Here is a 71,576-nt window from a genome sequence, read left to right as displayed (position 1 = left end):
TCCTGAGGCCGTACAAGTTCCAATCAGAATTTCATCCATTAAACAGCCACTGAGAGGTACTGCGTGCCGGGCACTGTGCCAGGCACCAGGGATGGGAAGGGAATAGGCCCGGGCCTGGCCCTCCGGGGCTCATGGCCTACTTAGGGGAGAGCCACATAAGGAGTCATAAGTTGTAACGATGCCCCGAGGTAAGGACAGTGGTGGAGTGTGCGCGGTCCTGCAGGACTTTGGTGGTACACATGCCAAGCTATAAGCCTGGGCACCTTTCTAGCCACTTGGGTCTCCCTCACTCCTAATAAGGGACCCCATGGAGGGTCCCTTCCTTTCCCAGATGCCCTTCTGTCCCCCAGCAAAGTGTAGCTCACAGGAGTTAAGCCCAGAGCCAGACACCAGGCTCCAGGGTAGTGGGTGACAGTGGAAGGTCAGCCAGGACCTCTTAATCCATTCACGCCTAAAAAAGTGTTTGCATCTAAAAAATTAATTATAAAATTTATCTTAATATCTATCATATACTCAGAAAAATGCTGGAGCTTCATGCAAATAAAGGTACAAGGAAATAATTCTCAAGACAAGGATGCGTGTGAACCTGAGGACTTAACTGTGACTATGACTAAGCAGGAGGCAGGGCTGGGCCCCAGGAGGCCCGGGAGGCCCGGTGTGGTGGGGCAGCTGAGGGGACGCGACCTGCTGCCCAGCCTCACTCTCCTCAGGCTCTCGGCTCAGGGCCCCTGGCTGACCTTCCACTGTCACCCACCACCCTGGAGCCTGGTATCTGGCCCTGGGCTTAACTCCTGTGAGCTACACTTTGCTGGGGGACAGAAGGGCAGCCGGGAAAGGAAGGGACCCTCCATGGCGGCCGGGGCAGCTAGCCCCCAGCTGCTTCTAGCACTTTACCCTGGCCAGTCTCACCGATGCCTCTGGGTTCCTGCACTTCCCCACCTCCAGTCAGGGCCTTGGAGCTGAGGCCAGGTCTCTGAGCAGTAGAGGTCTAGTAGGGAGGTGAGCTTCGTCCTCCACCCACTCTGCAAGCCCCCTCCCTCTCTGGAGGAGGCTTCCTCTGTCTGGAAGGCCCCACCTGCAGCTGCTTAACCTCCAAATCCCACGCTGACCTTCTGACCCAGAAGTGGGGGCAAAGCTTGACCCCACCTGGCAGGCCTCACCCAGGAAGGAACCCGGAGGAAGGACTGACCCTTGGCAGGAGTGGCTGCTAGGATGGCTGTGAGGAGGGAAGCCAAGCACAGGTGTGCTGTTTACCTCCCTGGCTCCCAAACATAACTGGGCCCTCCCTGCCTGACAGGGTAAAGTCCCTTCCAATGAGCCCAGCCCTCAAGCCTCTGCAATTCAGGCCGTAACCTGCCCATCCAGCCTATCTCCCCCACCAGTCTCGACCCCAAACGCTCTCCTCTCATAGCAAACCATCCTCGGACTGCACCACACCCTCGAGGCCTCTCTGGCTTTGTAGGTGCTGTTCCCTCTGTCTTTAATGCCCTTCCTGTCATCTCCATAGAGCCAGCTCTTTCTCATTAGGCCCAGGTCAAAGGTCATCTCCCAACCTCTGTGCAGAGCTTCCTCTCATCCTCCCCTTCCTCTCCTCCCACCCCCCACCCAGGCACAGTGTGCTGGGAGTGCTTCTGTGCCCCCCCTTACAGCATAATAAAGAAAATACAAGCTCATGAGTCTGTGTCCTCACTAGACTCTCAACTCCTCAGTGATAGTGATTGTATCTTTATCTTCAAATTCTTAGAGCCTGGCACATAGTAGACACTCAAAAAAAAAAAAAAAAAGGAACAAATGGCTAATCAAAATCAATATATGGACCCTGGATTTATTCCAGAGCTAAATTAGGAAGCAAGTCTCAATGTTACACAAGAATCCCCTTCCAGCTCATTTATTCAACACATACTTTTTGGAGTACCGTTGTGTGCAAAGCCCTGGACAAAGTACTAGAAACTCAAAAGCTGGAGTAGACACAGGAATTTAGAGTTTGGGGGTACAGAGAGGCAGAGAAGAGGACTAGTTGGAAGGAAATGTCTGACCTGACTGACTGGCTGGTGCAAGCAGGTGATTGCATTTAATCTTTTTTTTTGTTTTGTTTTAAGAGTTTATTTATTCAGGAGAGACACAAAGACAGGCAGAGACATAGACAGAGGGAGAAGCAGGCTTCCTGTGGGGGAGCCAATGTGGCACTTGATCCCAGGACCCCGGGATCACGACCTGAGGCTGAGGCAGACACTCAACCACTGAGCCACCCAGGCGTCCCGATTGCATTTATTCTTATGTTAGCCCTACAAGGTGGGCACCTTTATTATTATGCTCACTTTACAGATGAGGAGATTGAGGCTTTCACAAGTGGAGAGACTTGCAATGGCGTAACTAGTAAGTCATGGGGGCAGGATTTGAACCCAGGCTACCCTCAGACACTACATGCCCAAACAGAAAGATCTGGTATAAGCATTTTCTTTTCTTTCTCTTTCTTTCTTCTTTCTTTCTTTCTTTCTTTCTTTCTTTCTTTCTTTCTTTCTTTCTTTCTTTCTTTCTTTCTTTCTCTTTCTCTCTTTCTTTCTTTCTTCTTTCTTTTTTTATACAGATTTTATTTATTTGGTAGAGAAAGAGCAAGAGACCACAGGCAGGGGAAACAGTAGGGAGAGGGAGAAGCAGAGTCCCCACTGAGCAGGGAGCCCGATGTGGGGCTCAGTCCTAGGACCCAAGATCATGACCTGGGCCAAAGGCAGACACTTAACCAACTGAGCCACCCAGGCACCCCAAGTGTTTTATTTTCTTAATTAGTGATCCTCAAGATCGTCTGCATACCTCAAACACTTGGAGAGCTTTAAAGAGCACTGGTGCCCACCCTAGTGCCACCGAGAGATCCTGATGTAATTGATGGGGGGTGCAGCCTGGGCACCAGGGGTTCTCATGTGCAGCCAGGGCTGAGAATCCCTGTGAAATGAGGGAGCCTGGTGTCAAAAGTGTAAAGGGAGACCCACCTGTAGCCGAGATGCTCCTGGTTGTGGCAGCGTCCTGTTTGTCCAGACACAGAGCTTTCTTGTCCCCTTGGGAGGGGCCCAGACAGTGTAGGCAGGGCTGGCACTTCCTCCCTGGCATTCTCTCGATGTTTCACCAGTTCTGACCTTCTTGTAACATTGGAGTTGCCAGAGACAACTTACTGGGGAAATTCCACGGTTTCCATGTGGGGAGGTAAGGGGAGGGAGTGGGAGTGCATGGTTTTTCCAGGCCGCCAGCCACCCAGCTTTCAGTATGAAGGAGCCAAGATCTGTGGGTCATAGCGAAGACAGGTGATGTGAGGACTCTGGGTGGATGGCTTGTGGGCTGCAGGCCTGAAGGGATCAAAACAACCCCCCACTTGTCCCGGTAGGCAGGCCCTGTGGGAGCAGAGTGGGGAGAGGGCTACTGAGCCCACTGTCTGGCTACTGCCAGACTCAGCAGCCACTGGCCCCCCTGCACTCGTAGGTTCCCAGGGACTAGGAGGCTCCCCAGAGCCAGCAGAGCCAGGCTATGTGGCTGCAAGCAGAAAGGCTGGGTTTCCCCTTCTCAAGCCCAGGCAGTGACTCAGGGAACAAGTATTAAAAGCAGAGGGTGACCTCGGCATCCTTGCTCAATGGCAAGTGTGACCTTGCCCAGAACCCTCTTAGGAGCCCAGGGCCCAGTGGGATGGAGATGGGTAGTGAGGTGTAGGCATATGGAGCACAAAGGACACTGTCCTCATTTGCTGGGTGCCTTGAGTCCCTTGTTCCTCAAAGAGGTGTCATGAGCATAATTTCATTGGATCCGCACACAGCACTTGAGGTGTAGCTTTTCAGTGCAACAAGCTCGGGGCTTCCCAGATCACACAGTCCCCTGGGCAGTGCCGGGCTCCTACCCCGGGAGATGGGGAGAACGGACTTGGGCTACTTCCAGATCTCTCCCAATGCCAAACTTCCTGCCTCTCCAGTTCTAAGTCATGATTCCCGACTGCCTGACCTAGAGAAGCCATCACTTAGTGCCAGTTCTTCTCATCTTGGGGCTAGGATGTACCTGTGGTTTCACCCCACCATGACCCTACAGGAAATAGCTTTCTTTACAGGAAAACAACTGAATGAGGCACCAGAGCAGCCACAGTGCAAGGTGGGTTCCACCCCCAGCCTGTACTTATTCATAAGGGGAGAGATCCCAGGGACACCTGGGTGGCTCAGTGGTTGAGCGTCTGCCTTCAGCTCAGGGCTTGATCCTGGGGTCCTGGGATGGAGTCCCACATCGGGCTCCTCACAGGGAGCCTGCTTCTCCCTCTTCCTGTGTCTCTGCCTCTCTGTGTGTCTCTCATGAATAAATAAAATATTTTAAAAAAAGAAAGGTGGGGAGAGATCCTGTTTCCTTTACCTTTGTATAAGCTCCCTCCCCACATTACCTAGCGCAGTACACTGCACAGGGCTGATGCTCCTCAAGTGTTTTCTGAATGACAAAACCCAGTAAGGAATCCTTTTGTGAAGACTCATGCCATGATTGACCTTTGGCATACTTAATCTCAGGCATCTTAAGTATTCATTTATTCAACAACAAATATGTGTGATGAGTGCCTGCTATCCACCAGGCACAAGCCAGCCGCTAGTGATCCAATGGTAAGAAAAAAAAAAAAAAAGCTCCTCATGGAGCTCCACTCCTGTGGGGGAAGAAGTTAATTAATTGCCCAAATCCATATAAAGTGACACTGCGATAAGGTTTCTAAAGAAAAGGGCCACAGGACTGTAAGTGTAGGGAAGAGGGCCTGCATAGGGTCAGAGAAGGCTTCCTTGAGGAAGAGGTTGGCACATGAATCCACCAACCAAAGCAGGGTTTGCTTAGCAAGCGGCCAGGCCCACGCTGGCTGTGCGTGATCCCCCGCACCGACCCGCACCGTCCCGAAGGCCCCAGGAAAGCCCGAGGCTCCTGACTGCCCCATCCTTGCTCAATGCCGCCTCGAGCTTTTAGGTGTAAGTTTTCTGGTCAAGAGGAAAGAGGACTTTTGTTTTTTTATGCAAAGCAGCTTAAACTGGAACTGACCTCACCCTGGGCGTCTGAGGTGGTTTTCGGTGACCGTGGAGGAAATGAGCCAACTTTCCAGGAACCCCGAGGACACACCCTGATTGCCCAACATTGCAGGGCAGTGCAGGGCAGTGCAGGGCAGTGCAGCCCAGACGCCTCCCGGGCCCCTTCCCCAGCCTTGGGAGCCTGAGGGGACGCCCTCCTCAGTGTCAGCTCCTCTAGAGCCAAAGACCCACAGGGGATGACCCCAGCTGGAAACTTCCCCAGGGGCAGCGCAGGGTAAGGTCAGGGGCAGGCCTGGAGAAGTGACTCTCACACCAGCCAGTTGATACTCAGAGACCAAACTGTCAACAATCAGGAGGTGGCTGGTGACTGTTCCTCGCCCCCCTAACCCCCACCTCCCACCCCTTGCTTTGCCTCTGAGCTGCCCTCATGCCTTTTCAGGGCCCTTAGCTCGTGCTCATAATCCTACTGGCCCAGGGCAGGCGCTGCCTCCATCAGCTCGGCTTCTTTCTGGCTTTCTGCTCAGCTCGCTTTCTCTCTCCTGACTGGCTTCTCTCCATGTCTACTCCCTCGGTAACTTGGGGTGCAAGTGGCCCTGCGATGGCTTCTCAGTCTCGACTTTCCTCCCCAGGTTGTGTGCCTCTGATCATAACTCCTGCCTGTCTCTTCGCTGAAGCTCCAGAGAGGCTCTGACCAACTTAGTAATTAAACCTTTGCAAGCCGGGCCTCCTGGGGTCTTTGAGAAGGGGACTCTTAAGATCCAATCTCACCTCCTCTCATTCTCTCTCCTTCCTGCTGATCAAATTGGTTTTCCTTTTGGATGTACAGGTAGCTACTACATCCTCACAAACTCTTCCTGTCTCCACGATCAGAACGTAAATTCTGTGCTGCTTCTCACGCTTTGTCCCTCCAAAGAAACATCCTTTCTCTCTTAGCATGCTGTGTACATATGCACCCTGGCTTTTAAGCTATGGTCTCAGCTCTGGATTTTTAAAAAAATATATTTATTTGTTTATCTGGGAGGCAGGGAGGGGCAGAGAGAGAGGAAGAGAGAACCTCTGAGTGCAGAGCCCAATGCAGGGCTCAATCTCATGACCCTAGGATCATGACCTGAGCCAAAACCAAGAGTCGGAGGCCTAGCCAGTCATGCCACCCAGGCACCCCTCAACTATGGACTTTAAAGCCTGTTCATTGAAACTTCTTTGGTCTAGACCAGAGCTTCTCAAACTTTAGCCACGTATAATAACCTGAAGAGGCTGTGTGTTAAAACACAGACTCCTGGGCCTCCCCCTGCCCAGAGATTCAGATTCAGTCAGCCTGGGGCACGGTCCCAGGTGATGTTGATGTTGCCCGTGGAACCCATCTACCCTGGAAGTAGGAGGGGGCTCGCACCTGCAGCCCTCACCCCGAGGCAAGGAATACTCCTGGCTTACAAATTGCAGGGGAGGAGAGCAATGAGGAAATGATGCAGGAATGTAATATCACAGTGAAAAGATTTCTAAATATTAACCCACCCCACAGGCCTACTCCTGAGATAAATCCCCTTTTGCAAAGCAAGGCTCTGAGAAGTTAGGAAACTTGCCCCAGTCACCCAGCTCTCTCGACCGGCAGAGCCCAGAGTCCGGTGCTGACCCATCTGCTTGTTCCTGGCCCACTGTGTCAGCTGCAAGGCTGAATCAATGAATGATTCGATCGTCACTGGCAGGACCACTGTCATCTGTCCTGATATGGGTGATCACTTCTGCAGAGAAATGAAGATGTTCACAAATGCACAAGCCTTTACCCGCATGCCTGATAAATCCACTGCTTCTCAGGTTAGGTGCCAGGCCAGTGGGATTCAGTAAGCAGCCAGTCTCCCGGGCTGGGAGAGGTGTCCCACCCCTGAGTCTTCCACGCCTGGCCTGACCCTCTCTCCTGGTAGCAAGAGTTCAACTCCTGGCTCAGGTTTGGGTAGAATTACCCACGAATTACCAAATGTTATATGGAGTGAAGCTTCGACACCATGCTCGGACTCTGGTGCCTGGACCACCATCATCAGCCTCACCGGGAACTTGTTAGAAACCCAAGTACTTGGGTGCCCCCCCACCCCGGATGTATCAAAGCAGAAATTTGGGGTTTAGGGCCCAGCAATCCATATTTTAACATGCCTTCCAGGAGATTCTGATGTATAGCTGGAAACCACTGTTCTACTGAGAGAATTCGGCAGGTTGATAGTGGGGGACTTGATTTAGTGACATGGGGGGTTCCGTGCTCTCTGGGCGAGCTCTGACATACACCAGTGGCAGGGGAGTTGGTGAAGCATATGCTAACCCAGCTGAGAAGTCAACTGTAACTTCCCCTGCTTCACGTGGTTACAGCCTTGCCCTGGAGAGGATTTACTGCCGGATAGCTTTGTTGCCATGGTAACTCTGGTCCTCGGCCTGGGCCTGTCCTCTGTGGGTGGTAATATTTGTGTCGCTTAGACACTAAGTAAACCCAGCGTCCAGACTCTGCTCCCAGGTCTCTGCACACCAGAGCGTAGGGAAGCCTATTTGTTGTCACTGAGAGGACTGAACTAGAAGCCCTGGTCCGAGTGACCTTGTTAGTGTGCTTCCTACCATCTTTAGCGACGTCTAATTTCTTGTTTTCAGAAAAAAAAAGCAAATTGAGTATAATATTTATGGTAGGGGATTACTTCATATGATGGGGAAAAAATATACCAACCTGTCTTAATTCTTGAGATGAGATGGCAAGTAAATGTGGAGCAGATTCCTTTTTTTTTTTTGGAGGGAAAGCAATAATTCACATACCATAAAATTCACCCTTTTGAAGTGTGCAGTTTGGTGGGGGTGGCTTTTTAGATTTTATTTATTTATTCATGAGAGACACAGAGAGAGAGGCAGAGACACAGGCAGAGGGAGAAGCAGGCTCCCCACAAAGAGCCTGATGCAGGACTCGATCCTGGATCCCAGGACCACGCCCTGAGCCAAAGGCAGATGCTCAACTGCTGAGCCACCTGGGCATCCCTAAAGATTTATTTATTTGACAGAGAGAGAGAAAGATAACAAGCACAGGGAATGGTGGGGAGAGGGAAAAGCAGGGTATCCATGGAGCAGGGAGCCCAATGAGGGGCTGGTGTTTGTTTTTTTTTTTTAAAGATGTGTATATATGTGGACAGAGAGAGAGAGAGAGAGAAGGGGCAGAGGGAGAGAGAGAATCTCAAGCAGACTCCCCACTGAACATGGAGCCTGATCCCATAACCCTGAGGTCATGACCTGAGCCAAAATCAAGAGTCAGATGCTTCACCAACTGAGCTACCCAGGTGCCCCAGTTTGGTGGTTTTTAATTTAAAAAGTGCCACAGAGGGGATCCCTGGGTGGCTCAGCGGTTTGGCGCCTGCTTTCGGCCCAGAGCATGATCCTGGAGTCTCGGGATCGAGTCCCACGTCGGGCTCCCGGCATGGAGCCTGCTTCTTCCTCCTCCTGTGTCTCTGCCTCTCTCTCTCTGTGTCTATCATAAATAAATAAATAAATAAATAAATAAATAAATAAATAAATAAATCTCTAAAAAACAAAAGTGATATGTATTTATGTATGTATTTATCTATGGGTGTGTTTATGCTCTCACAAAGGTTTATAACCGGGGCAAAGTGCACCCAAGGTGGACCAGTCCCTAGAGGTAGGGATGTGTGAATTTCAAACAGTCAATGTTCCCACTCACGGGAGAATATAATTTTAAATACAGTAAGACCCTCCTACTTTACAGAGATAATCATTTAAAAAAAGAAAAGAAGGGTACACTTTTTTGAACTAATGCTGCACACATGAAACACCAGGCTCAGTACTTTATTGTTGCACTTGGTCTTCACAATTAACCCAAGTGGGTACAAATTAACCCAGTTTATAGATGAGGAATCTGAGCCTGGTCCAAAGCAGTATAGGTAGTAAGTGGCAGAGCAGTCTCATTTCAGAGCCTAGACTTTCACCTTCTACCAGAAAGTCTCAACTAAAATGTGAGACAATCTTCCCAAGGGGGGAAAAATGATGAATGAGTATTTTGTCAGATATCAGGCCAGTTTTTAGTGATATGGAATGTGATTTTAACTTTATTCAGAAAGCGTCCTTCACATATTAGTTTCACATAAGAGAGAATTATAGATGTTTGCTTAAGGCTGAAAGCCATAAAGTTAAAAGGATTCTGGCCTTCAGTTTAATTGCAAACTGGAAAAATATGACCCGGAAGAGCACTCCTTCCCCTCTGGGCTCCAGGACACATTTCCTGGGTCTACTTCCCTAGTCGTTTCTCTCAGTCCTCATCCACGGACCAGGTCATCCTCCTCTGGCCCCGTGCTTCGTGGTGACATCCCTCCCCATGTGGTCTTTATCTCACTTAGATGCCCTCTGCCCTCTGTGGGCTGCCTCACACACACCCCCTTGCAGTTCTCCAGAAGTAACCTACCTAGATAGCTCACGAGACTTTCAAACAACAATTCCGAAGTCTAGTTCAATTTCTTCCCTTATTTACCCACCCTGGATCATTCCACTGTTTTCCTCCTATGCTCTCCATCTTGGCACCAGCACCCACTCACTTACTCAGGTGAGAAACCAGGGTGTCATTTTGGGGATACTCCATCCACATTCAATGAGCCTGAAGGTCTTCTCATGAATGGCTCTCAAAGACACCTTCCTTTTTTCTCTTCCCTGTGCCATTGCCTCGGATGGTTGTGTCCCTCACTACCTGTGCCCTGGGTTGCCACTGGCAACAGCTGGTCTCTGGCTGCCAACCAGAAAGTCCCTGCCGGTGTGCGTGCCCTACACTATCTGCTGTGGCCAGCACTCCAGTGAGAAGACTCTCTCCTTCCACAACTTAAATCCCTTTTCTGGTTCCTTAGTGCCTGCAGGCTAATAGCATAAAAGGCCCTACACATTCCATCTATTACACTCCAGTATTAAATTCCCCATATATTAAACAACTTCAAGTTTCTAGAAGATAGGCTATTTAAGCCCTCTATGCTCTGGTAAATATGCACGTCTATCTCAATTGAATTGCTGACTTCCAATTATTGGGGTTTCAAACCAGACCGATCAGCCTCTCAGGGATCCACCTTCTTTGGGAAGCTTTCTTTCGTACCTTGTGCTTATGTCTATCCTTGCTTTGTCACTGTATTGCTCTGATTTGTTCATAGGCATGTCTGCCTTTCCTATGTCAGATTCTTGAGGCCAGCAAGATGCCTAGCATATAGTGAATGCTCAATCATTGTACAATTTCTTAAATATTTCAATTATATGAAATTATTATTATATCTCAAATGAAAAAATTCGAAGTCCACATCCAGGAAAATCTTCTCCAGATCAAACTCTATTGGGAAAGCCGTTCTACACAGGCTCCTTTGGAGTCATTTTTACAACCACGTATTTGTCAAGTACTCACTACAACAAACAAATGCAACAAGTGAATCTTGGATTGGATTCTGAACATAAAAATACAGCTATAAAGGACATTACAACTAGAGAAGTGGAAATTGATTGTATGTTAGATCACGTTATTGAATTAATGTAAATCCCTGGGGATCCCTGGTGGCTCAGCGGTTGGGGCTTCGGCCCAAGGCGTGATCCTAGAGTTCCAGGATCGAGTCCCACGTCAGGCTCCTTGCATGGAGCCTGCTACTCCCTCTGCCTGTGTCCCTGCCCCACCCCCCTCTCTGTGTCTCTCATTAATAAATAAAATCTTTTTAAAAAATAATGCAAATCTTTTTGGGAATGATAATAGTATTACCGTCAGCTAGAATGTCCTTTCCCTAGGCATAAAAAAACAAACTTTGAAGTCTGGACTTATATTTTAGGAGTTCATTTTATTTATTTTTGAGAGAGAAAGAGCACATGCACATGAGGTGGGGTGCAGGGGTGAGAGGGAGAGGGAGAGAGAGAATCCTAAGCAGGCTCCATGCCTGACAAGGACTCAATCTCATGACCTAAATCAAAATCAAGAGTTGGAGGCTTAACCGACTGAGCCACCCAGGCACCCCTCAAAGAGTTCATTTTAAAAGAGCATAATAATATAGAGATATAGCAAATGTGGCAAAATGTTCAATTAAAAGTATGAGTACTCTTTCTATTAATTTTCCAACTTCTCTGCATATCTGAAAATTTTCAAAATAAAACATTTGGGCCAAATGCTAAGAACACAACCAAAAATGAAATCAATAAATCTTTTGAAATTTAAGCATCAATGTTGCTCTTGGGGTGTCCCACTCCCAAACCTTCCATTGCCATGTTCACCCCTTAAAGCCACTGCATTTCAATCAAGTTTGTGTTTTAAAGTTGTAAGCTACAGTTACCCCTCACAAAACACTCTACAGTTTACTCTCCTAGTTGACCAACCTTCACAAGACTGTTGATTTTTATTTGCCTAAATGGCACCATATTGCACTTTAAAAACCTAAGCAAATAAAATTATGCTTCCTAATTGGTACATGTAATACCTTGAGATCAACCATTGAAAGTTTTCAACTGGGAAAACTGGAAGTGATAAGGAACCACCAAGGTCGGTACAGTAATCCTGCTTTAGTCCTCTCAGATGATGAAAGTCTCTAGCAAGCGCTAGTTATTTTTTATTGCCAGGAAGGTGATAGGATAGTCTGTCTCTTAAATTTCTACTCTATTCAGATGGAAATTTTTAAGAGGCATTTATCGTTTTTATTTAAAATAGTTGATGAACTTAGGTATATACACAAGAGAACTGAAAATGTATGGGTCCACTAAAACTTGGACATGGTTGCTCACAGCAATAGTACTCATGTAACAGTCAAAAAGTGGAAACAGTCCAAAGTCCATCAACGGATGGGTAAACAATATGTGGTATATCCATACAGTGGAAAATCACTCATAGAAAGGAATAAAATACGAGGCACAACATGCATGAATCTTGTACGCTTATTAAAGGAGCCGAACACAAAGGTTGCATAATTTATGATTTCATTTATATGAAATGTCCAGAATGGGCAAATCCATAAAGAAAGACTAAACTTATCAGTGTTTGCCTGGGGCTGTGAGCAGCGGGGTCAGGAATGGGGGAATGACTGCCAAAGGGTACAGCATTCTCTTTGGGGTGGTGAAAATACTCTGGAGTCAGATGGTGGAGATGGTTGTTGCAAAGCTTTGTGTGAATATACTAAAAACCACTGAAGTGTGCACTTTACATCGATGAATACTATGGTATGTGAGTTATATCTCAATTTTTAAAAATATTTTATTTATTTATTTGGGAGCGAGAGAGTACAAGCAGGGGAGAGGGGCAGAGGGAGAAGCAGGCTCCCCACTGAGCAGGGAGCCCAATGCACCTGATCCCAGGACCCTGGGATCATAACCTGAGCCCAAGGCACATGCCTAACCAACTGAGTCACCAAAGCATCTTAATTTTTTTTTTTTATAAAGGTAATAGAAAGCAATTCCTACTTGGTCCCATTTTTAAGAATAGTCAAGGGCATGCTGGGTTTGGTTGCACCTTCAGTGTTCAAATCACCATTGGCCAGAGTGAAGATGGCCCCCCACTACAGAGCGCAGGCAAAGGTCTCCAGTCCTGCCTCCCCAACCCTTGTAGGAGCATCTCTGTTAGCCTTGGGATCTGCAGGGCCAATTTTGGCATGCCTCACATTCCTACTTACCATGGTGATCCCCAACACTTCCTTCCAAGACCAACTGTCATGCAAGTCTCATCTCCCATATCTTCTTCACTTTCCTCATTGTGCTCACCATCTTTTATTCATCACCCCCCAAAATTTGGTTCTATTCATTCTCTTATCTTACTGGCCCAGGAAGTGCACAGCTAACAGCAAGGGCTCCATAAATTTCTGGTGAATGAGTCCACTTACAGGAAAAGTTGATATAGAAATTTGCACTGTGTATTATTTAAAAAATGTAGCTCCATGCTTCAAAATGTGTTTTTTCTCCCATAAAAGGACTTCCTCCTCCATTTAAATATGTATCTTTAAGAAATATTGCACAAATAGTATTTTATTATAGACAATTCAGTTTATAAATCTCTATACACTTTAAGGAAACCATTTGGGCATCATAAACATTAAAATTTCAATATGCAAAATTAAATTTACAACAAGAAAATAAACACAAAATTATTTTTGAACTATCTGGTCATTGCTATACTACCTTCATAATTCCTATCCCGAGTCCGAAAATGTAGTCAAGCCCTAAAAATGTAGCAGAAGCATTTCCGCACACTGGTATCCATAATCTAGTTTGTGCAGCAATGTTTCCACTAGATTCATAGAGTACTCTTTGAAAGAAAGAAGCAAGAACTGGTCATTTAGTGGCTCTTCGGACCTTCTGCAACTCTTCAATGGGCTTCCATTCTTGGTTGATTGTTATAAGCTTGGAAAAAAAGAAGGAAAACATGAAAGAGTTTTAGGATCTGCCCTTCATTCTCATGTCCCTTTTTGAGATTTGTCTACACTCCTCTTTGGAAAGAGCATCACCATAATATTTATAGCCAAGGAACCATCTCTCCCCATCTCTAAAAATATGCACAAAACAGTAACATGGGCTCTAAAAAGCCTTTGGGTTCCTAAGTGGTATAGGATCAGAAAGAAGGAGCCATGTATATTTGCCCACTTTCACGTAACAGGTGCTAGATTTCTAAGTTACCCTCGGCTTTATGTAATCTATAAGTTCAAAAAGTGTGTCTGCTCCTGGTGAGTGGATGCATTCTGCTCTAGCACAGGGGCTTGGCCCATAGTAGGCTCTTAACCAATCTCTTGTAATTGTAATTACTCAACAAAGGTACACATGATCCAAGTTATGCAATAAGAAAGAAGGGGCAGAGCTGTGTAAAGTCCCTGCCTTCCAAAAAACTCAAATTCAGAGATTCTCATTTATCCTTACAAGGTTTCTATTACCTCAAGATCTAAGAGAATGTAGGTAGGTTTTGTTTTGTTTTTTTTCTGTTTTTAAAAAATTTTTACATTTAACTCTAGTATCATTAACATAAAATGCCATCTTAGTTTCAGGTGTACAACTCTACACATAACTCAGTGCCCATGATTCATTAACCCTATACATTACTCAGTGCTCATGACAAGTGCCCTCCTTAATCCCCATCACCTATTTCCCCCATTGACCCACCCAGCTCTCTCTGGGAACCACCAGTTTGTTCTCTAGAGTTAAAAGTCTGTTTCTTGGTTTGCCTCTCCCCGCCCCTTCATCTTTGCTCATTTGTTTCCTAAATTCCACATATGAGTGAGATCATAAGGTATTTGTCTTGCTCTGGCTTAGAGATACAGATAGTTTTAAAGACTCTAAATATCCCTTACTAGGTCAAACTCTGCTATTTGAAAGCTGTTTAAAAAAAAAAAAAAAGATTTCCTGACAGACCTAAGTAAATTCCAGCAGACTCAATGTTTTTACTTTCAAAATATTTAAAATGTTAAAAAAAAAAAAAAAAACTTTGCTATAGTCTTAAAAGAATGAGTGAAGGGCACCTGGGTGGCTAGGTCAGTTAGGTGTCTGCCTTCAGCTCAGGTCATGATCCTGGGGTCTTGGGATCAAGCCCGCATCCAACTCCTTGCTCAGCAGGGAGCCTGCTTCTCCCTCTCTTTCTGCCTGAAGCTTCACCTGCCTGTGCTCACTCTTTGTAAAAAGAAATGAAATAGGGACCCCTGGGTGGTTCAGCAGTTAAGCATCTTCCTTCAGATCAGAGCATGATCTTGGAGTCCTGGGATCAAGTCCCACGTCGGGTTCCCTGCATGGAGCCTGCTTCCCCCTCTGCCTGTGTCTCTGCCTCTCTCTCTGTGTCTCATGAATAAATAAATAAAATCTTAATAATAATAATATAATAAAATAAAAAAGGATGAGTGACTAATAGCTGATTTTGTTTAAACAGAATACCACTCCTGTTTCTCGGAGCTCCTGTTATCACAACAGACCTTATATTAACTTTATTTTTTTTTTTAATTTTTATTTATTTATGATAGTCACAGAGAGAGAGAGAGAGAGAGGCAGAGACACAGGCAGAGGGAGAAGCAGGCTCCATGCACCGGGAGCCCGACGTGGGATTTGATCCCGGGTCTCCAGGATCGTGCCCTGGGCCAAAGGTAGGCGCCAAACCGCTGTGCCACCCAGGGATCCCCTTATATTAACTTTAGATAAATAATGGATACGATGAGATAACATATTACAATAATGATGAATATTAATATCTAGCCACTATGCTAAAGAATTTTATATATTTTATATTCTTTAATCCTCTTAACTCTGAGGTATAGATCTTTTTATTAAGCCCATTTTAGAGATTCTGAGAGCCCCAGAAAAGGCCAGTTGTCCAAAATCTCCTGTGAATAATGGAACAAGGATTTGAACCATATCTCCAGAACTCCATAGCACTCCCCTTATCACTACACTAAACGGCACTCTGAAAGTATTAAATCCATTTTGCTGACAAGGGTGCTAAAGTTCAGGCTAAATGTAAATCACTTTTTTTTTTTTTTTTTAAGATTTACTTTAGAGAGAGAGAGACAGAGGGAGAGAAATTCAAGCAGACTCCATGCTGAGCAGGGAGCCCACTTGAAGATGGATCCCACAACCTGAGATCTGATGTGATCTCAGCTGAACTCAAGATCAGACACTTAACCAATTGAGTCATCCAGACATCTCATAAACCTTTTAAAAATTAATTTTTAAAAAATATTTTATTTTTATTTATTTGAGAGAGAGAGAGAGTGCATGCAGAAGCAGGAAGAGCTGCAGGCAGAGGGAGAGGGAGAAGCAGGCTCTCTGCTGAACAGGGAGCTGAATGCGGGGCTCCACCCCAGGACCCCAGGATTGCGACCGAGCTGAATGCAGACGCTCAACTGAGCTACCCAGGCTCCCCATAAACCACTCTCTAATGTAGCAATACCTTGCTAGGTACACTAGGGTCCACGGTTTCCCAAGGTTCTGGATTTCTTTTCCGATCAAGGCTAAAAATAAAAAAAAGCTGATTAAACACTAAAGTACGTGAATTTAAACCAACTCTGACATTGTGTCTATAAACATGCTGGGACATCATGGGACAATAACTAGGCATTCACCTGTTAGTTCACTGAAATTGATGGAAGGTTAGGTAAGGGAGCCTCAGGATTTGGCTCAAATGTTGAGGACCAGTTCCTCTGCAGGATAGAAGGTCTGTATTCCCTTTGTTGGGCTGGATCAGAGAAAGTTCCCATAAGCTGAATAACAAGGGGAATGGAAGTGCCAGGATAAGAGCCAGCCAAGAATGTTCTGGCTCTGGTTTCTGGGAGAGGCAGAGGGTCTGGGCCTGAACCCTGCAGGTGGTGAACTGCACGGTGTGAGTCCCCTCTGCCAGAGCCTGGCCTTACTGCCCTTTCCAGCCCTGCGCTGGGCCAAGATCAGTTTCAAGTTTTTCTCTTCCTCATATTCCAGGATTCATGGTATTTTAGCTTCTTGTATCAAGAGCTGATTGTAGACAACTGAATCTATAAACTCTATCACATTAAGGAAAGATCTTTCTAATAAACTGAAACGTAAAAAAACTCATTAAAATAATTATTTCAGTTTGATGATATGCACCCCAAAGGCCATTTAAGAACTTTAGATTTCAAAACTTCAGTTTAAAAAAAAAAAAAATCGTAAAACTTGGGCAGCCCGGTTGGGTCAGCGGTTTAGCGCTGCCTTCAGCCCAGGGCGTGATCCTGGAGACCCAGGATCGAGTCCCACATCAGGCTCCCTACATGGAGCCTGCTTCTCCCTCTGCCTGTGTCTCTGCCTCTCTCTCTCTCTCTCCTCTGTGTGTCTCTCATGAGTAAGTAAATAAATAATAAAAAAATAAAAATTAAAATATTAAAGAATCCTAAAACTTAAAACGTAAGTTAAAAAACTTTGTTGTAGAAGTGGAAGAAGGCCAATGGATGAAAAGATATTTAGATACAAGGAACAAACTAATTTTATTAATATCGTAATTTAACAGTCCTCTGGTATCAGCATGCTTTCTAGTCCCACCTACAAGTTCACAATTTGACGCTCTTATTGTGAGGGTAAAACTCGGAAACTGAAACCATGCATTTATTTCATTACTAAGGTCAATCTAACACTGCTAAAAAACGTGTTTACAATTGATGCCTACTTACATCACATCAGATTTTTGAAGGGAATATACAGCAAAAGACGAAGCTCCGCCCGCCGCTGTGGCCATGAACAGCACCAAAGGAATAAGCTAACAGAGAACAGGTGGAGGGTAAATATTCCGACGTTTCCAGGTGAAACATATGAAATATAACAGAATAGCTAGATACCATTTTATACTTTCTTCAAAATCTGCACCATCTTTTCCATCGTTAAAAATCAGTATTTTAAGTCAAGAACGTCAATGGCCTTAAACACTTACTTCCTTCTTTTTCATCAGGAGTTGGAAAAAGTTCATGATGGCCTCAGCGCAGAAAGCCAAATCTAGGACTAGAACAAAACCAAACCCAGATACCGATCAAAACGTCAGCCCCCAGGACCCAACCCGGCGCGCGCCAAGCGGCCAACGTACTCCCCGAGGCGACCTCCGGCGGCTCACCTGGGAGGCGGCTCACCTGGGAGGCGGCTCACCTGGGAGGCGGCTCACCTGGGAGGCGGCTCACCTGGGAGGCGGCGCCGGGCCACACGCGCGGACAGCGCACACGCCCAGAACGCAGCTGCGCCTCGGCGTCCGCGCTTATATACTGACCGCTCGGGTCACGCGGGCTCGGGGCGGGCGTGGGCGGAGGGGGTCCTGCCGAGCCGGACTCGCTTCCCCCGCTCGGACCCCGGCTCCCCGGCGCCCCCTGCAGGACGTCCTGCCCGCGGACGCGCCGCAGCCAAACGCGGGCGCGGGCGCCCCCTGGCGGCGGGCGCGGTCCCTACCCGCCGACCCGCGAGGGCCGAGGCCCGGCGGGGACCCTGGCGGCCGCTCCCAGCCCCGCCGCGCGCCTGCTAGGGGTGCCCCCCCCCCGCCCCCGAGAACCCGCGGAGTTCCGATGGCCAAGGCCTGGGGGAAAATCCAGTTTGCTAATAGGCGGCCCGGAAAAGGAGCCGCAGAGCCGGGGGTGCGGGACGGTGGGCTCCCAGGTGCAGGCAGGTACATTAAGATCAATCCAATCACATTAACAGCTCCGAAATGTGACGGAGCGCACGTGCGCTCCGTCACATTTAATTTAAAATTAAATTGTAAAATTCATTTCAGAAGAACTCTCATGATGTCCTGATTTATTCCATTTAATTTTTTAAAATTTCCACCACCACCACCCCCTTTTTTTTAATGGGAAAAATCAGGAGGTGAGGGAGAAGAAACAGAATCAGCTTTGGAAAGAGTTCCGTCCATGGGAGACGGCACAGTCTTTGGCTTCAGTCTCCTTTTAATCGCCCCTAAACTAGCAGCGTTGCCTCGTACAGAGCATGCAGGAGTCTGCAAAACCACGGAAATAATGCTAACATTTCCATTAAGCCAGGCCCATGTGTCAGACTCTGTGCTGGAATCTTCTCCACGGTTTTGCAAGGTGAGTATGTTATTTAGGCTCGGAGATGCTCAAGTCACGCAGCCAGGAAGTGGCAGGGCTGTAATCAGAACCCAGGTCTGTCTGGTACCCAACACCACTGTTCTTCCTGCAAGTAAGCCAGGAACACTAGCTCGGTTATTTTTAAAATGGTTATTTTAAAACAATTATTTTAAAACTGAAGTTCAAAGCTATGAGTTAATATTAAAACAGAAACATCATGTTCTCTGGAAAGGACCAGGCCCAGATCTGTTTCAACCTCATTTTTTAGTTCTAGGCATGGGCTTTGCAGCGAAACAGAGGCCTGAGTTCAGAACCCACCCTGCCACACTTCATCAGCTGACTGACTTCAAGGAAACTACTTAACCCTTAAGAGTCTTAGTTTATAAATCTGTAAGATGGGAACAAATCTACTACAGGAAGCAGTTGGAAAACATATTAGAATGTATGTAAAGCGCATGGCATTCTGCCTTGGTAGTAGTAGGCATTCAATAAGTAGTAATTATTTGCAAAGATTTGTTTTGTTTTATATAAGGCAGATCATAAATGTAGCTTCACACCCACTTCTCACTTCAGATAAGGGTTCTTACTGTGTAACCCCAGAGCTGTAACTGGAGACATTCTCTGGTTGGTTAGGTTCACTAATCAATACAACAACAACAAAAAACCCTCAACATTAATTCTCTGTGGTTTGTATTGAATAGAATCAAAGGAGCCTTTTAATGCTCCTTCTGCAGGATTTCTAAAACTTCTTTTGTCGGGAGTTTCTTTAAAAAGCCTCTTTTTTTAACAATTAAAGGTAAGTGTTTCTAGAAAGGAAGGGAGAGAGAAAGGGGAGGAGGAAGGAAGAAATTTTACAGGAATGTATCATGTCTCCCAGATCAAAATTACAGTGTGTAGCCCTTGCCACTGATGGGTTTAAACTCAGAGCCCTGCTTCTTTCCAGTATTGCTTCTTTGCAAAATTCGGTGTTTTGTAGTAGTCTAGGCATTAACCTGGGGGCAGGGGCATGGTATATTTAAAAGATTAATGAGATATGAGTGTCTTTTTTCAAGGTTCTTAAATTTTAATGCCGGTAAATAACCCCAGGCATGGGGGTTAGTGCCTGCAAATAACCCCTGGCACCAAAGACAGGTTATTAATTCCAACTAAGGGGGTCTGAGAAAACTTACAAAAAGTGAGGATATATATTTGGGGGCAATTAGGGAAACCAAATGTGGACCAGACATGAGAGAGTTATATTTTTTAAAGATTTTATTTATTTATTCATGAGAGACACAGAGAGAAGGCAGAGGGAGAAGCAGGCTCCATGCAGGGAGCCCGACGAGGGACTCAGTCCCAGGTCTCCAGGATCACACCCTGGGCTGAAGGCCGCACTAAACCACTGAGCCACCCGGGCTGCCCAAGACATGAGAGATATTAAAGAGTGTTGTTCATTTTGTTAGGTGTGATAATGGTATTATGTTTATGACAAAAATACCGCCCCCCCTTTAGAGATTGTGTATGGAAGTATTTAAGGGGGGAATGTATTTTGTGTTTTTTTAAGTAAGCTCTAGGCCCAACATTGACACTTGAACTTACAGCTGAGATCAACAGCTGCATGCTTTTCCCAAAGCGCCGACCAGGTGCCCCTTAAGGGAAAAATATGATGACTGAGATTTACTTTTAAATACTTCTGCTAAAAAACAAAACAAGGGGATCCCTGGGTGGCGCAGCGGTTTGGCGCCTGCCTTTGGCCCAGGGCGCGATCCTGGAGACCCGGGATCGAATCCCACGTCGGGCTCCCGGTGCATGGAGCCTGCTTCTCCCTCTGCCTGTGTCTCTGCCTCTCTCTCTCTCTGTGTGTGACTATCATAAATAAATAAAAGTTAAAAAACAAAACAAAACAAAAAATCCCACCAAAACCAGAAAAAAACAAACTTCCGCTAAAAAACAAATGAAACAAAATATTAATGATTAGTCGGTCTAGGTGGTAAGTATGTGGGAGTTTGTTATAGTGCTGTATTCAAGAACATTTGAAAATGTTCAGAATAAAATGTTTTAAAAATTCACAAATTGTATATACAGATACCATGTGTCCATATAACCTTTAAGATCTGCTTATTTCTACTTGCAGCAGTGAGAATTAGACCCAGACAGCCACATTTTCCTTCCTTTAAATTAATGCCCAGGTTTACTGACCTTGTGGGAGATGCAAGGTCAATACGTAATTTGTTTTCTCCCGGGATTATTTGCAGGCACAGCTCCCACCCTTCAAATTCTGGCAGTCCCCAAAGAACCCACTCAGGACACACACCAGGATCACTCTCTGTCTCTGCTCCAAAACCTATAATCCACTGTGGGAGCCTCCCCACTCCACTCCAATTGCCAGTAACTTCTAGAACCTTCTCTAGCTGCTGCTAGCCAGTCTTGCAGGGGCATTGAGCCATAGCCGTTTGGCTTCCACTCTAGGAATTTCAACTTAGATTTTAATCAACCCAGCTCAATCTTTATAAGAAAAATACTCTTTAAAATACTATGTTTTGGGGCAACCCCCTTAGGTCCCCTCCCTCTTTGGGAGCTTTGTACTATCACTCAATAAATTTTGACCACCATTAAAAAACTTAAAAATAAGATAAAATATTATTTTTTTGTTGAAATTCTTTCTGCCCATCCTTCAATGACTACCTAGTTTCCAGGCTTAGCAAAAAACTGGATTTGCTACATTTTGGATGTCTAGGAGTACACTATATTGCTTATGGCTGTTAATGTGGCTCAGAAAGGAGTTTGAGCTCAGTGTATAGGGAAAGCTGTTCAGACTTCCCAGGTGCTTAGAAGCTGAAGTGTTCTTTTGTCACTGATTAAGAACACAGGTTTTAGAAGTTGCCCAGAGCCATCTTCAAATCACATTAAAACTGAGCCAAAGGGGCACCTAAGTGGCTCGGTGGTTGAGCATCTGCCTTTGGCTCAGGGTGTGATCCCCGGGTCCTGGGATCGAGTCCCACATCAGGCACCCCACAGGGAGCTTGCTTCTCCCTCTGTCTCTCTGCCTCTCTCTCTCTCGTGAGTAAATAAATAAAATCTTTAAAAATAAATAAAATAAATTAAAAATGATCTATACATGCATAAGGAACTAAAAGATTAAATACCTAAGTATTTTCTTTGTGTTTGTTTTTACTAACATTCGAATTAACTTTTGTTTTAAAAGGAAATAAAAACATACATATAACCTATGTCCTTAGAAGTTGCTTATAATTAGGGATGCCTGGGTGGCTCAGAGGTTGAGCATCTGCCTTTGGCTCAGGGCGTGATCCCTGGGTCCTGGGATCGAGTCCCACATCAGGCCCACTGCAGGGAGCCTGCTTCTCCCTCTGCCTGTCTCTGCCTCTCTCATGAATAAAATAAATAAAACCTTAAAGAAAAATTGCTTATAATTACAAAAGGAAAAATAATAGCTATATGTAGAGGAATTGGACGATACCGTGAAGAAGTGATCAAAATTAACATCACTGATATGTAGAGTCATGTGCCTCTATCAGTGATCTCTGAGAACACAGCCCTTATGTAGTGCTCCACTGATAGTGCATAACCTGAATCTATCATGATGCAAAATCAGACAAACCAGAAGCCAGTCGTTCTATGAAATAGTTGGTCTGTACTCTTTAAGTGTTGAGGTCAAGACTGAGGAACTGTTTCAAATCTAAAGACACATGACAACTAAATGCAATGTATGATCCTAGACTGGATTCCATAACTGGAAAAAAAAAAAAAACTGCTGTTGGGACAATAGATGAAAATCACTGGATAGATTAAAATGTTCTATCAATGTTAAATTTCCTGAATTTGATAAATACATCATGGTTATCTAAGAAAATAATCACATTTATAAGAAATATACACTGAAGCGGCACCTGGCTTGCTCAGTTAGTGGAACATGTGACTCTTGATCTTGAGGTTGTGAGGTCAAGCCCCACACAGAGATTACTTAAAAATAAAATCTTAAAAAAATATATATATACACTGAAGTATCAAGGGGTAAAAGGGCATGATCATAAAATCTTTTAAATTGTCCTGAAAAATACTGTGTGTGCATGTATGTGTGTATATATAAAGGAGAAAGCAAATATGGCAAAATGTCAAAAATTGGTGAATCTGGTTTGAGTTCATAAGAGTTCTTTTTGTACTATTCTTGCAACTTCTGTAAGTATGAAATCATTTCAAAATACAGTTTAAAAAAAGCAATCAAGCCAAAACAAACAAAAGCAACCACCATCCCCACTACAAAAATCAACATACAGGGGTACCTGGCTGGTTCAGTTAGTAGAGCATGCACTCTTGATCTTGGGGTTATAAATTCGAGCTCTACATTGGGTGTAGAGATTACTTAAAAATAAAATCTGAACAAAAAAAATCAGGGGCGCCTGGTGACTCAGTTCGTTAAGCATCTGCCTTTGGCTCAGGTCACCATCCTGGGGTCCTGGGATTGAACCCCACAGAGGCTCCATGCTCAGTGGGGAGTCTGCCTCTCTCTGCCCCTCCCTGCCACTTGTATGCACTTTCTCTCAAATAAATAAAATATCTTGGGGGACAGGGCAGGATGGCGGAGGAGTAGGGTCCTCACCTCACCTGGTCCCACCAACTTACCTAGATAACTTTCAAACCATCCTGAAAACCTACGAATTCGACCTGAGATTTAGAGAGAACAGCTGGAATGCTACAGAGAGAAGGGTTTGCGCTTCTAACAAGGTAGGAAGGAGGAAAAAAATAATCCAGTGGGGGAAGCCGCCCCCCTCCCCTCCTCCTCCGCGAGGAGCCGGGCTAAGGCCCAAGGCGAGAGCCTCCTGGACGAGAAAGTCCAGCCTCGGAGAAGCGGGAACTTGAAAAACCCGCGCTGGATCCTTCCGGACGGAAAGGCGCCTCGCGGGGAGCTGGGGCAGAAGCGCAGGAGGGGCAGTGGAGCCTCCGGCCTCCCGGGCCCGGGAGGGAAGTGCGCCCGGGGGAGAGCGCGCCGCACCCCGCGGCCGAGCTCGGCCAAGGGCTGGAGCGCGCCGGTCGGGCCTCGGGGAGCAGCTCGGCGGCGGCTCCCGACGGAGGGGGCTGCCCCTGCTGCTTTCCGCAGCCCCGGCCCGGAGCGGGAGCGCGATTGCAGCAGCGCAGGCCCCGGAGCCCAGGGCGCTGGCGGACAGAGCCGGGGTCCTGCGCTCCCCCTGGGACAGACGAGGCGGGGACGGCCCAGGACCGCGAGGACGCTCCAGCAGCTGGGGCGGCCCCAAGCTGCGCAGGTCGGCGCCCCCGCCCCGGAGCATCCCGGCCAGTGCGGCCCCGGAGACCGCGGTAGTTACTGCGAGGGCTGCTCCGAGCTGCTCCGGGGCTGGGGAGCCGGCCGCCGCCAGTGGGGCTGCTTCTCCTGGGGTCACCGCGTGCCTGGGACCGAGCGGGCCGCCAGGAACAGGGCCTCACGGGGTCAAGGGCTCCCACTGGGCCGCGCACCTGGTAGGGGCGGGGCACCTCCCCCAGGTGCACACACCTGAGAATCAGCACAGCAGCCCCTCCCCCCGAAGACCAGCTGGGAGGACGGGGGAAGAGCAACTTCTTGACCCGGCAGCACTGGAGAGCTCCAGGGGAAGTCGAGGATTTACAGCCTATAGAACCAGAGGGTACCCCTCCTATTTTTTTTCTTCCATTTTCCAGTACAACTCGGTTTTATATCAGACTGTAAATTTCCAATTTTTTTCTTTTCCCACCTTAACTACAATATTTTACCACCTCTTCATTTTTAAGATTCTTCCTTTTTGACTTTCATATTCCTACAAGTCTTAGATATACTTTCCATTTCTAGATTCCCTTCAACATACTCCATTTTGGGAGATATACAAGATATGTTTTTTTGTGTTTTGTTTTCTCTGCCTCATTTTGTTCTATAATGGCATAAGTTAATACCTTCTAAAACATGGCCAGTATACACCCAGAACCAAGTGGTATACCGTGCTGGTTTTCTGTGAGATTCCTCATTCCTATTCTGCCCCCCTCTTTTATCTCCTTTGTTTTGGTGGTCAATGTTGGGGCTCTCTACAAGTATTTCTGGTTTATATAAATTTGGGACTGAGCATCTTCTAACATACAGAACTTAATATACTCAGAACCAAGAGGATCACCCTCTAGGACCCCTCAGGTAGACTACATTCTCCCTCCACTACAACTTTGTCATCAACATCATCTCCCAGTCCTCCCTTTTTTTTTTTTCTTCTCCTTTGGGATTCTTTTATTTTTTACTACTTTGTTTTAAAATATATTTTTCACTTTAGTGGTCCTTTTATTTTGTTCTGATCTGTTTTCAATTTCTGGTCTCTGACCTCGTCAGAATCATCTAGGTTGAAATTTACTTAGGTCATGGTTGATATTCTTGATTCAGTCCGCTCACACAGCTGCTCTGCACTGAGCAAAATGACTAGAAAGAAGAACTCACCACAAAAGAAGAATCAGAAACAGTACTCTGCCACAGAGTTACAAAATTTAGATTACAATTCGATGTCAGAAAGTCAATTCAGAAGCACAATTATAAAACTACTGGTGGCTCTGGCAAAAAGCATAAAGAATCGAGAGACTTCATGACTGCAGAATTTAGATCTAATCAGGCCAAAATTAAAAAATCAATTAAATGAGATGCAATCCAAACTGGAGGTCCTAACGATGAGGGTCATTGAAGTAGAAGAAAGAGTGAGCAAATAGAAGACAAGTTGATGGCAAAGAGGAAGCTGAGGAAAAAAAGAAGAAAACCAATTAAAAGACCACGAGGAAAGGTTAAAGGAAATAAATGATAGTCTCATAAGGAAAAATCTACGTAAAATTGGGGTTCCAGAGAGCGCTGAGAGGGACAGAAGGCCAGAAAACATATTTGATCAAATAAATAAAAAATCTTAAAAAAAAACACATATATTTTGTTCCTAAATTATGGTATTTTAATATATAATATATATTTAATATATATTTTTAGAAATAAGATGAGCTTTAGCTTATCTGGTACAAATTCTTTTATTTACAGGAAATAACACACAAACTCTAAAAGTGCAAAATTGCAAAAACTATAGGGCAATTTAACAGTTCAATTAATCTGTGAGCAGAGATGTAACATTAATTTTTAAATATCTTCTAAGTTAGAAAATCCTTGTTTCTGAAATAAGTTTTCATACAAAGTCAAGTCCTCAGGACTTAAGGATGGTTTCACAGTCTTAAGTGATTTTAGAAAGTGCTCTTGTTTCACTGTGGTTGCTTCTAATCCATTTTCTTGCAGAGCCAGCAAGGCAGCCTATAAGACACAAACAGGAGGAAATAATGAATGTGCTTCACTTTTTTTTTTTTTTTTTTGAACAATTTGTGGTAATACTTTAAAATCCGGGGTAAAAACCTCAGTCCCACTTCTTAGAATTCCAATATTCATGACACTGAAAACACTAAAAAGTTAAATAAAGCGATTAAAAGTTATCTTAATAGACCATCATCTCTTCTTAAATGGGAAAAAAGAAAAAGCAAGTTGCAGCATAATGCGTACACTATGAGTCCATATACATATTTAAAGATGAGAGACTATCTTTCTGACCTCAGAATAGGAGTTTTTAAACAGAACAGAGCACTGATCCTAAAGGAAAAGATCAAAAACACCTACTCTGTGACCCAGCAATTCTCTTGGTAGGTATATACATATATAAAATAGACTTATCTATACATGTACTAACAGACATAACAAGATTATTCACAGCAGCATAATTTGTAACAAAAAATAGTAACCCGAATGTTCAAAAAAATGAATAAATGCAGTATATTCATAACCTAGAATATTACAAAGTGATAGAAATGCACAAACTACTGCTATAGGCAAAACCACAGATGAAGTTCAAAACATAATCCTGAGTTAAAGAAGCAGATATAAAAATATACTGTACAGTCCTATTTATATAAAGTTCCAAAGCAAGCAAAACTAATCTCCAGTGTTGGAAGTCAGGAGAGTGGTTCCCTTTTGGGAGGGAGATTGGGAAAGCCCCAAGAGAAGCTTCTGGGGTGTTGATAATAATCCCTTTCCTGATAGTTATAAAAGTGTTCATTTTATGTTAATTCAGTGAACTATATCCTTATGATCTGTGCATTTTTCTGAATAGTACATTTTTTTAAAGATTTTATTTGAGAGAGAGAGAACACAGGGGCAGAGAGAGAGGGAGAAGCAGGCTCCCCCTTGATCCCCTGAGACCTGAGCCAAAGGCAGACACTTAACCAACTGAGCCAACCAGGCACCCCTATCTGAAGAGTACCTATAATAAAATATAATATATAATAAAAGTTTGTGGAAAGGGAAACACCTAGCTTCTTTTGCTCTCAAAGTCTAAATCCCTTAAAGTGGCTTATAAAGACCTGTGTGATCTGGCCATTATCCAGCTCTTCAATGTCATGTTCTCTCTTACTTCAGTCGCCCGCGGTCTGGGTCAGTGTCCTTCACAAGTGCTCCCATAATACCCTAAACTTCCTGATTCACTACACATTATCAATTGTCAATTCAGTATTACAATTTCCCTCTTTGCAACCTGCCATGAACCTATAAGCTCGAGTAGGGTAGGGTATGGTAGGAAAGGGTAGGGAAGGGTAGGGAAGGATAGGGAAGGGTAGAGAAGATCTGAATAAATGAAGAAATGTTGTCAACCATATGTTCCTTCGCTAATTAACTTACTTCTTTGCAAAGATTTCCAAGATCAGCACCAGAGAAAAAACAGGTTTCTGCTGCTATGTTTTCTAAGGAAACATCAGGCCCCATTGGCATATTTTTTGTACAGACTTTCAAAATAGAAAGCCTGCCCTGAGAAAAAAAAAATTAAAATGTTTATAATCTTATTATAACATTTATGTTTGACACAAAGCTGTATTAAAACATTTTAATATGTTTCCTGTCATACTACAGCTGTGTATATATTTATTTAAATAAATAATAATACTTCTGAAGAGGTAAGAAGAGTAACTCATCAATGGTTCATATGATAATGGTAAAAATAATGACATGATAAACTTTTAATACTTTTATAATAATTTTTAAAATAGCCAACTATAGGTACATTTAAGAGACACATGAGTCCTCATTTTGGGTATAAATAGTGTTATCAGACATGGTTATAGTGTTATCAGACATGGTTTAAGAAGCAAAAACATGAATTATCTGGATACAACTTAAAAATAGACATTTAATTTTTTTTTTTTTCATTTAGGAAGGATGGAAAAAATTTGTTGACTTTAACCATTCCTTGCTTGTGGCTGTGGATGTTAAAAGGGCAAAGATTTACTGATTCTCTGACTATGGAAACTGTGTAATCTCTCTAATTTCAGACTTTCCTACTATAAAATAAGAATACTGATAAAAATAATCTCCAACTGTTTTTAATACTTTAAGATTCCTCCATTCTAGTTGTAAAATAATGTTTGAGTAGATGTAACAAGCTCAGTATTTTGAGTCTGCCTCAGCAATGAAAAATATAATTATTTTTAGGCTTATGTTTCTCTGAAAATAGGCCTAGAGTATCCAGCAAAAGCAGATCAAAATTATGTGTTTATGAAGGGCTACCAGGCAAAGAAGAATGAGAACCCAGTGTAAGTCATATACCATGTACGTATATATCCAGTTTGGGATTCAATTCTGCTAGGCTCCTTAGAGCTCAGACATTGATGTGTTAAGAATCCTCACATACACTAAACATGTGCAATGATTACCTTTTCATCTGGAGGTGGAATATAAATAATCTTATCTAATCTTCCAGGTCGTAACAAGGCATCATCTAATACATCAGGTCTATTTGTTGCAGCAACAATCATGACATTTCTGTTAAAAACTTCTTGAAACTCTGAGAGAAAACACACAACATAATTTCAGTAAGCTGTCAATTATTAAATTTTTAAGAAATTATAAACCAGAATGTTCAGTTATTTTTAAATGAGTATATCCTTTTCTTAGGACCAGAATGCTTATACCTCCTATCTTTTTTTTTTTTTTTCTTTAAGACCATCTTTTAAGATTTTATTTATTTATTCAGGAGACTGAGGAAAAAAAGAGGCAGAGACACAGGCAGAGGGAGAAGCAGGCTCCATGCAGGGAGCCTGACGTGGGACTTGATCCCAGGTATTCAGGATCAGGCCCTGGGCTGAAGGCAGGTGCTAAACCGCTGAGCCACCCGGGCTGCCCCTAGACCATCTTTTTGATATCAAGGTATGCTAAAACAAATTATTAGTCAAAGAACTACTTTGTGTGGTGAAGGGACTAGCTAATCCTGAGGGACATCTCTCCATGTAAGAACCAAAGGAAAGCCTTATACCACAGCAGAGAATACCTATTGAACACACCTGAGCCCCAGTGAATGATTATAACCTAAGTGGATGACATGAAAGAACAAAGCATGTGACTTTGGAGATGGAGATGTATGGCTATGAACCACACTGGCTCTAATATCTTGGATGAGAGAGATTTACTTTTTATTTATTTTTCTTTCTAGAGGCAGAAATATACAACATAAGCTGCAGATGTGTAAATCCTAGATGAAGATAAGAAATACAGAAAAGCAGCCAGGGCAAGGCCTTTTACATGCTTGCTAAGCATTCAAAATGGTCTATTGAACTCTCAACAAACAGAAGTTCAGGATGGCTTCTAGGTGAATTCTACCAAACATTTAAAGAAGAGTTAATACCTATTCTCAAACTATTCAAAAAAATAGAATTGGAAGGAAAACTTCCAAATTCATTCTATGAGGCCAGCACTACTTTATATCAAAACCAGATAAAGACATGGTGAAAAAAGAGAACAGCCAATATCTCTGATGAATATAGATGCAAAAAAATATATATATATAGATGCCAAAAATACTCAACAAAGTACTAGCAAATCAAATGCAACAATACAATAAAATAATCATTCGCTACGATCAAAAAGGGTTCATTCCTGGTATGCAAGGGTGGTTCAATATTTACAGATCAATCAACATGATATATCAGTAAGAGAAAGGACAAAACCATGTGGCCATTTCAATAGATGCAGAAAAAGCATCTGACAAAGTACAACATTTATTCATGATAAAAACCCTCAACCAAGTTGGCTGAGAGGGAATATACTTCAATATAATAGAAACCATATATAAAAACCCACAGCTAATATCATACTCAATGGTAAAAAACTGGAGCTTTCACCCTAGGCCAGGAATAAGACAGCAATGTCCACTCTCACCACTTTTATTCAACACAGTACTAGAAGTCCTAGCCACAGCAATCAGACAACAAAAAGCACTAGAGGCATCCAAAACGGCAAGAAAAAAGCCAAACTTTCACTATTGCAGCTGAGATGATACTATATTAAGAAAACCTGAACAACTCCACCAAAAAGTAGTAGAATTGATAAATGAATTCAGTAAGGTCACAGGATACAAAATCAATGTACAAGAATCTGTTGCTTTTCTACACATGAATAATGAAACAGCAGAAAGATAAATTAAGAAAGCAATCCCATTTACAATTGTACCAAAAATAATAAAATACCTAGGAATAAACTTAACCAAGGAGATGAAAGACCTGTACTCTGTAAACTATAAACACTGATGAAAGAAACTAAAGATGACCCAAACAAATGGAAAGATAGTCCAAGCTCATGGATTTGAAGAACAAATATTGTTAACATGTTCAAACTACCCAAAGCAAGCTACAGATTTAACACAATCTATATAAAAATACCAATAGTATTTTTCACAGAACTAGAACATACAATCCTAAAATTTGTGTGGAACCATAAAAGACTCTGAATAGCCAAAGCAACCTGAAAAAGAAAAACAAAGCTGGAGGCATCACAATTCCAGATTTCAAGTTTATATGACAAAGCTGTAATCATCAAAACAGTGTGGGACTGGCACAAAAACAGACACATAGACCAACAGAACAGAACAGAAAGCCCAGAAATAAGCCCATGATTATATGACGAACAAATCTTTGACAAAGGAGGCAAGGATGTGCAATGGGAAAAAGTCTCTTCAACAAATGGTGCTGGGAAAACTGGATAACAACATGGAAAAGAATGAAATTGGACCTCCTTTCTTTTTAAGGTTTACTTATTTGAGAGAGAGAAAGAGAGAGCATACAGGCAGGGGAGGGGCAGAGGGAGAAGGAAAGAATCATAAGCAGACTCCCCAGAGTGTGGAGCCCAATTCAGGTTCAATCTCTTGACCCAGAGACCATGACCTGAGCCAAAATCAAGAGTTGGACAAGCTGACTGAGCCACCCAGGCACCCTGAAACTGGATCACTTTCTTAACCATATACAAAAAAAACTCAAAATGGATTAAGGATCTAACTGTAAGACCTGAAATCATAAAAATCCTTGAAGAGAGCAGGTAGTGATTTCTCTGACATCAGCCATAACAATCTTTTCTTGCCTCCTTACGCAACAGAAACAAAAGCAAAAATAAACTATTGGGAGACTATGTCAAAATTAAAACCTTCTGCACAGCAAAGGAAATAATTGACAAAACTAAAAGAAAACCTATTGATTGGGAGAAGATATTTACAAATGACATATCCAATAAAGGATTAGGATCCAAAATATATAAAGAACTTATATAACCCAATACACACAAATAATCCAATTTAATCAAAACCACAATGAAATATCACTTCACACCTGTCACAATGGCTAAAATAAAAAACACAAGGAACAAGAGTTGGTGAGACTGTAAAGAAAAGGAACTCTTGTGCACTGCTGGTAGAAAGGCAAACTGTTGCAGCCACTGTGGGAAACAGTATTGAGTTTCCTTAAAAAATTAAAAACAGAACTACCCTATGATTCAGTAATCACACTATGAGGTATTTACCCAAAGAATATGAAAATACTAATTTGAAGGGATAAATGCATCCCTAGGTTTACTGTAGCATTATTTACAATAGCCAAATTATGGAAGCAGCCCAAGTATCCATCAATAGATGAATGGGTAAAGAAAAATGTGGTGTACACACACATGAATATTATGCAGCCATAAAAAATAATTAAGTCGGGATCCCTGGGTGGCGCAGCGGTTTGGCGCCTGCCTTTGGCCCAGGGCGCGATCCTGGAGTCCCGGGATCGAATCCCACGTCGGGCTCCCGGTGCATGGAGCCTGCTTCTCCCTCTGCCTGTGTCTCTGCCTCTCTCTCTCTGACTATCATAAATAAAAAAAAAAAAAAAAAAAAAAAAAAAAAAAAAAAATTAAGTCCGGCCATGGCTCTAGAGAATATAATGCTAAGTGAAATAAGCCAGTCAGAGAAAAACAAATACCATATGATTATACATATGTGGAATTTAAGAGACAAACCAAAAACAGACTCTTAACTATAGAGAACAATGGGGAGGAGGGAAAGAATGGGTGAAATAGGTGATGGGGATTAAAGAATACACTTATCTCAACAAGCAATGAGTAATATATGGAATTACTATATTGTACACCTGAAACTAATATAATGCTATATGCTAACTACACTGGAATTAAAAAAAAATTTTAATTGAACTGAATATGAATAATCAGAGTAGTTCCTCCAGTAATCTGATCTCTCAAAGTAGTGAGTTCCCTATATCTGCAAGTATTTTAGCAGAGGCTGAGTCAACACCTATCAGATACTGTAGAAGGAATTCCTGCATTATGAGAAAATTTGATTAGAAAACCTCATGCGGGGCAGCCCAGGTGGCTCAGTGGTTTAGTGCCGCCTTCAGCCCAGAGCCTGATCCTGGAGACCCGGGATCAAGTCCCACGTCAGGCTCCTTGCATGGAGCCTGCTTCTCCCTCTGCCTTGTGTCTCTGCCTCTCTCTCTCTCTCTCTGTCTAGAAAAGAAAAGAGAAAAGAAAAGAAAAGAAAAGAAAAGAAAAGAAAAGAAAAGAAAAGAAAAACCTCATGCGTCCCTTCAAATTCTAGTCTCACATGTTCCTAATGAGCTGTAAGACTCTCCTTCCATGGAATGATTTTTCAAATGGGAGAGGACAAAAGAAAAATGATCTGTTGGATAATCTAAGTATATCAAACACTATTGAGGAAGAGACTCAGAAAGGGAGGAAGGGACTTCCAAAGGTCATTTTAATTTCATTATAACCAAAGAAACCCATTCCTCAAGAAAACTGGAAGTTTTGAATACTAAAATCGTTGGTAATAACAATATTTTGTTTTGTTTCATATAAAAATTTTTAGAAAGGGATGAACACTGATAAATCACTGACCTCTACCTCTGAAACTAATAATATATGTTAATTAATTGAATTTAAATTTTTAGAAAAGGGATAAACACTGGTTCTTCAGGATATAAAAATAAGAATAAGAATAAACTCCCTTTCCCATTAGCAATATGTAAAGTCATATTTCTAAACCTTAGGAAAAATAAAATTCAGGTTCATATGTATTTAAGATAACTTATTACAAATATAAAATTTACCTCTTTCCTAGCCAATTTTAGCAGCTCTATGAAAATTCCAAGAGTCAAACCAAAATTATATAATTCCTTCTATGAGATGAATCCAGCATAGGAAAAGCTAGTGTATATGCATTGTATTTAATGTTGGCCTGGGTTTTTGGTATATTCTGGCTAATAAATACCTCTTCATTTATTTTCAGCTCCTTGTATTTACCCTGTTGATCTGATTTACTTCCTCTTCTTTCTGTAGTCTTCAGTCCTACCCCATCTAATTCATTCAGGAGAACAGAAAGAACACGCTCTTGAACATTACATTCTGTTTTGCTGATGGATCGGGAGCCCAAGATTGAATCAATCTCATCCAAAAACACAATTGCGGGAGTATTTGCTCTTGCTTGTCGAAATACCTTTTGTTAGGAAAATAAAATTATTGAAAAGCCGTATGTTATATGGTATTCTAGTGAATATATGCTTTCTGCATTACTATTATAATTTTTAAACTGTAAACAGAGAAAGGTGCTAAAAGTCTAAGAACTGGGGAATAAATAAATAGAATAGGAAACCATACAGTATTATGTACAGATTAAAAATTATGTTTTCAAAAGATAGTTAATATCACTCCATAAAAGTGATGAAGTGAAATTTCTAAATTTTCTATAAACGAATATAACTTTTCTAATCAGAAAAAAGGCCACTAATACTTTTAATAATAAGTTTATTTTTAAGGCATGCCATGAAAATTCAAAAGGACACTTATGTACTTGGGGGAAAATAAATGAACAAACCTGAGATAAGACTTTTTCTGAATCTCCAACAAAAGGAGAAAAGAGATCAGCACCACTCACTGAAACAAAAGAGCAATGACAGCTTGTGGCCAGGGCCCTCACCAGGGTGGTTTTAGCACATCCAGGGGGACCATACAGGAGAACTCCCTTTGGTTGTGTAAGGCCCATCCTAACAAATTCCCGAGGGAATTTAAGAGGCCACTCGATACTCTGTAAGTACACAAAAAGGGATAGTATACATTAAGAGATAATTATTTTAGTATAATGATAAAACATCAAATAATTCAGTAAATTCATTTGTTCACTCAACAATTCTCTGGTACCTATTATGAGCTGGAAATGCAGTCCATTCTCCACACAGCCATCAGTGATCTTATAACTTAAGTCAGGTCACATCATTTCCTGCTTCAAATCCTTCAAGAATGACTTCTCATCAGAATTAGAATAAAATCCAAATCTGAACTCCTTCCTACCAGTGATTACAAAGCTTTATACAGCCTATTTCCCAAACACTCCAGTGTGTTCCCATCTTGGGGCCTTTACTGCTTTTCTCTCTCTGCCAGAACACTCCTTCAAGATCCTTGTGCGGCCATCCCTCATCATTCCATCTCAGCTCACATGTCATTTCCTTGAAGAGGTCTTCTTTAATCACTCTAGTTAAAGCAGAACCCCTACCCCACCCCAGACATTCTATGCTACTGTCCATCTTTTACTTTGGGAGCACTTGCTCATTCATTATCTGAAATTATTATTTTTCCATGTTGGGTTTGTCATTCTGCTCTGCTAGAATGTAAATACGGTTCACCTCTAAATAGCCAAACCTAGAACGACACCTTCACAAAGTAGGCACTCCACAAATGTTAAACTAAATTAGTAAACAAGTCCCCTTTATCTCTGAGGTAGGTGATTTTTATCATCATAATTTTACAGATGCAGAAGCTCAGGCTTACAAAAGTTAAGTAACTTGCCCAGGTCTTATTTCTAGTGAGGCAGCAGAACTGAGACTGCCCCAGGCAGTGTAGATTAAGAAGTATAAACCCTCACCCACAAAACTACAAAAAAAGGATAAAGTCCCTTACCAAGGGAACTCAGATTTTAGTTGGAGGGACTGGCTTATAAACTAACAATGAGGTCAGCAAAGGGCTTCCACAGAGAAGGAACAGTATGCACAGAGACAAAAACTCTTAATTCATCTCACCAGTCAGGAGGAACAAAGGGGAGAACAGGAGAGGCAAGGAGCAATAGAGTTGAAGTGGAAAGAGGAGTCAGATGGTGCTGCACCTTGAAAGTTTTAGTGAACACTGAGGAAGCAGTATAGAGAATGGACTGGAAAGAAATAAAACTAGAGGCAGGAAGACCAGTTAAATTCTCTCACAATGACTCAGACTGCAAAAATAATAAAGCTGGATGTGTCATAGGCAGTGGCAATGGTGTTGAAAGGATGGATTTGAACATAAAATGTAACTCTCTTTTATGCGGGGATTATGTACTTTTTTTTTTTTTTTGGTGGGGATTATGTTCTAAATCCAGAGAAGTTACATGCACATATGGCATGACCCATGCATTTAGAAGAGTTTCTTTCTTTCTTTCTCTCTCTCTCTTTTTTTAAGATTTTATTTATTTATTTTAGAGAGAGAGAGAGAGAGAGCATGCACGAGTGGGGAGGGCCTAGAGGGGGAGGAAGTGAGGAAAGAGGGAAAAAGAACCTGTACTGAGCATTGGAGCCCAACATGAGGCTCAATCCCATGAACGTGAGATCATGACTTGAGCTGAAACCAAGAATCAGATGCTCAACTGACTAAGCCAGGCTTCTGATTAGGACATGGGTGGCTGGCTATATTCACAGAGGTGCGGAACTCAGGTGTGGAGGGGCTGAATAGCTGAGCTTTGAATTTGTTTGAGATCCCTATAAGTTACCTGGTAGGCAGGCAGCTAAGCAATTCTAATGATCAAAAGAACTACTGGGGCACCTGGGTGGTTCAGTGGTTAAGCATCAGGTCATGACCAGGCATCCTAGGATAGAGTTTCACACCAGGCTCCCCACAGGGAGCCTGCTTCTCCCTCTGCCTATGTCTCTGCCTCTCATGAATGAATGGATAGAATCTTTAAAACACCACCACCACCACCACAAACAAAAATCCATCTTTGCCGGATATAAAGATTTTTCAAGTTAATAGTTTTCAGGGACAGTTGAAGCCCTGGATATCAAAATCATGAACTCATCGAATGAGTTTCTTCCAGGAGGCCTCCCAGAAACTTGGAGCACTAACATTTAAGGTACAGGAAAGGAGTGTTCTGAAAGTCAGGAAAGCTTGACAGCTGAAAGCTATAGAAACAGTGTTTACAACAGGAAGTTGTGGCTAATCTCTTAAGTACTTTGTGAAGATTAGTCATGATCTTAGGGCTCTGGGGTTGAGCCCCTCATCCAGCTCCCTGCTTAGTGGAGAGTCTGCCTCGCCCTCTGCCCCTTGCCCCTCTGCTTGTGCTCTCTCTCTCAAGTAAATAAATATTTTAAAAAAATGCAACAGTGCATATAAAAAATTAGGGAATATTATAAATGTATTGATCTATAGACACAAGGATTCTACGTTTCACAGCAGAATAACTTCTAGCTAAGATGAGTAAGTTACAGTGATACTTATAAATCAGTCTTTTGTATGTGTGGTTTGAGAAACCTAGTTGCTTATGGCAGAATTACCTGAAGGTAAATTAACAAAATTAATTTCTAAAAATGAAATGCAAATGAGAGCATTTGGAGAGCTATGTCCCTCGCAGCCACAGTGAGAACCAGTGGCCACCCAGACCATACTGTTTTATAATTTTGTGCTTTTACCAGTTTTTCAGGGCAAACTAAGGCCTACAACCTAAAAATCTATTTTACCACCCACAAACTAAGAATCATTCTTACATTTTTAAATACTCGGGAAAAAATCAAAAGAATATTTGTGACGTGAAAAAACATGATTTCAGTATCTATAAATAAAATTCCACTAGAATACAAGTACTAATTACATATTATCTATGGCTGCTTTCATGCCATGAAAACAGAGTTGAGTGATTGCAATAGAGATTGGATGGCTCACAAAGCCTAAAATATTTACTATCTGGCCTTCTACAGAAAACGTTTGCTGACTCCATTCTCTATCATAAAGTCTTTAAAGGAAAAACAAAAGAAGGGTGAAGTAGGAAATTATGAAAAATGGTATTTGATGTCTCTAGAAGGCCAGTTAAACCAGGACTGAAAAAGGCCCCCTGGATTGTGATATCAGGATGGCATTACCAATGTCAGCAAGATAGTCTCAGCCTTTTGTCTTCATTATAAAACTGTTACACTTAAACCCTACTATTCTAGTGGCATAAGCAAATTCTGTATCACCTGTTTTAACTTCAGTTTTACATCTTCAAGGCCACCAATCTGCTCCCAGTCAACGGGCTTGATATCCATCAGTCCAATGACACTTCGAAATGATGAGGGTTGAATCTTTTTAAAAGCTTCAAAGAAGTCTGTTTCATCAATAGCTGGGTTGTCCTTGTTCTGAAGAAATAAATCCCCAAAAGCAAAATCAGACCAAAAATTACATGGGCCTGTTTTATAGAACAGGAGCACAATTCTTTCTTTTTTTAAATGTTCTTCTGAATTTATAAATCTATTGTTATCATTATAAAATTTACATACACAATACAAAAAAATTAAATGTCTCCTCCCCCAGCTTTCTCCACTATTCATCCCTAGAGGATGTCAACCACTTCCTGTGTACTCCATCAGTATGTTTTATGACAGTAAGGATATGTACATCTTTTTTTTTAAAAAAAGATTTTATTTATTTATTCATGAGAGACACAGAGAGGCAGAGACAGAGGGAGAAGCAGGCTCCCTGTGGGGGAACCCAATGTGGGACCCAAACCCAGGACCCCGGGATCATGCCCTGGGCCAAAGGCAGACGCTCAACCACTGAGCCACCCAAGCGTCCCTATGTACATCTTTCAAACAGATACATAAGTGGGACTCTATTGTATAAATTAACCTGCACTTTTTTCCATTTACATTAGAAATCTTTTCACATGGATTAATATAGTTCAACCTCACTTTTTTTGGACAACTGCAAAAGACATCAGTGTATAAGTGTACCATAATTTAACTGCATCCTTCTGTTGAACATTCGTTTATTTCTAGTCTGTTATTAAAAACAAAGCTACAGGGGATCCCTTGGTGGCGCAGTGGTTTGGCGCCTGCCTTTGGCCCAGGGCGCGATCCTGGAGACCCGGGATCGAATCCCACATCGGGCTCCCGGTGCATGGAGCCTGCTTCTCCCTCTGCCTATGTCTCTGACTCTCTCTCTCTCTCTCTCTGTGACTATCATAAATAAATAAAAAATTAAAAAAATAAAATAAAAAACAAAGCTACAGCTGAAAATGTTTGTGCACACGATCAAGTATTTTATATAATTTCCTCCGAGTAGAATTCTGGGTTTAAGAGGATGTTCATTTACAATTGTGACAGAGGTACTATCACACTGCCCTCAAAGCTGCACTGATAATATAAGGCTGTTCTCCCCATATCTCTCCAAAACTGGATATTACCAACCTTTTAAGTTTCTGCCAATGTGACAGAGGAAATAGTACTCACTATTGTGTTGATTTCTTTAGTTAAGAGTGAGGTAGAAGGAACATGGAATTAGAAAATCAGCTTTTGGGCAGCCCCGGTGGCTCAGCGGTTTAGCGCTGCCTTCAGCCCAGGGCCTGATCCTGGGGACCTGGGATCAAGTCCCACATCAGGCTCCCTGCATGGGGCCTGCTTTTCCCTCTGCCTGTGTCTCTGCCTCTCTCTATCTCACTGCGTCTCTCATGAATAAATAAATAAAATCTTTTTTTTTTAAATCAGCTTTTTTTAATAGTCACATATAGTACAGGCTGTTTAGGGCAAGAATCATCCATGGATGCAAAACAAGGGGAGTGGAAGTGTGACAAGGAACATGATCTCAAAGGGTCTCCACAGATTTCTATTAGTTACAAAGGGGAAAATAGCAGCTATACAGTGGAGAAACTGGACAAAAAACCCTGACTGGTTGATCATACCAACCACTGATTAAGGATGTCACCAATGAGGAGCAGGCAGCCATTTTGTACCTTCATCTGTGACACCCTAAGGACACACTATCACTTACGGAGTATTCCAAAAGTGCATGTGTAACCTGAATCTGACTATGAAAAAATATTAAGACAAACCCAAATTGAGAGACATTCTATAAAATCATAGACCTGCATCCTTAAAAACTGTCACTGTAAAATGTCTCACTGAAAAAAAAAAGCAGGGGCACCTGGGTGGTACAGTCAGTTAAGCTAGGGACTCTTGGTTTCAGCTCAGGTCATGAGATCAAACCCTGTGTGGGGCTCTATGCTGGGTGTGGAGTCTCTTTCTCTCCCTCTGCACAACCGCCACCCCCAACAACCCCCCCCCCCCCCGCAACATTTTATCTCCCTCTTGAAAAAAAAAAAAAAAAGCTACGGGAGTATTACAGATTAAAAGAAACTAAAAACTAAATGCAGTATGTTATCTTGAACTAGATCCTGTACTAAAGGGGTAAAAAATGCTAAAAGGATCAAGACAACCACCAAAAATCACAGTATGGGCTGTAGATCTGAGGTTCTGTATCCGTATTAAATTTCCTAAATATGATTACACATAACCATACTGTGGTCACATGTGGGGACATACATTTTCTTAGGAAATGGATAATGAATGGGTTATGATGTATGCAACTCGTCCTCAAATGATTCAGAAAAAGTAGGTAATATATGTGCACATGTACATTTAGAGGCAGAGGAGTGAAAAGGAGAATTATAAAGCTAATTTGGCAAAATGTTAAAAATTGATGAATTTGGATGGAGGGTTTATTGGGAGTGCTCTATTTTGCAACTTTCCCTAAACTTTTTAATTATTTCAAAATAAAGAGTTAAAACCTGAAAAAGGCTAATTTTTTAAAAAAGATTTATTTATTGCCTGCTTAAGCAACAGATACTAAGATTTATTTATTTATTTATTTATTTATTTATTCATTCATTCATTCATTCATTCATTCATTTATCTATTTGAGAGACAGTGTGCAGAAGGGCAGAGGGAGAGGCAAAGAGCATCTCAAGGAGACTCTGTACTGAGCATGCCCCTCTCTGGGCTCTATCTCATGACCCTGAGATCAGGACCTGAGCTGACACCAAGAGTTGGTGCACTACCCAGGCGCTCCTGAAAGACTAATTTTTAAAGAAAGTAAAGTTGAGCATTTTTCATGTTTACTGGCTATTTGTAATCCTTTGCTGTCTACTACCTGTTCATATTTTATTACCCATTTTCTCTTGGATTGTTGGTCTTTTCACGTTGATTTGTGAGAGTTCTTCCTGTATCAAGGTAATTGGTCTTTCTGTCATAGCCCAGAGAGGGGCACGTGCAGTGCAGTCTCCTTGAGATTCTCTCTCCCTCCCGCACACCCTGTGTCTCAAATAAATTCTTCCCAGTCTGTCTTGTCTTTATTTATGTATTGTTCTGCCATCCCCAAATGGTCAAATTAATAAATATTTTCCTTTTTGGCCATTAGGTTTTATGTTATGTTTGGAAATGCCGTGTTCAGGGTGCCTGAGTGGGTGTGGTTGGTGGAGCATGGGTTCTTGGTTTCAGCTCGGGTCATGAGATCTAGCCCCACCTTGGGTTCCAAGCTCAGTGTGAAGTCTGCTTAAGATTCTCTCTCCCTCTGTCCCCCATCCACCCTCCCCCCCATGGCATGTTCTCTCTCTCTCTCAAATAAATAACTTTTTAAAGAAAGAAAAAAGAAAGTTCAGCTTTAAGATTATATTTTAGAGAATTTTTCTTGCAATTTCCTTTATCATTTTAGTAAAGCAGATTTGTTAAAAACTGCTTGTATTTGTAATACCTGTATTATATTTGAGATTTGCCCTCATATCAAATTCTGAACATACAGTTGTCAAAAAATTTCCATTTTCAACAACAAACTATTTTATCCCATTTATAGAAGATTATGTAAGAGTATATATATGTATAGAGCTATTCTGAACAATGTTCCTAAAAATTATAATCTCTGGGGGGGTAGATTTCAGGCAATTTTTACTTTCTTTATAATGTATTCATCTGGTTTAATTTCTCACAAAGAACACCATTAAGTAATTTTTTTAAACAGCTTTTTCTTTTTTTTCTAACTGGCTAGGAGTATTAAATGTTGGGTACCTGAATACTAATTAATTTTTAAGCAACATCAACAAAGATCACTTATATGTACATTATTTCACCTAATTGTCATAACCCTTTCAGACAGACAAAATTCTTTCCCCTCTGTGTATATACGTGTATGTATTAAACTATATTCTAAATCCTTTAGTGGGAGTACTTCACAAAAAGCTGACTTTTTTTAGCCTTTTCACAAACTTTAACATATCCTCTGTCTGCCCTGATAGCAGCAGCAGCTCCTCAGCTGCCTGAGGGGTAAAGATGGAAAAGATGAAGCCAGTACCTTCCTAGATGCCTGTCCCTTCTTCCTTTTTGCCTTTCTTCCTTCCACTTCCCCTGGTTGTTTATGAACTCAGTCATCACCTGTGGTAACTATGCCTGGGCAGGCCGCTCCTGAAGTAGCAGCTGGCTGGTCCACCTAAGCCAGGGTGCTTAAGGTCAAACCTGGAACTTCAAAAGCAGAGGGAATCCTAAGTGTAAATCTCCCTTCAGCCCCTGGTACTCTCATCCTCCCTTCAGAAGGCATATATTCACACCTCCACGCATGAGAAGTATCATTAAATGTTCAAGCAGTTTTGTTTTTTGTTTTTTTTTTATATTTTTTTATTTATTTACTCATGAGAGACACAGAGAGAGAAAGAGAGGCAGAGACACAGGCAGAGGGAGAAGCTGGCTCCATGCTGGGAGCCTGATGTGGGACTTGATCCCGGGGCTCCAGGATCATGCCCTGGGCTGAAGGCAGGTGCTAAACTGCTGAGCCACCCAGGGATCCGACAGCAGTTTTGGTTCTAAATCCAGAAGAGAATTTACAAGTTCACATAACTCCTTCCCCACCTTCAGCGTACATGTAAAAATAAATGAAAATGAGGGATCCCTGGGTGGCGCAGCGGTTTGGCGCCTGCCTTTGGCCCAGGGCGCGATCCTGGAGATCCGGGATCGAATCCCACGTCGGGCTCCCGGTGCATGGAGCCTGCTTCTCCCTCTGCCTGTGTCTCTGCCTCTCTCTCTCACTGTGTGCCTATCATGAATAAATAAAAGTTAAAAATAAATAAATAAATAAATAAATAAATAAATAAATGAAAATGAGCAAGGGTGTAAATTACATAGGTAAAAAGTTTTCAAAATTTTGGATTAATTGTCCTCTTATAATTGAAATTAATTCAAAACTGGTTTTTAAAAATTATAAGATCAAAGGGCAATTTTAATGTTATAATAGTTACAACAGAGATTGTAAACTTCGTCCCAGAATCCTCTGGGGGCTAAAATTAATTTTTTTCTGAAGGTGTTTAGGGATTAAGGATTACTTATTATATACATGGTGAAGAGATTTTTCCAATCCATGGTGCTGAAAATTACTATATTTAAGCTAACATCCTAAATATTTTTAAGAAAGGTAGTCATGGGGACGCCTGGGTGGCTCAGCAGTTGAGCGTCTGCCTTCAGCTCAGGGCGTGATCCCGGAGTCCCAGATTCAGGTCCCATATCAGGTACCTCCCAGGGAGCCTGCTTCTCCCTCTTCCTATGTCTCTGCCTCTCTCTCTCTCTCTCATGAATACATAAAATCTTAAAAAAAATAGTCATGAATTAAAGATTTCAATACCAAAGATAAATTTAAATAAAAATTCCAGGAGTCCAATCTTCTCCTGGGTTAGAAAAGGTTACTTTCCCTACAAAATATTTATTTATTAATAAGGAAAAAAACGGATGCAATGAGAACAGTATTTCTGTGCTCCTCCTGCCAAAAATGCAAAAGCTGAATCAAATCATGAGGAAACACCAGTCAAACCCAAACTAAGGGATAGTCTACAGAATAAATGACATGTAGTCTTAAAAAGTTAGCCACACGCCTGGGTGGCTCAGTCACTTAAGTGTCCAACTCTCGGTTTTGGCTAAGGTCATGATCCTAAGGGTCAGAGGACTGAGACCCACTTGGGTTCTGTGCTCAGTGCAGAGTCTGTCTGTCCCTTTCCCTCTGCTCCTCCCCCTACTCATGTTGTCACTCTTTCTCTCAAATAAATGAATAAAATTTTTTTAAAAAAATTAAAAATTAGGGATGCCTGGGTGGCTCAGCGGTTGAGTGTCTGCTTTTGGCTCAGGGAGTCCCGGGATCAAATCCCACATCAGGCTCCCTGCACGGAGCCCGTTTCTCCCTCTGCCTATGTCTCTGCCTCTCTCTCTCTCTCTCTCTGTGTCATGAATAAATGAATAAAATCTTAAAAAAAAAAAAATTAAAAAGTTAGGCATAAAAGAAAGACTAAGGAATAGTTCTAGATTAAAATATACTAAGAAATCATAACTAAATGCAATACGTAATCTAGGATTACTATTATTCTTTTTTCCTTTTTAAATTTCTGCTATAAAGGAAATTAATGGGACAGATAATGAAATTTAGATAAGGTCTATAGATACTGGGTAAAAGTATCGTGTCAGGATTAATTTCCTCATCTTGATAATTGTATGGTCATTAAAGTCTTTGATTTTAGAAAATATACACTTAAGATTTGAAGGATAAAAGCCCATTATGACTACAGTATACTCTCAAATGTTTCACAAAATATATACATAGAAGAAGAGAGATATATCTATATGCTAATATATATAAAAACACAGATGAAGACAGAAAGATAAAGCAAAACTGGTAAAATGTTACATTTGGAAACTCGGGGTAAAGTATACTATTTCTGCAATTTTAAGCCTGAAACTGCTTCAAAATAAACAAAATTAAAAATTAAAAAAAATATATGTTTGATTCTTCTGGGGCCATCCTTTTCCCTGGCTGTTCTGGGCTTCAGCACTAGGGAGTTACTATGGGAATGGGGGAACATGCCCTGGTAGACCTAGAAGACTCAGCCCTCTGTCCCCCCATATGCCAGTCCCAGAGAGAGGAGATGTAAAAAAATATGTAAGAAATAGCTGTGGAAGGTATCAAAAGTAGCAAGAAAATGTACTTACCACTTGTTTAATCCCCAAATTAGTTTGTTATATTAATGAAGAGATCAACATACATGGTCATATATCAATACTTCCTACCTTCTCACTGTGAAGGAGAGCATGCAGGGCAGCCTCTCTACAAAGTGCAGTCAAGTCTGCACCGACATAGCCAACTGTCATTTCGGCAAGGAGACTCAAATCCACTTGACTGGAGATGGGCATCTTTGAGGTAATCACTTGGAGTATTGCCTTTCTTTGTTTAAGCGTGGGAGTCCCAATGACAACCTATATGCAAAGTAAAAAAAGAAAAATTAAAAGTTTCCAGTTTAAAATATTATGTAATATTTTTATTCTCTCAAATGTGAAAACTTAGTGAACAAATTTGGAATTGGAACGATGTACTCTTAAGCATACCATAAATTCTGAATATATTAAACTCCAGAGGAGTAACACTGGCCAGATAGTTATACAACGAAAATTACGTACAGAGCTTCCTCAACTTAAGATAGGGTTACAACCCAACAAATCCACGGTTAAGCTGGAATTACAGTAAGTGGATAAAGCATTTAACATACCTAACCTACTGAGTATCACAGCTCAGTTTACTTAAATGTATTCTGAGCATTTACATTAGCCTATGGTTGGGCAAAATCAACTAGCAGAAAGCCTATTTTATAATAAAGTTTTAAGTATCTCAAAAAATTTATTGAATACTGTACTAAAGTGTAAAACAGAATGTATGAGTATAAAATAGTTGTCAATGTGTTGGTTATTTACCCTCATGATCTCCTGGCTGCCCAGCATCACAAGAGAGCATCTTACTGCATACGGCTAGCCTGGCAAAAGACCAGAATTAAAAATTCTAAATACGTTTTCTACCGAATGTGTATGGTTTTCACACCACTGTAAAGTTGAAAAACCATTAAGACGAACCATTGTCAACTGGGGGCCCTCCATATAATCATTAACAATATTTTGTTATTTTTTAGAACCTATCAAGTTCTGGGAGCCAGGGATGCAATAGTAAACCAGTCTAGGTCCCTGGCCTTATGGAGTTGATTCAGGAGACAAGTACTAGATGGTGCAAAAAAGAAATGTGCTCAAGTTCTGCAGAGATTAATCAGAAGTGTGCAACTATCATCCTTTTCTTTAGAAGCCTAACACAAAGTTCAAGCATCACTTAAATTAATCACTATTCAAGCTATTTAATCAAGAATCAAGGGCGTCTGGGTGGCTCAGGTGGTGAAACTGGGGTCCTTGGATCAAGTCCCTCATTCGGCTCCCTGTGGGGAACCTGCTTTACCCTCTGCCTATGTCTCTGGTTCTCTGTGTCTCATGAATAAATAAAATCTTAAAAAAAAAAAAATCAACTTGGGACTAAAGCTCAGGAAATAGAGGACAGCTTTGAATACTCAAATCTTCCTGGCAACCCCGGGAGCAACTGTGGGTAATTTCTCACTTGTGGGACAGGATGCTGGCCTCCTGACAAGGAATGAACAAATCCAGAATTAATGCCTGTTTTGATTTAGTTCTTCCCTGCCTTTTCCCTTTTTATTTCAATACACTTCTTTCTTGAGGCCATCCTACTTTAATTCTCATTCCAAATCCATAAGAATGTAATACACGCACAGCTGACCTAGTTCCCTTAAAAATTAACGGTACCGATGGTACTCATTTTCAGGATGTGCACCACAAAACTAATCCTAACGGCCACCTGGCTTCTCGGAACAATTTGATTCTGGGGAAAAACAGGTCCAGGCTCACAGATCCCGTAAGGGCAGACGACGTGCTCTCTGCATTACAAACGGCCCCACTGTACCCTCACTGACTGCCAAGCCTAAGTGGCAAACGCCGGAGGCCACCACCCAAGGCCAGGAGAGGCCGAGGTTCCATCCAGGGCCTTAGGGCGCACAGCCCGGCCCTAATTACCTCTCGGTCAAATCTCCCCGGTCTGCGCAGCGCTGGGTCTAGAGCGTCCGGCCGGTTGGTGGATGCCACGACCACCACGTCCCGGTCCCCACGGATGCCATCCAGCAGCGTCAGCACCTGGGCCACCGCGCGGCTCTCGGGGGCTCGGTGCGCGCCGCCCCGCCGGGGGCACAGGGCGTCCACCTCGTCCAGGAAGAGAAGCGTGGGTCCGCGGCTGGCCAGCTCCCGCGCGCGCCCGAACACCCGCCTCACGTTCTCCTCGGTCTCCCCGGGCCGCGCGCCCTGCAGCGCGGGGGCGCTCACGGCCAGCAGCTCCGCGCCGGCTTCCCGGGCCACCGCCCGCACCAGCTGGGTCTTGCCCACTCCGGGGGGGCCCGCCAGGAGCACCCCTCGGGGCACCGCGAGCCCCAGGGCCGCCAAGGTGCGGGGGTAGCGGAGCGGGAGGCGGAGGAGCTCCCGGAGCGAGTCGGCCGCCTCTGAGAGGCCCCCCAGGGGCGCCTCGGGCTGCGGCTCCGCTCCCGACGGGGGCACCTCGCTGAGGCTGATGCGGGTGCGAGGCGTGACCAGGCCGGCCGGATCCGGGCTGGGCGCCCCGCGGACGATGTGCAGCGCGGCCACCGGGCCGGGGGCCCCCGGTGGAGCGGCCACCACGTGGCCCCGGGAGACCGGTCGGTTCCGCAGAAGCTCCTGCGCCGCCTCCAGCACGGCGGCCGCATCCCAGGCACCTGGTGCGTCCGCGCCCTCCCGCAACACCGGCCACACGGTGAGGAGCCGCAGCGACGGGCAGGGCACCAGGCGGAGGCTGCTTAGGCTGAGGCTCCCCCGAAACCCTGAGGCCCCCACAGCCGTCCCGGGGCTCGCACACTGCGGATCCAGTTGCACAAAGCCGTCGGCTCGGTCCCGCCGCAGCCAGGCGGTGCAGAGACAGGAGCCGCCGTCGGGCAGAGAGATCTTCACCGCCGAGCCCAGGTGCGCGCCCAAGGCGCGGAGGGCGGCCGGGCCCAGGCGGCAGCGCTGGGTGCCCCGGTCCCTAGCGTCTAAGGGTAGCGCCTTCAAGAGCGGCTCTTCGGGAGGGGGACCTGAGTCCGGAGCCATTGCACACACACACTCAAGCCGAGGAAAGTTGGGGGAAGGAGTTCCCCACGGACCGGAAGGGCCGGCACACCAGCTCCTCGGCCGGAAGCAGGTGACGCGCATGCGCCGGAGACAGCCCTCCGTCGCTAGCCGGGGAGCGGAGGCCGAAAGGGCCAATCGGGAAGTTGGGTGATGCTCCGACTGCCGGTGGGGCGGTGTTGGATTCGACTAAACCCAGCGGCCCATTCCAGACCCGTATGGGAAAGGCCTTAGGTACGGGTATCCGGGAGGCCTCCTACGCTAGTTTCAGGAGGTCTTTAACCATGTACCTAGGTGATTTGGAGAGTCCCCCGCAGAGTCGTCTGTCCCTGGCGCTCAGACTCGAGCATCACCGCCAGCGCTTTGGAAGAATCCTCATCTGTCCCTACGGGCACAATATTTTGGAGCGCTCTCATGTTAAAATCTTTTTTTTTTTTTTTAAGATTTTATTTATTCATAGAAACAGAGAGAGAGAGGCAGAGACACAGGCAGAGGGAGAAGCAGGCTCCATGCAGGGAGCCCGATGCGGGACTCGATCCCCGGTCCCCAGGATCACGCCCTGGGTTGAAGGCGGCGCTAAACCTCTGGGCCACCCGGGCTGCCCTCATGTTAATATCTAAGGTGACTTGGAGCAGTTGAGAAATACCGCCTTGGTACCTCCGTTGGATCTGGGTTCTTACGTGTTGGGAAGGTCCAGGCACGCCCCTCCTCTGGAAAAGCACAGCGTAGCATTTCAAATCCCTGGGAGAGAGAAAAGAAGGGAACGCAGCCACCTGACCTAGCTGTGGCACACCAGCACATTCTGCTCCATGCTCTACTCCTGTGGGGGCCAAGGGCAGGCCGGCCAGACTGGCCCGCAATGGCATACTGATTATTTTGAATTGAAGCTACCTGGGGAACGGCTGGTGCGAGGGCACTGACTCTCCCCTGTCCCCGAAAGCGAGAAAGAAACCTCCATGTGAAAGGTACCCTCTCTGTACTAAGAAGACATCCTCATCACCAGAGATAACGAACTTGAAAGGGGAGAAAGCCGTGGAAACAAACCTTGTGACTTTTTTTTTTACTAACCTACTACCTCAGCCCAAATTCCACTTAGAATTCCTCACTAATTAAAGCTCCCAAACATCTTTTTTTTTTTTTTTTATCTTGTCAATTCCTCACAAATGTATTGTCTCTTTGTATAAAAATTTTCTGCCTGGTTTATTTATTTATTTATTTGGTCTCGATTTCATTACTGGGCCTCTGAGCACATAATAATAAAACTTAGGCGTTTCCTCCTTTTAATCGGTCTTGTGTAAATTTAATTCTTACTCCAACTGGAAGAAGGACTTACTCCCTTCTTCCATCTCGAAGGGCAGGGAGAGAATTTTTCCTTCCCTACACTTCTTTAAATGTTCTTTGACAACAGCATGATGGTAACCTCTTCTGTTGGTGTGATAGGTGCTTATTGCCTATTTGCTGCACAGCAGTACTGAGGTCTGTATTAGAGGGGATGCCTGTCTACATTATTAAGACCACTGCCTGCTATTCTCTTTCCACCTTCGTTCTCCCTTCCCCACAGGGGATTACTCCTTTTTTCTTTTTAACTTAAAAAATTGTAAACTTATTTTAATTCCAGTATACTTAATATACAGTGTTATATTATTTTCAGGTATACAACATAGTAATTCAACAATTCCATATATTAGTGCTCATTGAGATGAGTGTACTCTTACTCCCCTTCACCTATTTCATCCATCCCACCCCACCCTCACCACCCCTTCTCTGCTAACTATCAGTTTGTGCTCTATATTTAAGAGTATTTTGGGTTGCCTTTTTTTTCTTCGTTAATTTGTTTCTTAAATTCCACATTTGAATGAAATCATATGGCATTTGTCTCTGACTGGTTTCTGTTGCTTAGCATTATACTCTCTAGCTCCATCCCTGTTGTTGCAAATGGCAGGATTTTATTCTTTTTTATGGCTGAATAATATTCTACTACATACATATACCACATCTACTTTATCCATTCATCTATTGATGGACACATGGGCTGCTTCCATAATTTGGCTATTATAAATACTATTTACAATAATGCATATATCCTTTTAAATTAGTGTTTTCATATTCTTTGGGTGAACACCGAGTAGTGTGATTACTGGATCATAGGGTGGTTTTATTTTTAGTTTTTTGAGGAACCTCCATACTGCTTTCGACAGTGACTACATCAGTTTGCATTCCCACCAGAAGTGCACAGGGGTTCCTTTTTCCCCACATCCTTGCCAACACTTGTTACTTCTTGTGTGTGTGTGTGTGTGTGTGTGTGTGTGTGCGTGTGTTTTATTTTAGACATTCTGACAGGTGTGAGGTGATATCTCATGGTGGTTTTGATTTGCATTTCCCTGATGAGTGATACTGAGCATCTTTTCATGGATTCTATCTGTATATCTTCTTTGTAGAAATGTCTGTTCATGTCTTCTGCCCATTTTTTAATTGGATTATTTGGTTTATTTATTTATTTATTTTTTGGTGTTGTTGTGTCAGTTCTCTGTATATTTTGGATATTAACTCTTTATTGGATATGTCACTTGCAAATATCTTCTCCCTTTCAGTAGGTTGTCTTTTAGGCTTCAGTTTTATTTTTGTTTGTTTTTAAATATTTGAGAGAGAGACAGCATGAGCAGGAGGAGGGGGAGAGGGAGAGGAAGAAGCAGACTCCCCACTGAGCAGGGAGCCCAACGTGAGACTCAATCCCAGGACCCTGGGATCATGACCTAAGCCAAAGGTAGACGTTTAATCAAATGAGCCACTCAGGTACCCGCTGTCTTTTAGTTTTTTTTTTTTAATTGTTTCCTTTGCTGTGCAGAAGCACTTTTTTTTTATGTAGTCCCAACAGTTTATTTTTGTTTTTATTTCCCATGCCTCAAGAGACATATCTAGAAAGATGTATGGCTAATGTCCAAGAAATTACTACCTGTGCTCTCTTCAAGAACTTTTAAAGTTTCAGGTCTCACATTCAGGTCCTTAATCCATTTTGAATTTATTTTTGTGTATGGTTTTAAGAAAGTGGTCCAGTATTTCCAACACCATTTGCTGAAGAGATTATCTTTTTCCCATTGCATATTCTTGCCTCTATCGAATATTAATTGACCATATAATTGTGAATTTGTTTCTGGGATTTCTAGTCTGTTCTGTTGACCTAAGTGTCTATTTTTGTGCCAGTACCACACTGTTTTGATGACTACAGCTTTGTAATATAACTTGAAATCTGGAATTGTGGGGGTGCCTGGGTGGCTCAGACGGTTAGGCATCTGTCTTTGGCTCAGGTCATGATCTCTGGTCCTGGGATCGAGCCCCATATTGGGCTTCTTGCTCAGCGAGGAGTCTGCTTCTCTCTCTTCCTCTGCCTCTCTGCCCCCTCCCTACTGCTCCTTCTCTCTCAAATAAATAAATAAAATCTTTAAAAAAAGAAAGAAATCTGGTTTGTGATACCTCTAGCTTTGTTTTTCTTTTTTAAGGCTGCCTTGGGTGTTCAGGGTCTTTTGTGGTTCTATACAGATTTTAGGATTGTTTGTTCTAGTTCTGTGAAAAAAAATGCTATTGGTATTTTGATAGGAATTGCACTAATCTGTAGATTGCTTTGGGTAGTATAGACATTTTAACAATGTTTGTTCTAGAGGATTACTCTTCCTCTGTATCAGCTGGAATATATTTCCTATCCTTTTAAATTCTGTTCAGGAAAAAGAGCTGCATATCTTCAAAGTCAAGAAAATATGCCTTGTTTTTATCTTACATCTCTCTACCTCTATTTTTTGCACTTCACTGCAACCCAAGTTTATGTTTTACAAAATTCATATTGCACAGTGCTTAAGTCACTGGGGCCTGGTGGTTTCTCTCTGCTTATGCAAATAATCTATTGTGGACTCTATAGCAATGTCTTCTTAATGGAAAGTATTGTGAGACCTGGGATCTTAAGACCAATGCCAGTTCCCCCTACCCTACTCAAATCTCAGGGCAGACACTATGACTGACTTCTAGATTCCACATTTATTTATCTGGTTTCTGTTGTTATGTTTCCAGCTCCAGTGCTGGAATATCTTTTTTTTTTTTTTTAAGATTTTCTTTATTTATTCATGAGAGTCACAGAGAGACAGGCAGAGACAGAGACAGAGGGAAAAGCAGGCTCCTTGCAGGGAGCCTGATGCGAGACTTGATCCCAAGACCCCGGGATCACGACCTAAGCCAAAGGCAGATGCTCAACCACTGAGCCACCCAGACATCCCCAGTGCTGGAACATCTTAAAAGGAATCAGGAAAAAGCATACTATGGGGAGGTTCTGAACTGAGTAAGTCACCCATTACATACCATTTTCTTCTTTCTCATTATCTTATTGCCTTCTGTTCTTTTTGGAGAACAAAGACTCCAAAATCAAACTTTTCAAGAAAAATTTTGTATTTTCTGAAATAAAAGCCAATATTTTTACTAACCCCTGAAGGGGTGAATAAAATACCCATCAAGTTATTCTATCACAGGGCCTGTACTTCACAGATGTTCTTTTATTCTGGTACCAAGAAGCTTTGAGGAGCAAAGAAAAGGGGAGGGCAGAGGAAAGAAGACTTAACTGTATTAACTATGCGGAGAGCTCTCATATAAAAGAGTTAGTAGATTTATGTATATCTACTAGTTAGTAGATAGTTCTACAGTGCAGAACTATCCAGGAAGTGAAAGGTTAATGGAATAAACATGAGTCTTCCTCCTCATCTTTGGAGTATGGTTACATGGAAGAGGTAGGAGACTTTTTATAAGATAGCTGACAGCCATAACCAAAGCCAACATAAATAAATTAAATCAAGATCTTTCAGCATTTGATGCCAGGAAACTACATGTTGTTTTGGGCTCTCTGACCTTATAAGGCCCATATACCCAGGAAATATTTACTTCACCCTATCTCTAAAAGGTCCAGTTCTCACCGTAGGCTGCAAGTAAAAGCAACCAGGAGTCTTGTTTCTGGGCCTTTGGCCCTTATCCACACTCTCTCAGAACGATAACTAGCTTTTCCAGTCAGCCATTGAAATTCACTGAGTCCCTTTAGGTGGAACCATTTGCAACACTATTATTTCAACTATCTTAATGTCCACATTTATCCTACCAAGGATAAATTACAATAGTCTTTTATGATCAATGATGTAGTTTTCTCCTTGTCGAAAACCATTCTAATAGTAGTTATGTGGTTCTTTTGCTTATTTGTTTTTAATATGACTCCAAATTTGGTGATTCTATGGAGTACCAATTAAAGCGCCAAAAGGTTGAACCACTAGAGGGAGTCCAAAACCAAATATGCCCAAAGGCTACGGGATTGTTGCTATTGAAGTGTTTCATTTGTGGCTTCTGTTAGATTTCCCAAGATTCACACTAGGTGTGTGAAACGGTCTGTTGTGTATGCAGTTACTTATTTTCACATAATTTCTACATGTCTCAGGCCACGTAGAACTCACTTTCCAAGTTATAATTCTTGTATTAAATATCAAAATGACACTCTCCCCAATTCAAATTTACTGGTGGATCAAAATCCAAGCAAAATGAATTTATCTTTTGATAGCCTAGAAATAATTCTAGCTCTGAGTTGTTTCAAATATGCTTGCTAAACAAAACCTTTTGTGACGCTTTCTTGAAGAGATGTATTTAACAAATAGTTCCTCTTCATTTTATTTACTACATTCAAGGTTATTACGATCTAATATTAAATTAACTCTAAACATTCTTCATTAGCTATAAGTCTAAATTTCAAAAGATACAACTGGAACCTGCTTATTTTTTAGAATAATGGTTGTACGTTATTTTTGTGCCTTCAGTATCAATAATATTACGTATTAAATAATATATTTCAGGATGTGAAACACGGTAATTGTAAAAAATTTAAAGAAAATGGTTAAGTTAGTAGTGTGAGTCATGAATACTAATCTTTCTTATGTTTCCATTTTCATGTTGTGTTCAACCCTAATATTTTTGAACAGTAGGAATGATTATGAGTTGTAATAGATAAGTACAGAGAATCATTTAACCACATTTGAAAAGGCATGATTTGCAAATGCTTTCCTCTCAACCTGTTCATGCAGACATATTAGTGACTTATTTCCACAGATACCTAATATGCCAAACAGTTTCTTAAAGTATGTAATGAAAACCCTCTAAAATAGGGCCTCGTTGAAATAGTTTTTTAAAATTGGACATCTTTAGTCTTTCTCATATCTCAAGACTAGAATTATTCTTTACAAGATACAGAGTCATGAGGCAATTAGAGCCACCAGAAATCTTGGCTGGATTACAAATGACCTGCAGACTATGGTTCACAGAACACCATTTGTAAAGTCTGTTCTTGCAAATTTTCCAGAAACTACGTGTTTCATCATTTTTTAGAAGTCTTTAAGATAACTATCCTCTATGATGTTGGTTCAAACTGTTCAACTAATGAAAGTATTAATATTCATGATTTATTAAAAAATTATTTATTGAACATCTACTTTGTACTACTTACTGTCCTGGAGGCTTAGTGTATGGCAGTTTAAAAAAAAAAAAGGTAATTCTTGCCCTCATAAAACGTATAATTTAGTGGGGAAGTCACATGAAAGGACTCAATAAGCAAATAAATCAGATAATCAAAGGTGATGAAAAAATACAACAGAAAAAGACTACTTTACACAGGGAAGCAGGAAGGGCCTCTCTGAGGAAGCAGCATTTAGGATGAAACTGGCAGAAGAATTGGGGATGGGAGGCAGGGTGTACTAGTTAGAGGAAGGGCTGTGCCAATGCCCTGGGGGGTGGGGGTGAGGTGGGGGTGGGATGAGGGGGGTGGAGCATGATTGCTATGTCGGAGATATTAAAAGGAGGCCAGCTTTTTGTGTTGTGTGTGTGTTTTGTTTTTACTATTTCTTTGGTACTTATGTTCCATTTTTTTTCTAAATAGATCGATACTTTACTACTCTTACACTTTTCCTCTAACTAGATACTTTATTACTACTCTGTGTATACAGTAAGTTATATAAGGATAGAAACTAATTTTAAAATCTCTATCTTTGGGGAGGAGGGCGGGGGGTGGGGGTGAATGGGCACTGAGGGGGCATTTGACGGGATGAGCACTAGGTGTTATTCTGTATGTTGGCAAATTGAACACCAATAAAAAATAAATTTATTATTTAAAAAAAAATCTCTATCTATGGGAATGTCTGGGTGGCTCAGCGGTTAAGCCTCTGCCTTGGGCTCGGGGTGTGATGGTGGAGCCCTGGGATCGAGTCCCACATCAGGCACTCTGCATGGAGCTTGCTTCTCCCTCTGCCTGTGTCTCTGCCTTTCTCTCTCTCTCTCTCAAGAATAAGTAAAATCTTTTAAAAAAATAAAATCTCTATCTATGGTACACTTTACAGGAATCTGGTAGTGTGTTGGGATATATCTGTGCTCAACAAATACTTGATGAATTGAATTTGATTGAAATTAATGAATAGAGTCTGGTGACTCATGATATATGGGTTGGATTTTGTTCTCCTCAGACACTATTCAGGACAGACTCAGGTAGACCTCAAGGATAATCTTCAAGAAGGATGTCCCTGCTCCTGACTGAGGCAGTTCTATCATTCATTTCTCTCTCTTTTGATATTTTTAAAATTTCAGTTAAACCAATCATAGTAAGAATCTGTTAAAATTCAGGATTGTTGCCATCATCATTGCTGATGTTCAAATACTGTATCTTAGGATGACCATAATGTGCAATTGCAAGTCCATGTCCTGCTGACCTATCTAAACATCCATCTTCCCTTTTCTCTTCCTACTATCAATAGAAATAGAAACAGAAATTCATATCACTTTTATCCAATTATTACAACAGCCTAACCAAACTCCATCCCTCCAGTCTCTCCCTCATTGTCACTATATTAATCTAGTCAGGAAACTACTATATTCTGACTGGCTTGGGGGTTATATGTATTTTCATATATCCTAGATTTTTCATTCTCAAACTTGTCTGAGAGTCGACCCAATTTTATGTAAGGTCTGACCTTAGAGACTGAGCCAGAAAGAAGTGTACTATATGGGAATAGGGAAGACCTATCTGAAAATGTTTTATTCATACTGACTTCAAGGAAAATTGATAAACTTTGAACTTATTCTACTTTATTTTTAAAAAGATTCTATTTATTCATGAGACATACAGAGAGGCATAGACATAGACAGAGGGAGAAGCAGGCTCCATGAAGGAAGACTGATGTGGGACTTGATCCTAGGACCCTGGGATCACACCCTGAGCTGAAGGCAGATGCTTAACCAGTGAGCCACCCAGGGGCCCCTTAAAATTCTACTTTGGAGGCATCTGAGTGACTTAGTTAAGTTCCTGACTCTTGATTTCCACTCAGGTCCTAATCTCAAGGTCTTGAGATAGAGCCCCTGCCTTGGGCTCCGCACTCAGTACAGAGTCTGCTTGGGATTCTCTCCCTCTCTCCCTTTCCTTCTCCCTCCTGGTCTGCTCTCGCCACGTTCATTCTCTCTCTCTCTCTCTCTCTCTCAAATAAATAAATACATCTTTTTTTAAAAAAAAAGAAAAACCTATTTGGGGTCACTTTAAATTTGAGCGTCTGGGTGGCTCAGTCGGTTAAGTGACTGCCTTTGGCTCACATCATGATCTCAGGGTCCTAGGATTAAGCCCACATCAGACTCCCTGCTCAGTGGGGATCCTGCTTCTCTCTCTGCTGCTCTCCCTGCTTGTGTTCTCTTGCTGTCAAGTAAATAATTAAAATCTTGAAAAAAATAAAGTTGATGACTTTCCTTGATCCATTCCCTTCTCCAAGATAAGTGTTCCTGTTGTGGGTTTCCTCAATAGCCTGTGCATACCTCTTAGAATGATTATTATATGGTATCATAGCTCTGGTCTCCTTGTCTGTCTATAAGGCAGAAAACAGGTCTTGCTCTTCTCTGGATTCTCTGTGCCTGAAGCATTTAGCTATAAAATAAAGATCTGCTGAATGAATGAATGAGTAGTAGCAAGGCTAGATTGGTAATACAGGACTCAGTTGTGGAAAGCCTTGAATACCATTTCATTTGTTTATTTTGTGTTCCAGGCAATGTCCTAAGAAATGGGCAGGAATAATACCCAAAGCACTAGAAGGGAAGAGAGGACAGTTAATGGTATTACCTCCTGCAAATAAATTCTTTACTCCATATATAAATCCTCAATACAAATCTAACTTCCTCCTCCACATTGTGGTTCAAATTGCTCTTGCCTTACTCTGAGGTTCTATACCAGTATCCATACATTAATGCATCTAGTTGCATTCTGTTTGTGTTAGGCAATTACTTATGCAACTTTGTATTCTCTCTCCAGTGAGATCTTCAAGTTATTGGAGATTTGTACCACTCTTTTCTAAAATTTTTTTTAAAAGAGTTTGTTTAATTTATTCATGAGAGACACAGGGAGAGAGAGACATAGGGAGAGAGAGAGAGAGGCAGAGACACAGGCAGAGGGAGAAACAGGTTCTACGCAGGGAGCCTGACGTGGGACTCAATCCCGGGTCTCCAGGATCAGGCCCTGGGCTAATGGCGGTGCTAAACATTGGCTGCCCCTCTTTTCTAATATTTTATCATTTTTGCTCCCTACCCCCAGCACTGAGCAAAATGCTAGTTGTTCAATAATTAAATATGTCTGTTCTTTCAACCACTAGATATTTGGTTTGGATTTAATGACATGACGAATCTCAGAAAATCTGGTTTGAGTATTACACCTGAGATATATTAGATCTAAGAACTCTATCATAATGAATCCTAGAGCTTTCATACTCTCAAATTTGTCTAGGAATTAATTAATCTAAGATCTGGTCTTGGGGACTGAGCCAGAAACAAGGCCAGTCTACAGAAAGAGGGAAGACTCTATTTGAAAATGGTTTATTCATAGTGATTCACAGATACATATTTCACTAAAGTTTCCTCTAGGGCTCTGCTACACCTCATCCAAAAATAGAATAAAGTATTTTGTTTCTATTTCCCAAGCCACCAAGATCAGGTGGAGGAGAAAGGATCATCTTTGCTGCACCATGATATCTCATTGATTGGCAAGATCTTGCTGGAAGAGTCCAAGCCCTGAAAGAGGAGAGAGACAGAGAGAGAGAAAAAATATCTCATAGCCGTTAGGTCTCAAAATGGGAGGACTGACTCCAGAAGAAATTGATCCACTGGGTTTCAAAGTAGCAAAACTGAAGATAAAAGGAAGAAGATACACATTCTGAATCATCTCAAGCAGATAGGGAGCTTTCTTAGAATAATCACATTGTTCACATTATCCTTGGTACTGAATACTTCATTTGTCCTTAAAATGAAGGTCACTGTTTCCCTCCTACATCCAAAAATGTGTGGGAGTAGCCATGAATGCCTAGGCATTTTTCAAAGTTTTCTTTGGGCAACTTCTTTCCCTGTTATTCTGCTACTCCCAGACCTTCAAACTTTCTGACTTCAAGTAAACTCAATATGCTTCATTACCATGAGGTAGTTAGTGTCTGACCTGCTTTACTGCCATTGGGCTGAATTCTAGGCAAACATACTACCTCCAGACAGCATTCATTGATTCTTCCTTTGGCTTTCTTTAGCATGTAACTTGCACCCCTTTTAGCACATGGCTTCATTCTGCCTTGAATGAGCTAGTTATTTTCCTAGCTCTCTACCCTCTATTCCCTTCTGATTTTAAGAGTTGACACTGTGTGTTAGTCACTTTTAATTTTTCATTGCACTTTCCCCAACAGGGGCTATTGACTTGCTTCTGTATGATCTTGAGCAGTCCATTTAGCCTCTCTGAGCCTGAAAGGTATAATCTATAAAATGGATTATTGTGAGGATTAAGTGATAAACAATTATAATAACTGCAATTATTATTGCCTATCCTTTAAAGTCATTATGAGATAATTTATGGAAATTTCTTTTGAAAAGTAGAAAGCCCAACTGCTGTATAAGAAGGCTCTACTAAACAGTAATAGCTCTACTTACAGAGTACCAGACATAGTTCTAAGTGCTCATTTAATCTTCCCACTAATCTTGGCAGGTTAGAATTATTTTTATTTACAGATGAAGAAATTGAGGCACATAAAGGCTAAGTAATTTCTCTAAGGTCACACAGCTAAGTATGTAGTAGAAGAGCTAGGATTCAAAAGTAGATCATCTGGCTGTCTCTGAACTACACTACACTGTGCTATAATCAAATTTGGGTTTGCAAACTAGGTTCACTAGTTACTTAATAGCTATGTGACCTTTAGCGATGCTTAAAATTCTAAACCTACTTTTCATCATTTGAAAAATAGATAAACATAATTCCTACCTCAGGTTAATTTACTGAACAGCAAATAAAACAAAGCTCCTACTGTTTGCTATATGCTGGGCATACTGCAAGATCATGATGATTAAATTCACATAAAACTTTGACATATTACCAGTCACATATTAAGTCGTCAATATTAATTATTTCAATTAATTATAATAACCCAATAACTTCTCTGATACCTATTTCCTATTACTTGGCTACAGATGATGTTGTCATCACCATATGGCCATGCTCTACTGGTCCCCTAATTCTATTTGAAAAATTTTTTGTGGCACTGCTATATAGGATATTGCCTTGCTGTCATAGCAAATACAAAGCAAAACAAAAGACAGTGCAAGTATCTCTCAGGGCTAAATAGAGTGTTTTAAATGACTACTTTCTAATACATAGCTAAGGCTGGATAAGGCATGCAAAATATGCTTACTATGAAGGAATATGAAAATATGAAGTACAATTGGTGAATGTGAAGATATGAAGATGATCAAATACAATGCTTTCAGGAAATGTATGATGAGGTCATCTTAGGAAATGAAATAGCCCCATATTACATCTCTAGTGACATATAAAGAGCCCAGCAACACTCTTTGGACTCTAGAAAGAAATGGATGTCCTGCCATGCTCTCCTGCACTGTGCTTTGATGCTCACAGGGTCCACCTGATGCTTGCCTTAGCTCCATACTGTGAGACTCAGGAGTACTTGGTAGGTTGCATAAGGGACTTTACCTCCCTAGATTGCTGATAATCAAATGATATATATGGAGTCACTTTGAAGTACTACACACACACACACACACACACACACACAAGCAAATAGTGATGAATTTTATACAAGATGTTGTATAGTCATGTACAGAGAATACTTAAAGTAGGAAGCAGATGTGGAAAGTACTATCTTCCCCATTTCTGAAATTGCTCTTGGTATCTTTTTTTTTAACATCTTTTTCTTTTCTAATGTGACTAAGCTTGCCTTCTTGTTCTGACTAGTTCCCCTTCTCTCCATTTCAGTTCCTAATAATAACAATAATGACAGCTAATTTGTAGTGAGCAGTGTTAAAAGTGCTTTACATGCACATATCTTCAACTTACGATGGAGTCACATCCTGATACACCCACTGTAAGTTGAAAGTGTCGTAAGTAGAAAATTAATTTTATACACCTAACCTACCAAGCATCATAGATTAGACTTCAATGTACTCAGAGCACTTACATTAGCCTGCAGGTGAGCAAAATCATCTAACACAAAACCTATTATAAAGTGTTGAATATTTCATGTAATTTATTGACTACTATACTGAAAGTGACAGAACACTTGTAAGTGTGTGGCTGTCTACCCTCGGGATTGTGTGGTTGACAGAGCTGTGGCTCCCTGCTGCTGCCCAGAATCCTGAGGGTATCATACCACATATCACTATCCTGAGAAAAGATCAAAATTCAAAATTTGAAGTGTGGTTTCTACTGAATGCATATTGCTTTCACACCATCCACCATCATAATGTTGGAAAATCTTAAGTCCAAACATCCTAAGCTGAGGACCGCCTGTATTCATTTAATCATAACAACTCTATGAGTTATATATTAGCATTGTGCCTATTATATTCAAGAAAACTGAGATGCAGAGGAGTTAAATAACTCATAACCATACAGCTAGTAAGTGATAGAGTCAGGCTTCCAACCTAGAAGTATAGCTCTAGAGCACGTGCTCTTTACTGCTATGCCATACTTCATCGACTTTGCAATAGTGCCTGCCACTGTCTTAGACACATATTTACCAAGAAAAAATTCTTCAGGCAGCAGTCAGCAGTTTTCCCCTTTGCCTTTTATAATCAGGTCAGTGAAACTTGAAACCTGAGTCATTTTTTTCTAAAATCAACTCTAATATAACATGTTATGATAAATTTGGAATCTTATCAACTGCTAATAACTCATGCTATAAATTTTTATTTTTACTCATTATCAGGTGAAAAGGAGCATTTAGCAATAACTCTGTACTGTATTAACTAAACACTAACTAGCTCACAACCACAAATATATCTATTCAGGAAATGAAGTAAAGAATCTTGGCTATTTTTCCTCTGATGATTACATGATATAGGATAACATTCAGGCTGCCACTTGCTCAAAGGCTAGGCACAAAGTTGGCAGAATCAGCTTTATTAATGGCATTGGAATTAAACAGGGATGAGCATTGTTCTGAAATGTATACAAAGTACCTTTCTGAGATATCAGAATGAAGTGGTGAAAAACCAGGACTTGAAAGAAGCCTTGAGATTAACTAGTGAGGCCTGGAGAGGTTAAGTGACTTGTCCAAGGAGTTAGTTATCCAAGTGTTTAATGGTTGAGCAGAGGCTAGAAGTCAGGTGTCCAGGGCGGCATGCATTTCCTCAGCACGGCACCTCTGACCAGAACTACCTACGGGACAGGCACACGTACAGCAATGTGAAAGACTTCTCACAGTCAAGAAACCCTTCCTCAGTTCCCCTAATGAAAACACTACACTCATGAATCACAAATTCATTGTATATTTAAATAAGCAGATTTTGTATGTCATATCAGCTTAGTGTGAAAGCAGCTGAGGGCTTGGCTGCTATGGCTTAGAATTCAAAGGACGGACAAACCTGCTTCCTGTTCATGAGAAAACAGTAGTAGAAGCAATCATATAAAATGTATGTGAGTGCTTTACCAAACTCAAGTCCAACTTTAGGGTAAGAAGCCCCAAGTTTTGGAAGTGGAACTTCTCTCCACAATACTGATCTCTACATAAAATGTATCATCTTTTTGATGTTGGCAGCCTACATTTTTCAACATCACAGGAACTACAGAGTTGAGGAACTATTCAAAAGTAGTTTTCTTAAGGAAGACAATTCTTTCCTTCCTTTGGCTTATATTAGAAGATATCCAGATAACTGAATTTTATTCCTTTAATCACCAGAAGTTCTTTTAATATATAAATTTCTCCCATTCTTATGGCTGCCTTACTAAGACACATAATATGCTTTCACCTTCTTGAACAGAATATTCTGAAACACACTTTAACCTTTTTACAAAAGTTGATCATTATACTGAAATTCAGGTGATGGTTGAACTTGATGAGCTCTACAGTTTCTTCCAACTCAAGTTAGTAAGTATAGGACAATATTAATGAAACCATGTCCCCAAATAACCAAAGATTTCTTATTTTCAACCTAAGGTTTTTACCTCAGAGTGGGGGTACAATAGTTACAGCCTTACTTCTAGATCAGAGGTAAGCAATAGGTGTTCACCCAAAAGCACCCAGAACTGCACATACAAATCACTCAGGGAGGTTGCCAAAAGGAAGACTAATTCAGGCCTGAGATTCTACATTTCTTTCTTTTTTAAAACCAATTTATTTATTTTAGAGAGAGCAGGGTGTTGGGGGGAGGGATAGAGGAAGAGGGAGAGAGAATCTCTAGCAGACTCCCTGCTGAGCGCAGAGCTGGATGTGGGGCTTGATCCCACCACCCTGAACCAAAATCAAGAGTCTGACACTTAACCAAGTGAGCCATCCAGGTGCCCCTCAGACTCTATGTTTCTAACAACCTCTTAGGTGATGCCAATACTGCTGGTGCATAGATCACTCTTTGAGAAGCAAGGACACAGGGAATCCCACATAGCAAAATTTGTATTCTAGGTGTTGACAGAGCTTTATGAGGTCAGGCAGTTTCTGGGACAGGGAAGAGCTTTTCTCTTGTGCTTTAAAGATCTTTGAATAGATATGGATTATTCACAAAGTATGGTCAAAGCTTTATAGTAGAAAGAGGAGCTAAAATTAACACTTTTATTAGGCAATGAATTCCACAAACATTTATTAAGCAGCAAGCACTGTGCTAGGTATAAGGGCTATGGGTCTCAGTCTGGTGAGAGAGACAGATCTGTAAACACGCTAATACAGCCATGTGGTAAGTGCTGCAAAGGAGGCAACCCAGTGCGCTGGTACACAGGGAGGAGCTGCTTCACTCTGCCAGTGCAGGCAGGGAAGCCTTGGAACCTAACAACTAGGAAGACCATGAAATGTTACTACTTGACCTAACCAGAGTCAGTGAGGAATAAGTCCTACGTGAAACATTTATTTCAACTGGCGTGTGCAAAAATTTGGGATTACTGGATTTTCCCAGTCATAAATTGGCTGTTGCATCAGAATGTGGTTGCTACAGAGCTGGGCCAGAAAAGCACAAGCGTCTCATGTTGCAGATGCACTCTCTTGGGAATGCTGGTTGATATGCATGAAATCTGTCCGCCGAGGTGCCTTAATTGCTGTCACATGAATAACATCACTTTCTAGAAAAGGCCATGTGTTGGCTGTAATATTCTGTCATTTCTAAATCAGGCCTTCATAAAAAATTCATGCCTCTGAGATCATTCCATCTCCATCTTATAGCTGAATACTTGTGGCTCAGGCCTTGCAAGCCTGTCTTAGTACAGGTTTCCCCTGCCATCTGACAGTACAGTGTTCCCACGAAACATTTTCATAAGGCAAAATGGTGTAAAACATGAAAGCAACTATCTTTTCTTAGAAGGGAAAATCTTTTTCGGATTTCTGGCTACTAATAAAAACAGGTTCTAATGTAGTAGGTCTTTTGAGAAAGCAAAGTGGTGTGATACAAACCTTCAGATAGCAGGGGGAGCCTGAATACAGTCAGGCTTTTAAATACTGAACAGCGTGGTTGAAACAGAAATTTAGGGTTCTTAAGCAAAGTTCAAAATTGGCTCCTATTTTGACCCTAAGCTTGCAAATTCTGAATTTTCTACCTCCATTGACCTTTCTTTACTAAGGACAACATGCCTGGAGGGCAAGTTTTGCCACTTAAATGGTCTTGAGGGGTGGGGATGAGTGCTTTCTGCTGGGATGTTGCCCAAGCCAAGTAGGACTACTGCAGATGGGTAGAGAAAACTGGCAGATGTTAGTTCTCTTTTTCCCAGGGCCCAAGTGGGAAAGTGCCTTTTGCTGGGAGCCATAATTCTGGAGAATTCTTTATCAGCAACAAGTGAGACAGATAGGAGTGAAATAACAAGTAGAGACCTGAGGGAGACGGGCAAAGTGCACGACAGACAGAAGTGCCTTCCCACGCTGGTCTCCACGCTGGTCTGCCAAATCACTGCGGGGGTGCACAGGAGAGGAGCCAGGTGGCTGTGGGAGGTTTTCTCCCAGAACAGTGTCTACAGTTTTCTTGGGGCAGAGCTGCAAGGGAAAACATCTGTGACAATAAGAGAGCTCTTTCTGGGTACACACAGAACACTTTGCTTCTTAAAAAAAAATAGCATTTATGGTTCTTTTTCTTATAAAGAGATAATGGCTTATAGAGAAAACTGCACAAGTTGCAGAAAAGTAGAAAGAAGAATATAAAGAGTACCCATTATTTCTCTATCCAAAGATGGTCACCATTTAGTGAGTTTCTTTCCAGGATTTCATATGCATAGGTATTCAACATGGTTAAGAGAATATTGTACAAACAATTTCATATTCTATTCTTTTTTTCCCTAATGACATAAGAAGTGTTCTAAGTTATTAAAACTCTTTGTAAACATTCTTCTTGGTGGCTGCATCTTTCATCCTATGATGAAATTTACGTATTCTAAGTCCTAAATGTATTCATCATTTAAGAATAGTCATTAATATAAATGTGCTTATTCACTTAAAAGCCAAATGCTGAATGTGTTGCAATTTCTTTAATCATTCTCTAGTTGTTGGTCGTTCAATCTGTTTCTTATTTCATAGTGTTTTGGGGCTTTTTTTTTTTTTTTTTTTTTTTTTTTGAGGATATAGGCCAGAAATGAAAATAGGGAGTCAGATTGAAGAAGAGGGTGGGGAAAATCCTGGGAGAGGAATTTGGGCTGAAAGAATGAGATAAGGGAGAGGGTCCAGCGACAGCTGCCTTCCCCCCATTGAAGCATCCTAAGCACATTTCCTGCAAAATCAGGAATTGTTCATGGACAAAGGATCTGGCATTATGTAACATAGTGATGGTGATTAATTAACTTTTGCATCATTTCTGGGATTGCCCAATATGCATTCCTCCCTCTTAAGTGCCAACTAGCTGTGGCCACTCCTGGCCATTGCTGCCAGTGCTACTGGCTGTTGGGTTAGGAAAGGGAAGTGTCAATTTAGGGGAAAAATGCCAATGGAGGGGGAAAGGTAAGGCACAGTATTTTCAGCAGGGTGAGTGGAGCTATTTTAGCTCTTACTAAAAGTCTTAAGGTTGGACTCAAGTAGGGATGAATAAGTAGCCTATTTCCAGAACCATCCCAATGGGATAGACCCTTCTGGAGCATCTTCCCCTTCCTGATGTTTTCTCCTCTTTGACTGCAGAGCAGGAGGCAACAGGTACATGATAACATAAAAACTTAAAAAAAAAATTAAAGTCAATAAATGTTAATTGAGCACAATTAGGGGCAGGACAGTATGAGAGACACCCCCCCACACACACACACATATACTTTATCTTTTATGTAAACTGAGTTTTTCTATACAGTTTCATTTATATGTTTTTTAAAGATTTTATTTAGCGACGCCCAGGTGGCTCAGTGGTTGAGTGTCTACCTTCAGCTCAAGGCGTGATCCTGGAGTCCCGGGATCGAGTCCCACATCGGGCTCCCTGCATAGGGCCTGCTTCTCCCTCTGCCTGTGTCTCTGCCTCTCTCTGTGTGTGTCTCTCATGAATAAATAAATAAAATCTTTTTTAAAAAAAAGAGTATAAATAAGAGTATAAATAAAATCTTAAAAAAAAAAGAGTATTTATTTATTCATGAGAGACACAGAAAGAGAGGCAGAGACACAGGCAGAGGGAAAAGCAAGCTCCTTGAGGGAAGCCTGACATGGGACTCGATCCTGGGACCCTGGGATCACGACCTGAGCCAAAGGCAGATGTTCAGCCACTGAGCCACCCAGGCATTCCCCATTGTTTAATTTTTTAGAAGTGAACTGTACTTACTGCTTATTTATCTATTCTAAAAATGAAATTTCCTCTCAATCATTTAGCTCTAAAGTTACCTTTCATAATTTTTTAAAGATAAAAGGGTGTTTTAATCCCAGTCTCATACAATCTATATAAAGAAGTATTTCTTCTTTGTATTTGTAAGCAACTACTAATTTTGCCTCATTTGAAGGAAGGACGTTAGTTACTATTAATAGGCATCAGTTCCTCCCTAAATAAAGGTTTCAGTTTTTACCTGTTCTAAGACAGGTGTTCCAAGGGTGTACAAATGGCCAATAAGCATGTGAAAAGATTGTCAACATCTTTAATCATCAGGGAAATGCAAAGTAAACCCACAATGAAATACTACATCACACCTACTAGGATGGAGATAATAATAAATGTAGACATATAAGTGTTGGTGAGGAGAAATTGGAACCCTCCATATATTGCTGCTAGGAATGCAAAACTGGTGCAGCCACTTCAGAAAAGAGTTTGCCAGTTCCTCAGAATGTTAAATGTAGAGCTACCATATGATGCAGCAATATCCACAAGAAATGAAAAACTACATCCATATGAAAATTTGTACATGAATAACAGCATTATTCATAATAGCCAAAAACAATACAAATGTCCATTAACTGATGAACAAATGAGCAAAATGTGGTGTATCTATATAATGGAATATTACTTGGCCCTAAAAAAAGAATGAAGTACTGATACATGCTACAATGGATGAAACTTATAATTCTAAGAGAAAGAAGCCAGACACAAAAAGACCACTTACTGTATGGTTCCACATATATCAAATGCCCAGAATAGACAAATTGACAGATAAAAAGTAGATTAGTGCTTGCAGGGGTTGGGAGGGGGATGAAGGATAATTGTCTGCTAATGGGAACAGGATTTCTTGTTGGAACAATGAAAATGTAGTGGAATTAGTGGTGATAGATGCACAACTCTGTCAAAATATGAAAAACCACTGACCTTATACTCTTTTAAAGAGTGAACTTTATACTCTGTGGGTTATATCTCAACAAAGCTGTTGTTTGTTTTTTAAGACTGGAGTGAGGGCAGCCCTGGTGGATCAGTGGTTTAGCACCGCCTTCAGCCCAGGGCTTGATCCTGGAGACCTGGGATCGAGTCCCATGTCAGACTCCCTGCATGGAGCCTGCTTCTCCCTCTGCCTATGTCTCTGCCTCTATTTCTCTCTGTGTGTCTCTCGTGAATAAATAAAAAATATATATTAAAAATAAAAAGACTGGAGTGAGGGGTGCCTGGGTGGCTCAGTCGGTTAAGTATCTGCCTTCGGCTCAGGTCATGATCCTGGGGTCCTGAGATCTGAGCCTTGTATAGGGCTCCTTGCTCAGGGGAAGTCTGCTTCTCTCTCTCCCTCTGCCACCCCCCCCCCCACTCGTGCTCTCTCTCTCTCTCTCTCTTAAATAAATAAAAAAACTGGGGTGAGACTGGAACAGATGCAGTTGTTTTTCCGCTAACAAAAATTGCCTGCCATATACTCATGCTATCAGGACATGAACAAGTGTCAATGACCTTTGCTTTTTTAGTTTAAATTTAGTTAGGACCTAAAAGTGAATAGTATTTACTGATTTTAAATTCCAGAAGGGCATCTGAAGACTGAAGTGGAAGAAATAAGATCCTTTGGAGCAGACTCTGGATGTTTCTTCTTCAATATTCTTTTTTGTTTTATTTTATTTATTTATGAGAGAGAGAGAGGTAGAGACACAGGCAGAGGGAGAACCAGGCTCCACGCAGGGAGCCTGACGCGGGACTCGATCCCGGGTCTTCAGGATCAGGCCCTGGGCCAAAGGCAGGCGCTGAACCGCTGAGCCACCCAGGGATCCCCCTTCTTCAGTATTCTTAAAGCCAGATGGAGTGCTGACTTCAGCTGAGATTGGAAAAAGCTGGATTTAACTTAGTTGGCGCTACTGTTTTTGCAGTTGTTGTCTGATAAAAGAATCCACCTCTGAGACATGTTGCCCAGTAATGACCCAGATGTTGACAATACAAATCCTAAAAGGCTCTGTAAGAAGACTGTGCAGAAGCTGCTTTCAAAAGACTTTGCAACTCAGGGGAGATGGACAACTAGAGTAGAGGGAGGAGGCAAAGATATCTAGAGAGTTTCAAGCCTAAATGATTAGGAAAAGATAGAACTCTTTCTAGGAGAGAGGAGGAAGGGTTGGTGTGAGTTCCACTGCAGGCAGACTGAATTTGAGGTGCTGACAAAATCCCAGCATAGAAACACAGCATTTTTAGAGCTGGAAGGGACCACAAAGATTACCTAGTGACCAGTGTCTTTAATTTCAGAGGAAAAATCCCAGGCTGGGTGAAGAGGAGTGTCTTGCACCATGTATAGCAGAAAACTGGTATCAAGCCCCTAGGCTAACATTCTGACCTGCAGGTACTTGAAAATGTAGGTCAGGCACCCAGGACAGAAAGTGGTGCTAGAACTACTGGAAATCATCTGAATAGTGGGGAGAGTCAAAGTTATGTGAGAGGATATCCAGAGACATAAAGGATGTTGAAATCAAAGACCACAGACAGGCAGCAAAGACAGAGGTCCGCTTATTCAGTTCTGGGCTTCCAGAATGGCATCTCCTTCATTGAAATTGTTTGAGGCACTGTATCCAGAATATAGCAGCGGGTAAAACAGGCTCCCGGGCCTTCTGAAGTCACTGGCCCAGCAAGAGACAAAAAGATAAGCAGGCAATTTTAGGGCAGTATGACAATGCCAAGAGTTAGGAGAACACGGTATTGTGAGAGTGAGTCAGTCTCACAGAATTTCAGGTCCAGAAACAGAATTTCATCAGTTTACCCACAATTGACTAGGCAGACAGGAAAGGGAGAACATTAAGAAGGGGAATATACTCAGAGAGCAAGGATTGAGCTACACCCACCCAAATCACCAGGCTCTGAAGAAAAAGCTAGAATAGTGATGTAAAAGTTTACAGGGAGGACTCCACCTTTCCAGCTCTTTCACTTGTGCTCCACCTGACGTTGTGAACCCTCTTCCCATGGCAAGGTTTCCAGAAATGATAAGGTTGCTCAGCGAACTCAGAAGGTAGAGGAGGTGAATATTCTAGAAGGATATTCCATCAAAATCCATGAAATTATTCTTTTCCTCAGTAAGTATCACCTTTTCAGGGACCAGAATATTCAGATTCCATCCTTAGAATTGGATGAATAGATTCTTACAAATTGTGCACTCTGGCTTCCTTTTGTAAAACTCCATTTTGACAATCATACCTCTATAAAATGCAGTCTTCTAAATATTTATTTGCTTAATAGGCAATTCATTAAATTGTTCAAAATTTAAAAGTACAATACGGTATGCAGTGAAAAATCTCCCTCTTGCCCCTGTGCCACAGTCACCCAGTTGCATCCTTGCCCCAGGCGCAACTTCTGTAATCACTGTCTTATGTATCCTTCCAGACACATTTTATTTATTTTTAATTTTCCCCAGAGACATTTTATTAATGCAATCCAAATAATACTTTTCTTAACTTAAAAAAGTGGGTTTTTTTGGGGGGGGGGAGGGCGCCTAGGTGGCTCAGTTGGTTGAGCATCTGGCTCTTGATTTGGGGTCAGGTCATAATCTCAGGGTTGTGAGGTGGAACAAGATTTTCTCTCTTCCTCTCCCCTTTCCCCCTCTAAAAAAAAAAAAAGTTCTTAAAGTAATCTCTAAACCTAATGTGGGGCTCAAACTCATAACATCAAGATCAAGAGTCACATCCTCTACTGTCTAAGCCAGACAGGTGTCCCCAAATAATACTTTTTAAAAGTTGTATCTTTCTTTAATTACATTCTAGTCATGAGAACATACTATAGTCACTTGTTTGAATTTGAGTAATCTCATATTTTTCTGATTTAATTTGAGAGGTATCCTGCCCCTTAAACTACAAATACAAATATCTCCTAGAACAGATGACTTCTGAAGGTAGCTAATTTCATCCACTGTGTGTGTGTGTGTTACTAGTTTCACAGAGTATCTGTATCTCTTAAGCTCTAGGAGCACATTACGATTGCTTCCTATGCACAGATTCTGACATCAAACCATGATGGTGAGATAATTAATTCTTACAATAGGCTTTTTTGTTGTTCATTGCGTTGACCCAAAGACTTTACTAGCTTTTTGGGGTTTTTTAATCCCAGGACACATTTCACAAACTCTGTACTTTGTTGGGTAAAACCAGGTAGAGTTGGGCATGTCCCCAAAGCAACAGTGATGAGGGAGAAATTAGAAAATGGAATAATTTGTCATACTTCTGTTGAGTTTTCTATCCCTTGTACTTTTACCCCCACATGACTCTAAATTATGCCCCTAGATTAACCTACAAGAGTATACTACCATTAGACATGAATATGCCTAACCATTAATTATGAGACCACCAAGATCCTAAAATTATTGGTTTGATCAAAGTTATTGGTGTTACACTAACCTATTGCCAACGAGGGAGAAGAAGGTAAGAGTTCACAGCCTATTCCACTTCTGGTTTGGGTGGCTCTATTCACACACTCTCCCTGGATCCCAGGAGGTAAGTGTATGTTCTGTGGCTATGAGCCTCTCTTTATGTAAAATTTAATGACATCCTGGCTTCATTTATTTCCAGGCACTTCCAATTCTTACATCTGCAAAATTAGAAGTGTCTTTAATGAATGATGTGAGGGTATCCTCAGATCTCAGAAATGTTATAGAGTAATGTCAATACCATTTGTTAGGTGTACTTACTGTACTCTTAAATTCCTTTATTGAGGAGGAGTATATTTCTGGCTACCATAAGACCATTAGAAAATTAGACCTTAGAGGTGACTGCACTTAATTCTTGGGAGAGATACTTTCTAAATTTTGAGAAATATTAGAGACTTGCCAAAGCTTTCACTAGAAGTGTGATGCCTTCACTAAAAAGGAGGAGGATTTTGATTCCAGGTCACAAAGCAAGTTAGTAGCAGAGCTAAGATATGGTCCTGGATTTATTGACTCCTTTCACCCTATTATCACATTTGGAGGCCTTCTTATTGTTAGAGCTGGTGAGATATTACCTCATATTCATATAGCTCTTAGTGCCACCCTACTTTCACATGTACAATCTTTCCTTTTGGCCCCTCCACGACCCTGTGTGCTAGGGACAATAAATGCAACTGTTCTTCCTTTGAGGATAAGGAGACACAAGAAGACACATAGTAGTCTATAATAGAGTCAAGACTAGCACCCAGTTTTCCCAATTCCCTCTCCAGGGCTCCTTTTACCATGGCATCCTGCTTGTCTGGTGCCTTCTATCAGCAAACTTTGGAACACAAGTCTGAGACACCAGAATTAAAAAGACAGCTCATTAAAAATAATTACATATTTTGTAGGTAGTTGGTCAGTGATTCTTCTGCAACAGCCAAGAACCCTTCCTGATTTGACTTTGAGGCCCCAACATTGCAGCCACGGGGCCGCCCGGGCCCCAGCACCCTCCCGCCACCGCCCCACCAGGTTCCCCAGCACAGGCGCGTCCCCAGCGCCTTGTCCCTGTTGCCTGCTGCACTGATCACGAAGACACCGGCCGCTGCCACGCGTGTAGTACACCTGCCATCACGCTCCCTCCTGATGGGCAGTGTGCGAGGGGGTGTCACCCAGCCGTTTTCTCAATCCCAGGGGCCGGTGGCTGGTTTTGAACTTGTGTTGACTATGGATACTTATTTACTGTACATACATAATTTATCATTTGTATCATGAAAAAAAATTTTTTGTAGGTACAAAACGAAATACTCAAATCTCTCTGTCTCCTCTCCTGCTAGGTACTTAAAGGTTAAACTGAGTTCTCTCCTTTTGCACCGTTAGGGAAACTCCTTTTCTAATAAATGTATCCTAATCAAACCGAAACAAAAATTTAAATGTATGGAACGGAAGGGGAGACGAGTCTGTAGTCCTCCCTTATTTCTGGCCCACTTCTGTGTCTCTATGGCATGGCCGAGATTCTCAAGCCGGAGCACATGGTCAACGACTATTTGAAACGTCTAGTTATCCCCCCAAACACCTGCCAGGCTAGTGGGTGCAAAGTGCAGCACCCCGGGGAGCTGATAAGCTGAATTCCAGACGTAGGCTTCTCTGATCGCAAACCTCGCGTTGCCCTAAGAAGCCGTCCAAGCTTTACGTGGTTTCGTTCATTGCAAAACGAGGGGACTGAGTCCGTGCATACAGACGACTTCAACCCGCGAGGGCACTTAGGCTTCACCTGTGTCGTCCAACAGAGTGCGCTTAGCGTCCTGGTCAGGTTACTCGGTCAAGTCGCGCGCTCCTCCTCGCGACCCGACGCACTGGCGGCCTCCTCGGCCCACGCGGGCTGGGCTCGCCAGCAGAGGCCGGCGGGCGCGCGGACGCGCTAAC

The 71,576-nt window shown here is 42.1% G+C and overlaps 2 protein-coding genes across 7 annotated transcripts; both read right to left on the bottom strand.

Moving 5' to 3' along the window:
- Positions 1-12,995: 12,995 nt before the first annotated feature.
- C32H15orf48 (chromosome 32 C15orf48 homolog) lies at positions 12,996-17,736 on the bottom strand. 5 transcript variants are annotated; one of them, XM_072808262.1, is made up of 5 exons: positions 17,620-17,736; positions 17,395-17,462; positions 17,138-17,223; positions 15,910-15,970; positions 12,996-13,388 (listed from the first exon to the last, which is right to left on the bottom strand). In XM_072808262.1, exons 2-5 carry the CDS (start codon positions 17,428-17,430, stop codon positions 13,320-13,322), a joined length of 252 nt encoding a protein of 83 aa, XP_072664363.1. In that variant the 5' UTR covers positions 17,431-17,462; positions 17,620-17,736; the 3' UTR covers positions 12,996-13,319. The 5 variants fall into 5 exon arrangements, with proteins under 5 accessions (XP_072664363.1, XP_072664362.1, XP_072664360.1 ...); XM_072808261.1 differs by having other exon boundaries at positions 17,588-17,727; XM_072808259.1 differs by having other exon boundaries at positions 17,636-17,725.
- A 7,782-nt stretch (positions 17,737-25,518) lies between these two features.
- On the bottom strand, positions 25,519-46,979 carry AFG2B (AFG2 AAA ATPase homolog B). 2 transcript variants are annotated; one of them, XM_072808257.1, is made up of 8 exons: positions 45,821-46,977; positions 43,991-44,176; positions 37,103-37,261; positions 33,727-33,936; positions 33,156-33,348; positions 28,250-28,380; positions 27,222-27,347; positions 25,519-25,811 (listed from the first exon to the last, which is right to left on the bottom strand). In XM_072808257.1, exons 1-8 carry the CDS (start codon positions 46,913-46,915, stop codon positions 25,644-25,646), a joined length of 2,268 nt encoding a protein of 755 aa, XP_072664358.1. In that variant the 5' UTR covers positions 46,916-46,977; the 3' UTR covers positions 25,519-25,643. The 2 variants fall into 2 exon arrangements, 1 of the variants encoding a protein (XP_072664358.1); XR_012022293.1 differs by lacking the exon at positions 25,519-25,811 and having other exon boundaries at positions 33,124-33,348; positions 45,821-46,979.
- Positions 46,980-71,576: the final 24,597 nt, after the last annotated feature.

This window comes from Canis lupus, chromosome 32 (assembly GCF_048164855.1).
Source record: "Canis lupus baileyi chromosome 32, mCanLup2.hap1, whole genome shotgun sequence".
Lineage (NCBI taxonomy): Eukaryota > Metazoa > Chordata > Mammalia > Carnivora > Canidae > Canis > Canis lupus.
This window is presented reverse-complemented; position numbering and strand designations above follow the sequence as displayed.

Excerpts from the sequence above, each read along its gene's own strand:
- C32H15orf48 (XM_072808262.1), bottom strand. The coding sequence starts at position 17,430 with ATGAACTTTTTCCAACTCCTGATGAAAAAGAAGGAA. Across the intron at positions 17,224-17,394 it reads TCCTGATGAAAAAGAAGGAA|CTTATTCCTTTGGTGCTGTT; the intron begins GTAAGTGTTTAA and ends GTTCTCTGTTAG. Across the intron at positions 15,971-17,137 it reads CTTCAAAAATCTGATGTGAT|CCTTGATCGGAAAAGAAATC; the intron begins GTAAGTAGGCAT and ends TTTTATTTTTAG.
- AFG2B (XM_072808257.1), bottom strand. The coding sequence starts at position 46,915 with ATGGCTCCGGACTCAGGTCCCCCTCCCGAAGAGCCGCTCTTGAAGGCG. Across the intron at positions 28,381-33,155 it reads AAGTAAATCAGATCAACAGG|AGTTTCAAGAAGTTTTTAAC; the intron begins GTAAATACAAGG and ends GTTTTCTCTCAG. Across the intron at positions 25,812-27,221 it reads TTGGAAATCTTTGCAAAGAA|GCTGCCTTGCTGGCTCTGCA; the intron begins GTAAGTTAATTA and ends TGTGTCTTATAG.